Source organism: Lactuca virosa, chromosome 8, assembly GCF_052849685.1.
Source record: "Lactuca virosa cultivar CGN04683 chromosome 8, Lactuca_virosa_CGN04683_v6, whole genome shotgun sequence".
NCBI lineage: Eukaryota > Viridiplantae > Streptophyta > Magnoliopsida > Asterales > Asteraceae > Lactuca > Lactuca virosa.
This window is the reverse complement of record NC_136433.1, coordinates 162,884,737-162,956,825: the sequence shown is the minus strand read 5'-3', so window position 1 is coordinate 162,956,825 and position 72,089 is coordinate 162,884,737. Positions and strand designations below refer to the sequence as shown.

Genomic DNA, 72,089 nt, shown 5'->3' with positions numbered 1-72,089 from the left:
ATCAACTGCTAAACTTTGATCTTATCACGTATCAGCCCTTTAATAAGTGATCAATTATTCATATGATTCTACAAGATATCATTATAAAGTGAGTCATGGATTATAAATCAACCTAACAGTCCAACATTATGTTTCTCAATTTTCTGATTTTTGATGATAAAATCAGACTTCGAATTGAACACATCAATTTAGTCCGGACATGCCCATGCATATTAGATATCAGCGCAAAATCATCAAGGGGACCAAGGATATCGCTTCTCATGTTAAGGTAGAAGGAACATAGAAATTTTGACTATATAGTTTTTGTCTGCTTTTCGAATCATGCATGGACTTACTCGTTATGACCACCAGTAAGGGTAGTGTTAGAGCAAGACCAGTACACAACCTACTTGTATGCAAAGAACTCAATGTCTCTCCATTTTAAGAATATAAGAGATTATCATCTAAGAATTACCTATGATAGAATCCATCAAGTAATCTCTCTTAATGCAGGTTGTTCCAATACTTAAAATACAATTTCAAGTAATCATGAGTGTTGGTGCAATCTCCATTGTATGTCCAATATCTATAGACAATCCACCACCTTCATCACAGTCTTAATGCCTATACTCACTCCCAATAGTATGAGCGACTACGAAGTTTTGAATAAATTAATATTTAGGAAGTGGTTTCTATACATGCCAAAGGAGAAAACATTTATAAACTAATTAAAATGATTGATCACCATCATATATTAGGATCTCTACTTAATAATCACCAAGTCAGATTAAGACTTTATACTTCTTAAGTTCTCAAATTTAAAATAAACTATTTCAATTAGGCTCTAGTCAAATCATTTGCAAATCAGTTTCCCCAAGATCAAGTTTCACTGCCAGTCTTACTATCAAACTTGTTGACTTAGAAAACTGATTGACAAGTTTTCCTTTCCATATGACTATTGACTATGACGTTTTCACATTCATCTAACTACCAAATGTAATGGTACTTACTGATTATACCCCATGTGAGCTTGCGTAACTTGGGATCTATACTCGAGGTAAGTTCACCCTTTTAATCAGAAGAAATTTTCATAAGGATCATCAATGATTGAATTTCAAGAAAGATGTCACTAATGAATATCCTTCATTCACATAGTTTCCTTTTCAATGTAGTTGGTTGCAATAATACTCCAAGTTTATTATTAAATCCACTAGGGTATATTACTTGGTACTCTCTCAAGAAATACTTCACCATTCAGTAACAGACACGAATTCCGATTGCAAACTAAATTGTCTTTATATTGTGAAACTCAGCATCAATATAACCTTTACATTGAACTCTTTCATACTGTGATCGTATCCTTTTTCCTCCCAGGACACTAAGGAATGTTATTGATTTTGATTCATCGTTTCTCGCCATGTTGATCTGATTTGACCTACCATGCTCGTAGCATATGATTCATCATATTTGGTATATTTTATGGCATACATGATCAATCCCATAAGCAAAAGTATGTGGGACACGATTCATTTTTTCTAGCTCAATACTAGAACTAGGACATTATATATGGCTTATTTGCGGTTTCCTCACTGAAAAAAAGATCTCAGTTACTCCCACTATATATGGATTATGTTTGTTTTTCTAAATTCAAACTCTTTGAACTTTCTCAATGAAACAAAAATCCCAATAACTCCCACTATCTTTGACATAACTTTTGGTCCATCTTTGTTTCTCGGAATTCAAATTTCTTGAATTCTTTCATTGAAGGAATGATCCCATCTCACGAGATGCTCGTTCAGTTCATACACAAACTCCATAATCTTATACATTCTTCATAACCTATCGTGGTTCGACTATGTGTTAGTTCTTATTCATGTTTGTCATCTTCTTGAAGGTTCACTAACACTTACAGTTTTAATTAGAAGTATTTTATCAATCACGTTTTCAAACTTCCTTAGACTGAATCTCATTCTCCATGTCCATCCTCCATCTTTGCAACATTAAAGGTCCTGCCATAGCTTCCGATAGATGACATACTATGATGATTGTCAACCAATGACTCACATATCCACAATCTCTACGACTAGGTATATGATGTTCTCTATCAAAATATATTAAGAAGATTTGGAGGTATTTATATTTCCTTCGATAGCTCTATTAAACTCGAAATGAATGCTAGGACCAACTTTAGGTTCTTTGTTGGTTGACACTTGAATCTTATCAAGATCAGTGTGGCTACTACTAACTCGTTTGCATATTAGCTCTTTCTTTTGGAAGATTTCCCTTCGAGCAATAAACATTTTGTTATAAGAAATTTTGTGAAACTATGATCCAAAACGCTTGTTGGGTTGTCCAACGAGACAACACATCTCCAATCTAAGTCCTAGGTTGTCGAGCACTTCATGAAGAACGTAAACCTCATAATTGTAGACTTCCAAATGTACTTAATAAGGGATGAAACCTTACTTCACATTTTAGAGACTGTTTCAAAACGTTCTAAATTCGTGTAAGCCTAAGGAATCTTGTAACATTATTCATGGTACAATCCATGAATCGTTCTGTTAAGCATAATAAAAATCATCAAGCAATAAATCAAACAGCAATTTGTTTCTCTTTTTCTAACAACACTCCTTGCGACACTGTTTTGAGAAGAGACAATTTATGATACCTTTTCATATTTCCTTACATGGTCAATATGGTTTTGACAAAGATTTTATCACCATTCTTATTGGATCTGAGTGTCTCTTCCTTTTTCCAAGTTGATTCTTGACTTTGTTTTATGAGAACTATGAACATCTAGAACGTTTTAGTCTCAATGTTAGTCAGATAAACATGTTCACACGAAGTTGTTTTTACAATGTATTGTGGTTTATTTGTACGGTCCATCAGTGAAAACTACATCCAAAATATATTTACATTACCAAATAATGTATTAATCATCAATCTTGATAAACATGATTTGCATTTACCATAATACTCATTGTCAAATGAATTCCAAAGTCCTATCTAACTGGATATTTGGCAATTCGATTCTTATTTTCATGTAACGTCCCAAAAATTACAAAGAGATGTTTATTCATAAAATAGATTAAACAATTAAAACCATTGGGTAACAGTGTTTGGTTGAAATCATACATTATCACAGTTAAATTTACAAAACTGTGAAAATGAATATCTTCGATGCGTGTGTACAATCCCACCGAGATCTTCTCACAAACAATCGGTAAAAATGTTTAATCCACAACTGTAAGCATAAATCTTAGTCGGTTCCCTAATATACTGCATATACCACCATGCATATAATGCATGCACATACAGTCATCAATTGTAGCACCAAGCAACCAAATCTCTTATCCACATACATATATCATATGCAACGAGCCCAACCCAAGAGTTCACAGGCCTAACCCAAGTCACATAATGGGCCCCACCCAAACATACGTAACATGCCCCACCAAACCATACATAACATGCCCCGCCCAACCATACATTACGGTCCTCGCCCTTGGAGTAAATGAGCCCAACCCAAACTCAACTACCATGAGCTACATCATTTTATTCCATACAAATGTCAGGGGCTAGATCCTAGTCTTCCATACAATTCACAAAGTCGTATGTAGTCAGGGATCGAATAAACAGTCGAACAGATGATCCACCTGAAAACGAACAATCAGACAAGAACATCGAAATAAGGCATCAGGCTAAGAGTTCTCTGGCTATCCAACCCAAGCTATTACTACCACATAATCTTGTAATACAAACACATACATATACTAACATATTATGTACCCTTGACATATAGCCTTCCCTATTTACGCTACCATTAACCACTTCTCAATTAAGTCCTTCGCTGGCCATTCATGCACAATCCTGATAACAGGCCTTCCCCAATTACCTTAACCAAACATAACTCCTAACAGTATCATACGAACAACTGGCAAGACCCTACCGGTTTAACATACCATGACACCAAGTGTCTTACATTGTATATGCATAGGAAGGAGTTATCCTAGTCAAATAGCATACTTGTACTCTAACAATACCTCTATCTTACTATGGAAAGGATATAAAATAGGATACACAGCGTAGTGAGAAACTAACCTGAACTGAAGAATTGTAGATGCACAACAACACTCTCACCCTTACACTAATCAATCACGCAAACCGACTGACACCAAAAGAGATGAATCATCAACTAAAAACCCCAAATCCTCCAAGTATGACCCAAAGTCAAATTGGTCAAAAGTCATCGGTTAAAAAAAATCAATGGTCACCACGACGTGGAGACGACTTAGCCACATCGTAGGAAATGGATGACAAAACAAACGACATGAAGGACATTGCCACATCGTGGTCCCTTCTAGGCCACATCGTGTGCATGTGTGGACAAAAAAATCATGAGAATGGACTCCACCATGCCGTGGTTATTCCTTGGCCACGTCGTGGTCACTGGAAATTTCTACAATTCTTCATTAAGAGCTTAATCCTTACATATCAAGGATCAAAACTTTAGATACAATACTTCTCATTGACTTGATGGATAAAGTTTCCAACTTTATCCAATAGGACCTCACCCCAAAACAAGATCTAAAACCCTAAGTCCATTAAGTCCTTATTATATCCAAAACTTGCTCAAGAACACAAGATAGCCCCATACATGACTCTTTTCTCATTCTCAGGAACCTAATAACCATTTGAGGGCCACAACAAGCTCTGGTGTTCCTCAAACTCCAAGAACATCCATGGAAGGGACGAAAATCATCCAAAATGAACTCGAACTTGAAACAACAAGATCAAAGGTCAAGATATGAACTTTATACCTTCAATAACATGAAATAAGAAGAGAGTGATAAATCTAAGCTAGCTCCTTCCTTCCTTGCACCAATATGAAATTACTCATTCCTCAAGCTTCACCAAAAGTAAGAACAAGCTCTTCAATTAAACAAACAAACTCTCAATCATGCATGGATGCTTAGGTTTCGAAATTAAGAGATAGAGGTTGAATATAATGACCTAAACCTAAAGTTAAGGTCCTTAAATATGGTACAAACCCTTAAATTCATGGGCTTGGGCTACAACAGCTTCCACGCCGTGGCAAACGAGCGAGACTTGTTTCCATTAAGTTGCCATGTCACGCCGTGGTCATGAATCCACCACACTGTGGCATGTGGTTTTCTTCAAAAACCATAACATTGTCCCACTTATGTCTTTAGCCGATTCGTTTGGGAAAAAGGGTGTTACAACTCTCCCCCACTTAAATTAGATTTCGTCTTCAAAATCTTTGCTTACTAGTTACTCTTAACCACCCTCTGAACCCCTTGTGGGTTCTCTAAGCCCGCTCCTTAAAACCGAGTACAAACTTCCAAAGGTTGAACCTTAACCAATGTAGCACTGGGATAATGCCCTAAATAGACTACCTCTTATCACCACCAAAACCGAACCAATCCTTAGGGATAAGAACGCTACCTCAACGAAGAAACGAATACCAACACAACATAACTAACCAACATCAAGAAAAGATAACTCTTTATCTATAATTTGAAAACTCTAAAATCATGACTAACCTCCAGAAAGAAAGAGCCACCCCAACATCAACCATGTTGACCGAAAACTCATGGATTTGAACCGAATAAGACCTCTCCGACCTTACGCCACCCTACTGATAAACTGAAGAGTGCCATGCATGGCCCACCACTAGAGCCAACAACCTCATACACGGATGAAAAAGAAAACCCCAACAAAAGCCTAATAGACATATAAATGTGCCTCGCCCAACAATCAAAAGCTCCACCAGCCTAAACATCGACACTACTCCAACAACCCTTACGCCTGAATAAAGGAGAGACTAAAAAAATAATGATGAGCCAGACTCAACCGAAGCGAATGTCGTGGTCGTCCTACAGTTTTACAATCACCCCTGCAACGACCTATTTCAGCTAACTAAATACTACGGGCCAGATCATAGTTTTACAACACTCCTGCGACTGCCATGGGATCTCCTATGGTCTTTCAAACAAACATACAAAGATATCAAGAAAAACTGACACGAGATAGACCTCTAGTCTACTAGACAAATCAGTTGTTCGTTTTGTGCTTCAAATCCCAAAATAGGTAGAGAGGCCCTCACACAACCCTCAACCTGAGGCTAACCGCAAACTAAATCTTGTGCCGCTACCAACGCTTCAAGTTCTCAAACGAGATGACCTTCAATCCTCCACGTCAACTTCTCTAATTACAACTAATTGTTGGATGTCGTTCCTTGCATAAGCTTCATTTCTGACAACAACCAAAACCTACTATCCTCCTACCCTTGAATATGAATCTCAGGGATGATCTACACTCTGAAATCTATTCATCTAAATAATCATTTCTCTCCCACTTGGAATTGACTAGACTCTGATGACTCCAAACCATTCCAAATTCCAAGCCAATCCAAAACTTAACCGTTGGTTCCTAACAACCGCACCCGCTATCAAATGGCATAAGAGCATCCAAATCCTTCAAGAAACTGATTCCACAATATTATATCTTATTTAAATATTTGAATAAATATTTTGAATAGTTCCTACCATACAGGTTTCATTGATTTCTTGGAATTTCTTTTAAATACAAAACATATGAAATGTTCTACATTTAAATGAGTTAGAATAATCTCATGAAATTTGTATAAACATTTTTTTAATCATAAGACCATATAATATTCATTTGGGAGAATGAGATGTCTTTTGATCCTATGAGTATTATCAAGGGCCCGATACTCATGATCCAATATGTTTCTCATTATTTTAGTTCTATTACTCCCTTACAGTCACAACACATTCTTGTGAATGTCAGTACTTTATCCTTAGTAAAATACTAAAGGATTGGAACTGATGTTCAAATGGTATTATGAATTTTCATATATCCGATTGTTGAATAAACATTCACGGGAACGAGTTGTCGTTTGATCCTTTGGATAGTAGCATGGGCTTTTAATCCAGGATTAAATTATATTTTCTATATTTTAGGCTTACCTACTAGACATATTGGGAATTTATGCTTTATTAGTATTTTTTTGTGAACGATGATTTATCAGAACAAGTCTCAGAATAGGCTTTCTTATTGTTCTTGACGTTTGGAGACAGATTAGGTATTTCAACACTATTAACCTCTTACCCATGGGCAATTGGCTTTCTTCTAGTTGATACTTCTATTCATGATAATGAATAAGGGAGCATATGAAGTTGGAGTTTCTATGATTGGCCCATGTCAGTCCCAAAGGGTCTCTAGATGTCATTCAACTCCTTAATGGACATTTTTAAATTGTTCATATCAAAATCAGAGTGAACTAATTATATGTACATTGTTAGCTTAGCTGATTACCATAGTCAACTACTCACTAAATGAAATTCCTTTTCACTTCAACATGTTTATTTCATAACTGTTCTTAACAGTTTTGGAATGTAGTGGATAATGGAATCTTAGGAAGAGATTTATCTAAGAGATGATCTTTCTATTCATAAATGAGAACTATTCCCAAAATACAAAATCGATCAGCCTTATAGCTAATCCTTTTGAGGGATCTTATAGTAGTAGATTTTAGTGGATTATCTTGTTGACATCATTCAATATTAATTCCATTATGTTTGTTTTAATGATCCTTTAAAAACTTTTTCGATACTAAATTATTATTTACTAAGGCTAGGATACATATTTGGCTTTGCAATATGTAGAGGGATGCCATCAACACACCACAATGTTATTTAGGTAGGTAATCAACTTTTCCAGCTCCAATCTCCTTGATACTCCTAGATCTTTTGAGATTCATTGAAACTATTCAATGACATGTTAATCTCGAATTTGCACATCCTCTATTTGTGACAGGGATATCGCGGTCTCACAAATAAGATGGTGAACTGACCATGTAAAAACATATGATCCTTGGTTATGTCATGGTTGTCAGCTCGACGTGCCGGTTATCCACACACGCTCCGCCAACAAACCACAACCACAAGCGCCACATCATCTTCTTCTTATGTCTTAAATTTATGTGTCGGTTAGCCACATACTCCATAAATAGACAATAAGGAATGATATGCATTATTTATGGATTAGGAACTATTCATGTTTTCCTAAAATAACAAAGAATGGGAATTTTATATTTAGTACTTTTATATGTTCTACTTTTAACTAGAGATCGTCCTATCAAACCATTTCCGATATCGAAAATCCACCATACAAAGAAGCAGTGAGTGACAAAGACACTCATTTAATGATCATTTTATAGGTCCTTCCCTTATACCTCTATTATAGTATGGCTTCCTGAATGAGGCCTAGTCTTGATTCGACCAACGATCATTAATTAAATATGTGAGGACACATGTTTTATTACTTACATATATTTATCCTCTTATTTTAATTATCCAATTTTAAAAAATTAAAATAATATTTACAACTAAAGATAAACCCTAAAATTCAAAATTATGGCAAAAATCCTGAAATCTGCTAATTAGAAAAAATCAAGTCGCATCCTGCGACGAGCAGCTTTCTTTCGATTTTCTTAGTTTTTTCAAGTAGTACTATTTACTAAAACTTGGATATGATACCACTGTTGGGTTTTCTACATATCTATAGACTAAAATTAGGCATCTAAAGCATTAAAAAATAATCCTTAGTGTACATGCACCACAGATCTAGGTTTTACTATTATGGCAACCTATTTTCGAAACTATGAATATAAACTAACAAAAATGAGAAAACTACTAGCCTTTAAATTATAATCGTATATACTTGAGATTCCTTGAAAATCTTTAATTCCTTGCAAGCGCTTGGAAGGACAAGAACCTAAAGTGGAATACCTCTAAGGGCTCACTCCCAAAAGTATTGAGGAGAGAGGATAGAAGACTATGAAAACAAAATTCTCACTCTACGAAAGGTTAGGAACGGAATTATGAAAGCCAAGGGTCTATTTATAGTCGAGGTAACTTGCCGATAAATCTGATATAAAAAAAATAATAAGATTTAATCTAGATTCAAATCTTCATCGTAATCAACTATTAGGATCAATTCTAGACCTTTCTAGAGCTCCCTAAACCATACACCCTCTTGGGGGATTCTTGATTGTTCCTTTTGATCAACTATTGAACAATTAACATTTAGTCACTACACCTATTATCAATTCCTGATTAATTCTAATTAATTCCAATTAATTCCAAATTAATTCAAATTAATTTTAACTAGTTTTTAATTAATTTATCAAGACATAATGAATTCATAACTAGTTATCTCACTCTCTCAAATCTTTTTTTCTAGCTATTTTAGCTCTTGAGGGCAACCCAAAACAGACTTTGTTATTATTCCTGAAGTTATAGTAATTTAGTTATGACATTTAACACCTATTTCCAACACATGCTACCCACCTTAGGATCAAAAGACAACACGTTATTCCAAATCTTTTGTCTATAGTTAGATATATGAATTCATAATACCATTGGAATAATACTTCTCACCCTTGAGTATTTAACTACAGATAAAATACTGACATTGCATGAATGTGCAATGAGTAAAAGGAAGTAAGAAGACTGAAACATGGAGAAGAGAATTTGATCATGGATACCGACCCCTTACAATTAAACACAGGATCAAAATATAACTTGTCCTCCCTAAATGTTTAGTCTATGGTCTTATGATTCAAATTGTTTGTACAATGTTTCACAATATTGTTCCGACTTATTTAAATGAAGAACATTTTACATGTTTTCTATTTAAAAGCAAATCATAAAATCCATGAAACTATTATTGTAAAAACAGTTTAAAGTTGATTCGAATACATCCAAAAGTTTGGATGCAACGTATTTGTGGAATCATACTCTTGGACATATAAATGAGAAATGCATTACCAAGTATATAGTTGAATTGAAACTTGGAAATTATTTGACCATAGGTCTTACTACAAATGCAAATCTTGTTTATCAAGATAGATGACGAATACATCACTTGGTGATGTAAATATAAGTCGGAATTATTTTACAGTAATGGACAATTCAAATTAATCACAATACATATTAATACCAACTTCGATACCTTCAAAAGGTGTGGACATATTTATTTGAATAAACATAACTTTGGAATCTTTCAGGTTTCCAGAGCTCTCATAAACGAAGTTAACTTCTAGATAGGATGAGATACTCAGATTCAATAGGGATAATGGACATCTTAGTTTAAATTTAATGATCATCTAAGTAATTGTGAACTAGTTTCATGATCTATATCCAATGAAAAATATTGACAACAAAAATTTAGTTGGATAAAGAAACGAATCATTACTTGATTTGGTATTTGATTAGTCATATTATGCTTACAAACAGTTCATGGATTGTACCACAACTTGTGTTACAAGAATACCTTTGGTCTTGTACCAACCAAGAAGGTTTAACAAAAACTATCTGAGATATGGAGTGGGGATTATTTCTCACTCGCACATATGGAAGTCCATTAGTATGAGGCTTATGCTCATCATGAAGTGCTTCACAATCTAGAACCTAGAATAGAGATGTGTTATCTCATTGGATATCCCAACAATCCTTTTGGATGGTTGTTAAACAGATCCTATGATAAAAAAAGTGTTTATAGCTCGATGGGCGGTCTTCCGAGAGATGGAGTTGATATATGGTGGGCTTATTTGCATTGTGTTAATTATGTACTTGTATAGTCTTAATTATTCTGGAATGGGGCCCATCCATTCACGGTTTTACTTTAATAGTCTAGCCTATATATAGGATGCATGCATGCATTATTAGGGTTAACGTTTTGTAAAACCCTAATTGTCGTTGTAAGCTTTCACAGAGAAGTTCACGTTGAACTTTTCTAAAGTTTATTAATCGAAGCATTATGCACACGTTTGATCTTCATTGTTCTTGACTTGATACACATTCTTTTATAGAATCAAACGATCTTATTTATTTTTCTCACAATTGGTATCAGAGTAGGAGATAGTGTAATTAATTTGCTATTCTTTTGTCGAGTTTTTACTAGGGTTTTTTGTTTTTCTTGAATTTGTTCTTCTTGTCTCAATTGCTTCAATCGGTTATAGGCAGCAGATCTTGATTTCTAGTTTAACTCTAGTACTCGATTCAAGTTTTTACACATCAAATTCTATAACCATTCCTATGAATTCTTGATAAGATGGCCAACGAAGATCCACGTGCTCTTTCGTTCAATCTTTCCAGCAGTATTGGATCCACGACTAGGATTCCAATCCTCTTTCCTCAAGACTATGAAGTCTGGGCGTTGCACTTTAAAGGCTATGTTCTTGGAATCGAAGAACATGGAGCCACGATATGGCATGCAATAACGGAGGAAACATTCAAGTATTCTGGTACAAAACAGAAGATGAAAACTTTGGCTGAATATATTAAACTCCTTCTTGACCATGAAGATTTTGAAACTGATGAGAAGAATAAACTTATGGCTAACATAAAAGCTATGAGAGTTATTCATTTCGCTCTTCCTCCAGATACGGTTCGTCTTATGAGTGCTTGTACTACTGTAAAAGAAATATGGGATAGGTTGAAGGAGCTCTATTCAAGTGATGCTGATCTCAAACACTCCATGCAAACATTTCTCCTATTTGAGTTTGGAGCATTTGTACAGAAATCTGATGAGACTCTAGATCAGACGTTCAATCGTTTCAACCATTTCTTGAGCAAAATTCTCAAAAATAATCTCAAGTGTGAAATCATTGAACAGAAGGTCACGTTTATGAATGGGCTAAAACCTGAATGGAAGGTTGTTGTTTCCACGGTCAAGGCTCATGAACAGTTAAAAGCTACACCTTGACCAAACTGGTAGGAATTCTGAAGTCTCATGAAGATGGAGTGACAAAAGATGAAAATCTTGTTACAAGTATGGGATCGTTAGCATTGGTTGCAAAGGGAAAGAAGGTTTCAAAAGAAGATTCTGAATCAAACCTTTCGGAGAGCGAGAACTCAAAAAGAAGAATATGCTCTTATGTTGTCCAATCCAAAGAAGTTCTTTAAGAAAAACTACTCTAGATTCAGAAACAAAAATAAGCAAGTCAACTTCAGTTCGGAAAATCCTAGAGACGATAGCTTCAAGAACTCTGCTAATGACGAAGAAAAAAGGGAAAAGAAGTTGTTGGGCGATTCAGGCTATGATTGCAATTACTGTCATGGCAAGAATCACTTTGCTAAAGAGTATATGTTGAGGAAAAGAAATGAGAAGAGTGAATCTGAGAAGGTTGAAGCCTACTATCTTCGGAAGATAGAGGAACTTCGAAAAAAGAAAACATCGAATGCAAAGCCTGTGTTGATTGTACAGGAAGGATATGACGATGAAGGAAGAGTAGAAGTCTGGTCTACAGACTCTGAAGATGATGAAGTCGTAAAACCCACACATGGTGGGTTTTTTTGTTGCAAAGTCAGAAGTGAAGAGTTATGAAGGTAGATGTTTGATGGTTCAGAACGAAGCTTCGGAAAATAAGGGATATGCTACTGATAGCGGTCGAGCTTCCGAAAGCTGCTTTGCTACGAAGACGGTTTCGGAGCAAGTAAAGGAATGCGAGAAGGTGGTTGACAAGGTATATTCTATACTTTTATCTCTTAACATTCCTCTTTCGCGTTATGATTCTGAACTAGATGATCTAAAATATACTGTCTCTAATTTTAGTGATAGTCTAAAACGAACTCATCTAAGTAATACTAATCTGACTGATCAACTCAACAGGGCAACATTTAAAAGTGAAGAAATGAGATTAAAAATTGAAGCTTTGGAATTAGAACTTAATAGGAAAAGAGACGATGTAATTTGCCTTAAGAAAGACACCCGTGCTCTTATGAAATAAAGGAATATTTTCTGTTTAATAACTAAGAGTTTATGTTTCAATATTACTCAATTGTATCTTGATTTTGAAATAGAAAAATGTTTGCACAAAATGATTTTTCCCTTTCTTGAATTGAAAGAAGATGAAATCGATGCATAATGTTATAAGTGTGAATCCATTGTTTCTTCTGATGATGTTTCTGATGCTTATCGTGGTGGTCTTAAGAAAATAGAAGAACACATAAAGTCCAAAGAACACAAAATGATGTTGAAAGATATTTTAAATGAAAAAGATAAGGAAGAAATCAAATTAACATCCATGAAGAAGTATGACTTACTATGCAAGAAGTTGAAATTGGAAAATACTCCTGAACATGAGGATATTTTTGATTTCGATGTAAGCAAAATGAGTGAGATTTTTGTAGAGGATGTGTAACGCCTGGTTCTTTGTATGTATTTAAAATAAAATTTTATTCAATTTTGTAGAGAAACTCGATGAGTTGGGAGCCCCAGACTGTTCGAGTAAAGATGTTTTGGGACACGGGTTAAGAAACCTACTCGATGAGTTGGGAGGCCTCAACTCGACGTGTAGGCTGACAGAAAGGAAACCCTAATTTTCAGGGCTTTGTACCCTATTTAAAGGCCTTAATATTTCATTGTGTCCTCCCTCATCATTCTCTCCGTCCAATAAAACCCTAATTCGTGTTTTATATCATTTTGAGCGTGTGTGTGTGAGTGTAAATAGTGTTTTATTTGGTGCTTTCTTGAATGAGCTTGAAGTTTGGTGTTGCTTGGTTGAAGGGAGAAGCTTTGGATCTAGGAATTCCTCTGTTCTGGTAGCCATATTAAGGTATAAAGTCGATACCTTCACCATTTATTTGATAGATGTCTTCATTGTGAAGTTTATGGCCTTTAGTAGCTTATTTTGAAGTCATTCTTGGATTTGAGCATGTCTTGAAGTTATGAATTTAGATCTAGACATTTCATGGCCTTTTGAGACTTAAAGTTGCCAGCTTTATCAATTCTTGGCCCTCCTCCATGTCCTAGGTCTCTTGTGAAGCTTAGTTTTAGTGTTTTTAGCCTCTTGATACCATGCATGGACGTAAAGTTAGCAACTTTACGTGGTATCTCAGCTCTAGGGGACCAGATCAATGGTTTCGAGGCATTAGATTCGTTTGGAAGTGACTGAATGAGTTAAGACTAGGAAAACTCGATGAGTTGCTTATCCAACTTGGCGAGTTGGATCGTGGTCCCCCGACCTTTCTGATTACTGAGCAAACTCGGCGAGTTGTTGAGATGACTCGATGAGTTAACTAGGGTTTTCTCGGTTTTCTGAAGACAGAAGGAACTTGACGAGTTGGTAGATGCACTCGACGAGTTGGGTCAACTTGGATTGTTGATCTTGACTTTGACCATGGTTGACCAAGTTTGTCTTCTGAGGGCATTTTGGGTAATTCGGGATTTTGATGAATTGATCACTTGGTTCAGGGATTGAGTAGATTCGATTTCAGGACTAAGACGTTTCAGCTAGCATCCGACATTTGAGGTGAGTTTTCCTCCTGTAGGAACGGGTCGAAGGCACCAATGTCGGCCCGTATGTATGAACGTATGTTCCGGATTTCAATATGATGTCGGGTGGTGCCCGATGAATGATTATATGCTTTTCGGACTATGGTTCGATGTCGGGAGATGCTCGTGGAATGTTGGTATGCTTGATGTCTTCGTGATTCTTGCATGTGCCTGTGTTTATATGTTTTTCGGACTAAGGTTCGATGTCGGGCGATGCCCGATGAATGTTTGTATGCTTCCGGATTTCGATTCGATGTCGGGCAGGGCCCGAGGAATGTTTATATTTTTATGTTATTTGATTATCCTATGTGTATTTGTTGATATGTTTATATGTGTACCGAGCTTTGCTCGATGCTGGGCGAGGCCCGATGTCGAACATTGTCCGATGTTGGGCTGGGCCCGATGCCGGACATGGTCCGATGCCGGGCGGGGCCTAGGACATGTTTACATGTGATTATGTGATTATGTGTATGGTATGTGGTAGTTTAGGAGACTCACTAAGATTCGTGTTTACATTTTTCAGTTTTGGTTTCAGGTACTTCTGCTACCAAAGGGAAGAGCTCGGGATGACTGCATTCACACACCATGATGTTTTAGCCTGGGATGTTTACTCTGATATATTTGACAGATGTTTTGATATGGATTTTTTTTGAGATACTATGAGTTATGTTTTGATGAGATGATTTTTGAAAACTATGGTTCTATTTAATAATTAAAAAATTAAACTTTTGGACCATATTTTATGGGTGTTTCAAGTTGGTATTAGAGCCTTGGTTTGAGGGATTCGGGCATACTTTCTAGTGTGTCTGAACTCAAACTGAGGACTTGGTATAAAAATTTTCAAAAGAAAATCATTTTTATAAAAAGGATTTCAAAAAGAGAAAAGGTGTGGTGCATGCAATCAGCCGAGCTCAAGTAAGTTCTCCCAAATTACCCATACATGTTTGTTATGATATGATATGATTATGAGAACTACATGCTAGATTAGGGCTCATGATCTAGGAAGGATGTCTTGTATGCCTACTGTATGTGCTTATTGAATGGCATGCTAGTACTGATTAGTCAGTGATATGATGGCCTGATTAGGATATGCTTTTTGATTACTCAATGCACGAATGCTGCTTACGTTGTGCTTTTAGGAGTTCTAGTTATCTTTAACTAACTAGTAAACGAATATGTTAAGTTACATATTACGAGGACTAAATAATTTCAGAAGGTTAGGTTTAGGCCTATTTCGCAGCTCTCGTTTGAGTCTAACCGTTGTAGGGAGAGACCTCTCATTCGAAGAATTATCTGGTCTTAGTAATATGTAATGGTATTCGCGAGCTAGTTAGGGAGAGATAGCAGGGACTTCTTATGCAGCTGATGGTGGAGAGTGGGTCGTAGATTACCCTAGGGCAATCCTAGGATGAGATTAGCGCGAAGAGCAGTAGTAGTAGAAGCGACTTGGTGGAGTCAAGGAAATTCTTGAGGAAAGTACAGATAGATGTGGAAGGTAGTATGGGCCCATACTACTGAAATCAGAGGATCCATACTCGATACAAGGAAAGCTGAGATAAAACCAGGGAACTTGTAGTGTGTGTGATCCCTGGAGATATGATGAGTATTCTGATGATTGTTATGGTGTATTTTTCAGAATGGTGACACTACGCACTAGACCAGTTGGCAATTCTGGCGCATGCGAGGGATCAGGCTCGGGCTCTGGAGCCGGGCAGTTTGATGATCAAATGACGGAGTTCATTTCATCTGAGATCACGCGCAATATCCTTGACCAGACTCCGGTGATATTCGGTACGGTCAAGGAGCGCATTTTGGAGATTCTTGATGAGAGGTTGGGTGCATTCTGTACCTATATGGTGGCCATCATGGGGGTGCGCACGATGACATCCAGGGAGTTCCGAGCTTGTTGAGCTCCAGACTACCATGGCGCTAGGGAACCCATTGCTAGCAGTAGGTGGTTGGCGGATGTCGCTAAAGCCTTTCGCACCAGCCGCTGTCCCGACGGGGACAAGGTCCGACTTGCTTCCTGCCTCCTGAAGGATAGGGCACGTGACTGGTGGGAGGAGGTTGGACATGCTATTGGATATCATGCCACTATTAATACGATGACTTGGAGTGATTTCTCAACCAGGTTCAGGGTCGAGTTTGCACCAATGATTGAGGTGCATAATCTAGCACGAGAGTTCCAGGATCTCCAGCAGACTACTGAGATGGTGACTGAGATCACCTCCATGTTTAGGGAGAGGGCCCTTCTTGTTCCGCGGTATGTGGCGGACGAGGATATGAAAAAGGCCCGGTACCATGAGATGTTGCGGAATGATATCCTCCAGTTTGTGAGTCGATCCAACTGCAAGACGCTGGAAGATAATATTGCGAGGGCTTGAGAGAGGGAACTGGATTTAGAGATGGAGAGGAAGAGGAAACCAGATGGGGTTCCGACAGGGAGTTCGGGCAAAACGCCCATGGTATCGGATCACAGATCGAGGAGCCTGCAAGGCCGCATCCATTGTGGCAAGTGCGGCAAGATGCATGAGGGGGCGTGAAGGGCGGGTAGTTCAGGCTGCTTTAAGAGCAGTTGAACTGGTCATGTCAGCAGGGATTGTAATGCTACCACCACCACCACTTCCATATCTGATTTGATTTGCTTCCAGTTCAATCAGAGGGGACACAAGAGGTCCCAGTGTCCGAGTTTAGCAGTAGCAGCAGCGGGACAGGTGGCAGCACCCACTCCTGCAATACTGAGGATTACTGATGGCCGTCAGGGCCGGACAGAGGCGCCTACGATGAGGAGCAGGGCTTTTCAGCTGACTGCGGAGGAGGCACGTGCAGCTCCTGATGTTGTGACGGTTATGTATTCTCTCCCTATCTCTTGATTTATGTTGATTATTGCTTATGTTTGTGTGTTTCATGATAGGATCGTTCCTTGTGAACAGTATATCTGCTCTGGTATTATTCGATTCGGGGGCTACCCAATCTTTTGTATCGCTCGCGCTTAGCAAGAGATTTGTTGGAGCTCTAAGAGAGCTAGACTGTCCACTTGATGTAGAGATATCGGATGATAGGACCGTTCGGGTTGCAAGGGTTCATCGGGATGTACACTGCAGTTGTTTGATGAGCAGTTTTCCGTAGATTTAGTCCCCATTCCCCTACGAGGAAATAAGGTTATCGTGGGTATGGACTGGTTGAGCCCCAATGGGGCAGTGATCGACTGCGAGCAGCCTGTGACCTAGGAAAGCAAAGCTGAAAAAGTCACTCTTCAATAATCAACACCAAGATTATTGAACCACTTGAATTGATGCATATTTATTTGTGTGGACCACGTGCTATTGAAAGCATCGCTGGTAACAAGTACATTCTAGTTATTGTTGATAATTTTTCTAGATTTACGGGGGTGTTTTTTCTTAAATAGAAATCTGAAGCAACTCAGAAGTTGATAGACTTCATCAAGCAGGTTGAACTTCAACTACAAAAGCTTGTTCGGAAAGTTCACAGTGACAACGGTTCGGAATTCAAGAACCAAGCATTTGAAGAATTCTTGATCGGAAAAGGAATTGATCACAATTTCTCATCGCCCAACACTCCACAACATAATGGTGTCGTTGAAAGGAGAAACCGCTCTATTTGCGAAACTGCTGGGATGATGTTATCATTTAAGAATCTTCCACTCTACTTCTGGGCTGACGCAATAGCAACTGCATGTTTCACACAGAACCATTCCTTCATCAACAAAATATTTCTCATCACTCCTTATGAGATCTTGAATAATAGGAAACCAAATGTTAAATTCTTCCATGTGTTCGGATCCAGGTGCTTCATTTTCAATTCTAGAGAATTTCAGACCAAATTCGATGTGAAAGAAGACGAAGGAATCTTTCTTGGCTATTCTTTGACTTCAAAAGCATATAGGGTTCTGAACAAGAAATCGAAAAATATTGAAGAAACCTATTATGTCACCTTCGATGACAACTACATGAAAAATTATTAGAAACAAGATTGTCAGTCTGGGGAAATTATACCGTCAACAAAATCCATAATTTTTGAATTTTTTTGATGAACCCGAAAAAGCCATTTCTTCAGAGTCGAAGGCGAACGATAATAAGACAGATGAATTGAAGAAAATCATTGATAAGACTGCTAAAGATATTAAGTCAGAGCCACCAATTCCGAAGGCTTCTAAAATTCCTCCTCGGCCATATCCTACTGATGCCTCAGTCGAGGGGGAGAGTTCCACTTCCAACTTCAATGTTGGTACAACTATTCAGGGGGAGAATACCGATCCAGTAGAAAATACTGATATTCCACTCGAGGGAGAGAAGTCGATTCCGGACGTCAGACCACATGCAAACTTCCAGGGGGAGAATGAAAACAATGATTCTGATGTACAATAGGAATTTGAGGAAGTTGTTCCTGAAATCAATCAATCATATGATTTAAATTATCCACCTATGATAAAGTGGACCAAAGACCATCCAAAATCTCAAGTGATTGGAGACTCATCTTCAGGAGTTCGTACAACGGCTCGGTAAAAGGACAAACAAACTGCATTATTTTCAAAAATGGAATTTTGCATGTCTAATTCCTTCATTTCTAAAATCGGGCCTAAAACTGTGAAGACAGCTCTTGATCATGCAGATTGGGTGCAAGCTATGTAGGAAGAACATAACGAATTTGAGCGTAACAAAGTATGGAGATTGATCCCAACTCCGAAGGATGTGTCAGTGGTCGGATTAAAATGGGTATTTCGAAATAAGCTAGATAAGGAAGGGAACGTGATCCGAAACAAGGCTCGGTTACTTCTTAAAGGGTATTTCCAAGAGGAAGGTATAGACTATGAAGAAACGTTCGAATCGGTTTAAGGCTGGAATATGTTTGGATTTTCCTTGCTTAGGCCGCTCACAAAAATTTCAAGGTCAATCAAATGGACGTGAAATGTGCATTTCTGAATGGTGAACTAGAAGATACGTTCTATGTGGAACATCCACCAGGTTTTGTAAATGAAAAATACCCAAATCATTACTATATTTTGGATAAGGTTGTGTATGGTCTAAAGCAAGCACCTCGTACATGGTATGAAACCCTAACTCAATTTCTAAAACAATCCAAATTTAAACAAGGTTCGGTCGACCCAACCTTCTTTCATAAGAAATATGGTGACCATCTGATGATCGTTCAGATTTATGTTAATGACATCATTTTCGGATCCAATGATCCTAAATTTACAGCTGAATTCTGAAAACTGATGGAAACTAAATTTGAAATGAGCTCAATGGGTCCAATTAACTTTTTCTTTGGTTTAAACATTAGACAGAGTTCAGAGGGTATATTCATCGACTAAGAAGCCTACACGAAGACCTTGCCGACGAAATTTGGCATGGTGGGTGATTCAAAGGTCAAGGTCCCAATGGCATTCAGAACGAAGCTTACTCCATCCTTGGACAAGCCAGCAGCAGATCTAACATTATTTAGGCAGATGATTGGATCTTTAATGTATCTAACATCCATTCGACCTGATATTATGTTTGCAGTTTGTTATTGTGCCAGGTTTCAGGCGAATCCCTGTGACCACATATGGTAGCTGTGAAGAACATATTCATATATCTCAAGAGAACAACCTCACTCGGAATATGGTACCCTTCTAACTCCGGATTCTTTGTCCAAACCTATTATGATGCTGATCTTGGTGGATGCGGTCTTGATCGTAAAAGTACAACTGGAGGATGTCAATTTTTGGATGGTAAACGCGTAAGTTGGCAATCCAAGAAGCAGACTTGTGTCTCCTTATCCACTGCTGAAGTTGAGTATATCGCAGCTGCATCGTGCACCTCTCAAGTAGTATGGATTCAGAGTCAGCTTAAAGATTATGGGATAAATATGAAGCGAATTCCTCTATATTGTGATTTAGAGAGTGCAATTAGAATATGTCATAATCCAGTGCAACACTCAAAGACGAAACATATTGCACTGAGTCACTTTATAAAGGATCATGTAGAGGACGGAAATGTTGAAGTACACTTTGTTAGATCGTCTGATCAACTGGTTGATATCTTCACGAAAGCCTTACCTGAATCCACACTTAATCGAATTCTACAAGGCTTAGGAATGATCGAAGCGGACTCGGTTCCGAAAACCCTCTCATAATCGGAAAATACTTTTCATATTCTGAATGGTTTGGAGCTTTGGAATGATTCGGAACTCATTTTCAAAATTCCGATTGATTCCGAGCTTAAAAATGGTTCGGAATCCACTGTTCATCAGGGTTTCATAATTGTTTTGTATCCTTTGTATATTGAGTTTCTTCTAATTGATTCCGAGCTTCGGAATGGTTCGGAAGTTACTGTTCATTTATGTTTCTAATTTTATTTTTCTATGTTTCTGTTTTTATTCTTTTTTAGAAAAATCCAAAAATCACAAAAATATTTTCTTTATTTCTGTTTTTTATTTATTTTTCCAAAAATCAAAAATGACAAAAAAAAATTATCTTCTTTTGGTTTATCTTTGTCAGAAAATCTAAAGTACCAAAAACATTTTACTTTTAAGAGATAATCGTTCATTTCTCAGGTACATATTATCAATATCTCAATTCGAATTGATGGGGCAAGTATAATTCCAATTCTATGCACTAGCTAAGTGTCCCTAGAAGTATATTGTTGCATGTTGTCCCAAGCCTCTGAGACTCTATGTTTGAAGCCTTAATGAATTGATAATTCCAATCGTTTCTTTCCAATCAGGCTAATTATTCACATAAGTCATTGAGCTACCTTACTCTTCTCACACCGAGTTAAGAGTTGACTGCTTTGTCACTAAATAATAGCAGAGGTATACTTTCTCCTTCGGAACCAACCTCCTATTTATCCATCAAATTCTCTTTCATACTCGTAACCCTTGATACTCTCAGCAATTACCACTGAGGTATATGGTTACACAACATCTGTGTCTATGATCTTGAAATCGTTATCACCATGATTTTGCGTGATACCCAAAATCCGAAACCTATTTCTGAATTGACGGTGAACAATTACATGTTCAAGATATTTTCACCAATGAATTGATGACTAAAAACCTTTATGGTTTGTACCTTTTACACGTTTGGAATGTCATTTTTTATTTTTGAGTGATCTTAATGAAATGTTCTCGACCCAAGACATTTCTTCCCAATAGATCCAGTTTTTTTTCTTGAGGTTTCCATAATATCCAGTCACTTAAAAAATATTCAAACCATACTTGTTCTTATGGCTACACTGGTCAAACAAGTACTTCTCTCTGATCTTCGGACTTATGTTTTCAGAATCTGATTGAAGCTAAAGCCACCTTTGAAGCCTACTTAAAAGAAGCCTTTCACTATTTCTTAACAAATAGATGATCCTAATTCAACAGGATGCCATACAAGCACTTTCGAGTCTCTCTTGACTCACAAGGAAGAGATCATTGCAAGGGATCAATCTGATTTCATGTCAATTCTATTTTGACATCACAGAACCCCACAAATTTAATTTGTTTTATTTATATATCTTTGGCACACTCTTACACAAAAATCCTAGTGATTTTTCAAAATTTTGGTTCTAATTTCAAATGGTTACTTTCATTCTGAGAATAGGTTATGGTGACTTGGTTGATTATTCCGAATGGATGAAGAATGAAACGACTATTACTTGCATATAAAGTTCAAATAAGGTGTGTCTTTTCAAATGCCTGGCATCTCTCATGTCAGTTAAACACCGCCTGACACATATAGTTGTCACGTCTTTAAAGGCTGATTTACTGGGATATAGAAACGTCCATCCGTGATTTTCTCTCACCTATCATGACGTATATAAGGGATTTCAACGGTTCCTTTCTCTCACCGCTCACAAAGTATTCAAAATCTCTCAAGGCAAAAACCCTTTTCTCTCTCTACTGTTCATCATCGTCCTCACTACAACAATGGTCAGATCGTTTGAAACAACATCTTTTGCTGATCAATCCGCCTCCTTCGTGATGTTGAATATAAAGCCAAGCCATAATCTTACCCTCGATCTTGACTCGTCTCGATACAATGAATCCCTATGGCTGATGATTGAGTGTCTGCGTTTCTTGTCACTGGCTTAAGCTTTGACCATGGCAGAATCTATTCCCTTGGTTCATCTTTCCAAGGCGTATTCCTCTGCGAACTACAGTTAAATTGATGGAGTTATTACCTTCGAGGTCGTTTCTCACAAGACTTCGATCTCCAAAGCCAGTTTTTGCAAAAGGTTAGGGTTTACTGCTACTGAAGGACTTTTCGATCCAGACTCGATTCCCTCCTCAGCACTGATCGAGATGTTTTACCAGATGGGGTACATCAGGGATATCTCATTATTTTCGAAGTTCAGGAAGCTCAATCTTCCTCCAATATGGAATAGACTGTTCACTCTCTTGTTCAAGAGTCTTTCTGAAAGGGTTGTTGGATCTGACAGCGCAAGTAAGATGTTTTACAATTTAATATATGGTCTCTACACCGGAGTCAACCTTGATTATGGTTCTATTCTCTAGGCACAACTTATTTAAATCATAGTCTCCACTTCTCTCCACTCAGAGATCTCTTGTGCTCGTTTCTGGTTGATTATTGTCAAACGTGCCTTAACCCACTTCCAGGTTCCATTGAACGACGACTATGTTCTGGCTGGTATTCTGTTTCTACAAACGTCGACTTTCATGATGTCTGACCCAACCAAGTTCAGCTTTGTTGGTTCTATTCCAGAAGCGATGTTGTTGAACATTCCTACCGATAACGTGATAGTGAATGAGTATTGAAAGCTCCTTACATCTTGAGTTTGCCCCATGTCCGAAGAGCTACGAAAGGCCATATAAGAAGGAAACAAAGCCAAAAGGAGAGCAAAAGAGAAAAGTGAAGGCTGCTCCTTCGGATGTGGTGAAAACTACGAAGAAGATCAAAAAGCAAGCTCGGAAACCGAGATCACCATCTCCAGTTTCTCAAGAAGCTTCGGAATCTCGAACTCACTTGGATATTAGTAGGGATGATCTAGTTCAGCATGAAGTTGAGGATACAGCATCAACTTCAAAACCAATGGTTTCGGAACCAACTCCAACCGAACCGATATCTACTTCTGTTCCTCTTACAAATGATTTCTTTCACATGCCTACTCCGCCATCTTCTCCAATTACTACTACAATACCAATCACTATTGCTCCACTACCACCGAAGATTTCTGTGGGTGTTTCTCTTCCACTTATTTCTGTTCCACTCTCCACTACATTTTTTACCGATTCAACTGCTACAACAACTACCGCAGCTGTGAGTACACCAGAAGTCACTGTCAACATATCTGATAAGGGGGAAGATGTCAATTTTGGTGTATCTATTGGTTCAAGCACATCTACAGCTTCACCATTTCATGATGACTATCCAGAAATCGTTTTTGGTGATGATCAGGACAATTTTCAGGAGTTTGTTTTCAGCCCCTTCACCGTCCATCCAACAAGTGATGATGAAGATGCCCCGATGACGACGGGGCAGTTTAAGACACTGAATGAAAAGTTGGATTCTCTTATGGAGTCTTCCAAATCTTCGTCTAACTTAGAGTATATGCTGATATCCCATCAAGAAACGGTTGAGATGCTTACAAAGGAGAATGCGAACTTCCTTGAAGATTGTAAGAAGGCTATTCAAGCTTTTGAGAAAACTATTTCTGAAATGACCAAGAAAGTCAAAAAACTACATGATGGAGTCACAAAGTTCATGGATAAATTATGACGCTCTTCTGATGAGAATACTGTAGGTGTCAATAAGGTTATTGCAGGTCTTGGTCCTACTCTGCAAACTGAGAAAGAGGCACTTTCTCGTGTTTGTTCAAATCTCAAACTTGACAATGAAGAATTGATTGCATTTGTTGTCTCAAAAATCGAACAACTTCAGAAAAACCTTGCTACAGAGAACAACCTCATGGATAAACTGGCTCAAAAAACTGAAAAACTAAGGTCCTTTCGGTGAAGTTGAACTACACCACGAAGCATCTAGACGATCTGGAATCAGAGAAAACTGTTATCTAGAGTTGTGTTTCGGAAGTTAATCAATATATGTGAAGTATTGTAGAGACTAGTGGTTCTTTGCTCAGAGTATCAGTATGACAACACCTTGCGGACAAACTCAAGCCTGTTTTCGCTATGCTTAACAAAATTAAAGGTGTTTCAGAACGTGATGTTCTACCAAAACAAGGGGGAGATAAAGAAAAACTCAAACAAAAGACTGGTGAATCTACTGATGAAAATGAGCAAAAACTAAAACTGAATCCTAATGATCAGAAGGGTAATGAAGCTTCTGGATTAAAAGGAAAAGAGAAAGTGTTTGAAGATGATGATGAAGAAGAAGAGCTCTTTGAAGGTGAAAATCTTGTGAGGAAGAAGCGTGATAAGGAACTTGATGATATTCTGATACTTCGAAAGGAGTTAGAAGCTAAAGAGGCTGAAGCTCATGTTCCCAAAGTCACACTTGAAACTCAGAAGTTGCTTTTTCCACCTTGGACTATGTAAAAGATTCTGAATGAAGCTGTTAATAATCTGAACACTCACTAGTTGGAGCCTTCGGTATCTTTCGATCAGGATAATACTGCTGACTCTCAACTTGACTTTCCGATCACTCCGAGGACGTTTTTTGTTCCGATGCTTCAAGAAGATTGAGAAAGCTCCACTCTCGGACTATGATGTCAATCATATGCTCTTCTCTTTCTATCTTAAGTATGGAGAGCCTCAATATCAGACTTGGAGTTCGCAGAAGATTGTTGTTGTGAAGGTTTATGCACCTATTCTGACTGAACACTTCATATACATTAAGTTCAAAGGATTTCGAGGAGTAAGTCGTGTTGAAGATGAATTCACTCTTGCTGATTTACCTTGCATGAATCCACACGATTGGATTTTTTTGTTCTTAATTTTTCCGAAAGATAAACAGATGTTTGAGCCGATTGTTTCTCATCTGAAGAGGATGCTTATTTGTTACATTCATGAAGTTGCTAAGATGGATGTTGAAATAGCATCAGTTCTGAAGAAAAGGACGGTTCTGAAGCTTGAAGAGGAACCGAAGGATTTGTCCAAGCGTAAGTTGGGAAAAATTCAAAAAGGCAATTGGAGTTTGGTTTATCAACGGAAAGAAGGTCAGAAAATTCAGAAGAGTAAGTTCTTTTTTCTAGACAAACACTTATACTCAACTGCAGCTTTGAACTCTATCATGGGATTGACTGAAGCTTGTAAAGTGAACAATGTTGCTGATCAGAAATGCTTCGTAGATATGATCTAGTGGTACTTAGTTGTCAGAAACACCCATTTGAATTTGATGCAGAAACTGTTTAAGGTGCAAAAGAGACAACAGTGAAGACACTCCTTCGTTAATTGACACAAAGGGAGAGATTGTTGGGCATATTTGTGTTGTGTCAATTATGTACTTGTATAGGTTTAATTATTCTGGAATGGGGCCTGTCCATTCACGGTTTTACTTTAATAGTCTAGACTTTATATAGGGTGCATGGATGCATTATTAGGGTTAACGTTTTGTAAAACCCTAATTGCCGTTCTAAGCTTTCACAGAGAAGTTCACGTCGAACTCTTCTAAAGTTTATTAATCGAAGCATTAGGCGCACGTTTGATCTTCATTGCTCTTGACTTGACTCACATTCTTTTATAGAATCAAACGATCTTATTTATTATTCTCACAATATCTAAAAGGGTTAGTGGCATCCATATTGATCTTGATAAGCTTCATACATCCACCTCTTCAAACGAAGAACCTAAAGTTAGTTGTAGCACTCAGTTCAAGGTTGAAAGACCTACTAATAAAACTAACATACATCCACCTCTTCCTTATATATTTACTAGAAGACTTCATACACCTAGTTATATAGATATTATATTACTAAAGTAAATGAGTCGGTCGTAGATAACAATCAGAGTATACACCAGCTGTTAAGTGTATGTAGATCTTCAAGAAGAGACAAACATGGATAAGAACAAAACAATGATGTGGAAGCTTATGAATTTCATTTATGGACTGAAACAAGCATCTTACAATTGGAATCTTTATTTCAATGAGCGAACTCAAAGAGTTTGAATTTCGAGAGACAAAGTTGAGCCATATATATATATATATATATATATATATATATATATATGTGTGTGTGTGTGTGTGTGGGTTGTATGTGTGTGTATGAAAGCTAGTAGGAGTACTATTGTCACCCTTGTATTGTAAAGGGATAATGTACAATTAATAGGAAACAATGTCTTCATTTTGAAAAATCTTGTCTTGGATATTAGATTGCTATGAAACATCTGGGAAGAAGTACCATATGTACTGAATGTAAGGATCTATGCAGATGGATCATAGTGATTCATTGGATCAAGATGCTAGTGGGATCACTATTGTCACCCTTGTGTTGTATATGGATAATATACGATTCATTGGAAACGATATTTTTAATTTTGAAAGAGCTTAGCTTGGCTATTGGTTTTCTATGAAACACGTAGGAGAAGCAGATTATTTAATGAATGTAAGTATCTATGGTGATATATCTGATCGATTCATTGGATAAACGTGTATAACTCCAAAAGAATTGGTGCATATAAGCATGAAATGAAATTGAGAAATGCTAATGTGCTAATTCTACTATTGAGCTAAATGAAATGAGGAAAATCCATCATGCTTTTTCTATGGGATCGATCATATATGACATGACATGTATTAGATATGATGAAATGTATGCCTTGAGCATGATAGGTCGTATCTGATCAATTTGGCAAGAATTGATGAATCGAAATCAATACATTACTAAGTGTCATAGGAGGAAAAGGGAGATGATTTTGTATGTATGGAAGAGATCAATGTAAGAATTACATTGATGCTAAGTTCTAAGCTAATAGAGATGACTCCGTTCGTAGTCAGCGTTCATGATTTTACTAAATAGTGAAGTAGTAGCTTGGAAGAGTACGAAGTAATACACCATAATGGAGTTAGCAACACACTTAGATTATATTGTAGCTATTTAGACTGTAAAGGAAAACAATATGACTAAAAAACATTCATTAGTGGCCTCTGTGTTGAATTCAATCATTGATGGTCCTTTCGAATTTTCCTATAAGTATAAGGGTAAATTTACCTTGTGTAAGGATATAAATTCACACAAGCTTACATCGAGTATAATCAGTAAGTACTATAACTAGCCGAATGCAAAGACATCATAGTAAATGGAATGATATTGGAAGAAAACCTTGATGATCTGTTCCCAAAGCCAATGTCACAGACTAAGTATTATTCTAATACAAAGTCAAAAATTCATTAGATTTGTAAATGAATTTGCTTGTATACACTTTGTTTAGTTTGTTTTGGATTAGGGAATTTAAGGAGTACATGCCTTTATTTTATTTGGTGATTATTAAGTGGAGATCTTCAGATATAATGACATCAGTCATTTCTTTAGTTTATCATTGCGTTCTACTTTTACATGTTTGGAACCCACTTCCCAAGTATTAATTTACTAAAACATACACAATCGGTCGTACTCTTGGAAGTATGTAGTGTTTTAAGATTGTCATGGAGTATTAATAGTTTGTCCATGGTGATTAGACATAGCATATAGACTTTAACTAAAAGTTATAAATACTTGACGGAGATCTAAGTATTAGAGTAACCGACATTTAGAGATTACTTCATGCATAAAGTCACATGTAATTCTAAAATGATAATATCTCTTATTCTTCAAATAGAGATACATGATATTTACGTTCTATAATTCTATTATACATTAGTCTACTCCAACGTTATATTTAACTGCAATAATGTAGTGTATGCCCATGTTTGATATAATGAGTGGACGAAAACTATGTATTCAAAGTTTATTTCTTCTCTCTGCATTAACATGAGAAGCGATATATATTGGGCCCCTCGATGATTTGGTGCTGATATCTAAGTGCTTGGCCGAGTATTCACTAAATTGATATGTTCAGTTCGGTAGTTTGATGTGGTTGTCACAAATATTTATTAGGAAACATAATCTTGAAAAATGAGATTAACACTTTTCCATGTCTCAGGTTCATACGGATTTCTTGTAGAACAAAGGAATATTTGATATCTTATCTAATTATTGTCTCTTGATTTGATAAGAGTTCGGCATATGCATTGGATGACACTCTCTCTGTTGATTATTTTCAAGTATAAGACCTCATATAGTTGATGACTTGTCCAACTGGGTGACTGTTGGAAATAGTGTCCAAGGTCATAACTATTGGTGATATTATTAATAATAACAAGGTCCGTTTGGGTTACCGTTAAAATCCAATGAAGCAATTAAAAGACAGAAGGAATTTGTTAGAAATTATTTTATTAATTTGCCATCTTATGATAAATTAATTAGAAGCTAATTTGGAATTAATTAGAATTAATTAATTGCAGGGACTGGATGTTATTTAATTAAAAGCTTTAATTAATTGGAATAGTCCAAGGGTAATTTAAGGACAAAGGTAGTTGCTTTGGCATTAAGCAACTAGATGCCTATAATAAGGTGCTAGGGATCAAACCCTAATTGCTCAAAACCATGGATAGAAATTTCGGCCTCCTCTTCCCTCTTAACAAAAACCAACCCTTCTAGGGTTTGTGGTTTTGTGTTTTTCAATCCCCTCTTCTAGGATTTGTCGCATTACTCATTTAGTGTCTTATGTGCAATTCCATTAGAGGGATTCTCCTTTGGATCCTTAGAATCCAATCAAGACGGCAAGAACAAGATCAAAAGAAAGAAGATATTTGGCCGATAAATAGGTATGTAATCTTACCTTTTTTGTAGTTGTAATAATAGTATGAACATAGGATCTTCGTAGGTTTAGATTGAACATGTAACTAGAAATTATAATGTGCTTCTGCTACCATATCATTCATGTTATTGTATTCTATACAAAATATTTTAGAAGTGTTCTCTAATTGCGGGTTAATCTAATACCTAAAATCTCTATTTAAATATTCATGAGTACTGCTCACAATCTAATACCAACGCTCCATGAAAATCTTACATCACTACTTACTTCCAGAAGTAGGACCGACTGTGGATGTTTGAATAGATTAATATTCTTGAAACGGTTCAAAACAAGCAAATGAAGAACACATTGATAAACTAATGAAATGAATGATTTCCATCATATATTAAGATCTCCACTTAATAATCGCCAAATCAGATAAAGACTTAAACTACTTTAGTTCCCAAATTAAAACAAACTAAATTATATGTGCTTAAGCTAATTCATTTGCAAATCTAATGCCTTTTGACATTGTATGAGAATCATACTTGGTCAGTGACATTATATTAAGGAATGGATCATCAAGATTATCTTATGATATGACTCTATTGACTATGATGTCTTCACATTCGACTAACTATCAAACGTGATGATACTTATTGAGTATACGCCATGTGAGTTTGTGTGATTTGGGATCCTCACTCAAGGTAAATTCATAATTATAGTCACAAGAAACTTCAAACGAACTACATCCCTCTAAAATACAAAGAAAAACTCCAGATATTTGAGATCTTTCTCTTTTAATAAGATCTCAATTCTAGCGACGGTTTCATTAGATATCTTACAACTAGAATCTCTATTTTTTCCGATCCAGTCCCTCCACCACTGCGAACACAAGTTACAGGCATGCTACACTTTTTAGTGACTGGGAGAACCCAAGTACTCTCTTTCGGATTCAAGAGAGAACTCTCATAGATCTTTTTTCCTTTTGGAAGATGTTTTGGTCAAAAATTACACAAGTGAAACTCAACCAAATTGAATGAGGGGATGTGGTGTTTGAATTGATGTAATCAAGACAACACGAGGGTTTACAATGAAAGCCCTTGATTCTTGCTAGGATCACCGGCACAAAACTAAATTTAAAAGAAAAATTATCTATTAATTAAACCTTTTAACTAATATATTAAATCAAATCAGGATTAGCCAATTAAATTAATCAAATATTTTAACCTAATCCACTTCCCCTAGATTTCCAAATTATGGGAGGGATCTTACAAAATCTTGCAATTATCTTAATAAACAAGTAAGAAGATAATTACCAAAAATTAAAAAAAATCTATCATATCTTTCAATTTTCAAAAATATGGAAGGGATCAAACAAATCTTGCAATTATCTAGAAAATCAAATAAGGAGATAACTGCCAAAATTAAGAAATCCCTACCAAAACCCTAATTTCCAAAATTTGGAAAATCTTGGGGAGGAAGGAAAGGATTTCAAATCCTTGCCATAATTTCAAAAATGCATAGGGTTAGGAAACCCTAAAATCGAAATCATGAGGGCCAAAGGAAAGGGTTAAAACGCTTATGCATATTTTCGAAAACTAGGGTTAGGAAACCCTAATTTGCGAAAAACCCTAAGTCCAAAAGGGTTTATTTGCCATAAACCCTATTGATCACGTTCAACCAATTGCATCAAATTCAATTATTAACAAATCTAGGCATTGATACCACTGATGGGTTTTGAGCATAACAAACAAAATCCTATGTATGCATGCAACCCTAATTTTCTTGGATCTATGTTTTCTCTAATTGAACATACAAGTGTTTAACATCAAAAAGAATACCCTACGAGGTATCTACTATTTTCGAAAAATCATAATAAAAGATAGTAAACATACCTTTAATTGTTATGTAGTAATAACAATTTGAATCCTTAGTGTTGTTGAAGCTTCGAGAGCAAGCACCACAAATGTCGTGTCTCTAATGGTTCACAAACACACTTAGAAAGAGGATGTATGAGAGAGGAGGAGGAGGAGGAAGCTTCAAGATTTCGGCTCTTCTTAGGGTTAGAAAGATTGGCCGAAATCTCAAATGGGTATGCCCTTTATATGGTTGGTAGCTTAGGGCCAAAGCTAGGGTTTTAAGGAGGAAACCCTAATTCCTTAGCTTAAGGCCTAAGAAGCCCTAGAACCCCATCCAAGAGGCCCTTGGACGAAATTTCTAGGGTATTCCTAGAAGATTTCGTCCAACCCATCTAGGAGGGTTCTAGAGCCCAAAACCACAACTATCAATAAATTGCCAAATAGCCCCTGCACTTTTAACTAATTCATTTAATCCCAAAATTAATTCCAAATTAATTTCTAATTAAATATTAATTAAATAATATGATTTCTAATTAATATGTTATTTCCATAATACATTAATAAATCATTTATTTCAATTTATTAATCAAATAATAAATTCTTCCTCTTTCTCAATAGGTCATCTTGTCTAGTTGCTAGTATGATGGCAACCCAAAAGAATTGTGCTACTATCAATTCAAGTATATATTAATTCTAGTTATGGGCTTAGACACCTAATCCAACATTAAGGAGAAAAGAAAATGATAAAGTGTGTGAAAACTAGAAGAGAATAGTAAAGTAGGAAAAAACGAGAATAGAATGGTAGAGTATGGTAAGTTGATCATAGAGTGTTTTATAACTCACCAAACTTATTGTCTGATGTTGGTAGATTTTTATGTGTTGCAGATTCAGGTGGTGTTCGTAGTACGGGAGGAGATAGAAGCACCAAGGGCATGAACTAGATGTAGGTTTTTATTTGGTATTTTCTTGGTGCTTTTAAATTATGTTGATGATATGTTGTAACCCCAATTATATTATGCTTTGTAAAATGCTTTTGAAACTCTGGTTTGGAATGTTGTATAAAAACTCTAATAAATCCCTATAATATTTTATTGATAAAATCTAGGTCGTTAGATGAATCCTTACAAAAATAATTACCCAATTCGATTAAATTATTTAAATAAGGTTAGGATCCATATTTCACTTCAAGATGCAAAGTGGATTAGCCGAAATCACACCAAGAAGCTATTTATGTAGGCAGATTGTTCGGCGAAAATCAGTCTTTCTGAAACTCGAAGATCTGTCGAGATTTCTTGACTTATGTAAATAGCATGTTAATCGCTTCCACGCTCATCTAAACTTCATGGCTGTGTCAGCCAAGGATCATGAATCTAAATGGTAAATTAACCATATAAAAGGCACGTGATACTAGACTCAAGTAATGCTTGAGAATCGCAAGTATCACATCACCTCGATTATAATCTAACTAACGTGTTGGCTCCAGGAACTACCCCACATCAAAAGATTATAACAAAATGTGTGTTTTTTATGAGTACCCTGAGATTTATGTTTTCATAAAATGGGATTTGTTTTGTTTGTTTAGTTAAAAAAGTTTAAGTTGGTATTTTGAAAATCATTTCAACTTAAGATCATTTTATAAACTTATATAAAATCTTATTCTTTGTTAACGACTTTGCGATTCCATTTTTATGAAAGAAAACATGCAAAAATAAATCACACACATAATCATATAAGTGAAGTACAAGTAACGATACCACCAGCCTTGATCCTATGTGTCTCCCTTATGAGCCATCATATGAGAGACTAGTCGTACTAAGGAAAAAGGGACACTTCTGTTGGATTAGGTGTCTAAGTCCATAACTATTATTGGTATGTACTTGACCCGAGAGTAGCATGGTCCATTTGGGTTGCATGACATCAGAACAATTTGGATAGACTTTTGTGATAAGAGGATATTTATGATTTATTAATATAGTATAAGTTCTAATATATTAATATGAAATCATATTATTTAATTAGTATTGATCAATAATTAGTTTGGAATTAATTTTGTGATCAAAAGAGACTAATTAAATAAATGAGGATTGATTTGGTAAATCATTCATTCTTATAAAGTGGGCTTATGATCTATAGTTCTTCAAGTTGGGCTAAACCCATGTGGTGACCCATGGATACTCCATGGAGGTTAAAACCCATGGATCATGAGGAATGTGGAAAGTCATGAGTTACATGGTGTAACCCTAATGTGCACACTATATAAGAAGCATCATAGCTCATGAAATGGCACCTTGAAGGGACAAGAAGTGAGGGCTAGCCGATTTGGTGAAGCAAGTGTTCTTCTCTCAAGTTATTCCAATTGTTGGTGGTGTTGTGTGATTCCATTTGAGGTGCAACACTTGGGGCACTAAGTTCTTAAAGGTCCAAGGCTTCCAACTACACTAAAAGGTATGTCTTCTAACTTGTTTTATTACCCAAGTATCAAAGTTTGTATGTTAGTTAGGGTAATACCTTGGAAAGATCAAGTTTGCATGTATAATAGAGAAAACATAGATCCAAGGTATTTAGGGTTGCATGCACACCTTAGGAGTGTTAGAATGTTCAAAACCCAACAACTTCAAACCTCTCGCTCGAACAACCACCGAAACTTGATATCAGCAAGACCACCATGGGACTCCAAACTCCTCGATGCTTCTTTTGGTCTCCAGTCTTCAATGAATTATAATTTTCTATTATAATACAAATTTCCTAACTAAACTACAATTTAAAAGAAAATTATATATAACAAAAGGAAATAAATTACATGAAGGTTACAAAGACCAAAAGCACAACCTAACATACAACACATAGATCAAGGCAGCTCAGTGTATCAGATTCATATAATTCAAAACAAACAATTACTTTGAACTTGGATTGTAACATTTGATTAAATGAATAATCATAAAGTTGAAAGCAAGCCGACATTTAATTGTTGTTATGATCTCACATGCGAGGGATCATGCAAACAACAATGTCACAATTATTGACTTTAATTAATAATTAATAATTAAACTCTTAAAAAAATAAACAAACAAAATGCAACTGTTGTAAAACCATTAGATTTGCATAAGTTTGAATCAAGTGTAAAAAAGTGACCAAGTACACTCAAAACTAGAAAATAAAAAAAAATTATGCTGTGAACAGCAACAACGCATCACACCATAAATCTGACACGCCACATTTTATGAACACATGCGCGTCGCATAACAGAAGCCTACAAACTGCGGTTTCTAGATTAGGGTTATGGTTTTTTCGCCTCTAACGCGTCGTGTCGCGTCCCATGAAGCATATTCGATCCCTATAAAACCCTAGATGTTTTTCCAATTACCAAAACTTTTAAAACATTTAAAATATACAGTGACCTGATCTAATTAGTTCACTAATCATGCAAATAAGGTAACTACAAACAAGACATAAATCTAATTGCAAAAGACGTGAACAAGAGGCTTTGATACTATTGTCGGGTTATGAAGGATCTAAGAGGCTACACAAATGCACAGAGGAAGCAATACAAAATTAACCTCATAACTAAATAGATGGATCCAAGCGTTGGATTAGGTGTCTAAGCCCATAACTATAATTGGTATGTACTTGACCCGAGAGTAGCATGGTCCATTTGGGTTGCCTTCACCAGAGCAATTTGATAGGATGGACTTTTGAGAAGAGGTTATTTATGATTTATTAATATATTATAAGTTCTAATATATTAATATGAAATCATATTATTTAATTAGTATTGATCAAGAATTAATTTTGAATTAATTTAGTGATCAAAAGAGACTAATTAAATATACGGGGACTGATTAAGTAAATCAATGATTCTTATAGTGTGGGTCAATGATCCATGGTTATTTAGGATAGGCTAAACCAATATGATAGTCCATGGATAGTCCATGGAGGTTTAACCCATGGAGCCTAAGTAATATGAAGGGTCATGTGAATTAGGGTTTGCATGGATGTAACCCTAGACTTTGTCACACTATAAAAGGAACCCATAGTTACCAAAATCGGCCCCCATGCATTCTAAGAAGAGTGATAAACGATTTTGTGTGCTAAGTAGCATCTCTCTCAAGTCCTCATTTGTTCATGGTGTTTGTGAACCATTTGAGGCATCACATTTAAGGTGCTAAGTTCTTAAAGGCCAAAACTACAAGCTACAACTAATAGGTAATTCCATAACTCAATTTTATGTTGTTTATGTAAATTGTATGCTAGTTGTAGGCTTAATGCTTTGGAAACAATATTGCATGTATAATTAGAGAAAACATATATCCAACGCATTTAGGGTTGTATGTGCACCATATGATGTTGTAGTATACAAAACCCAACACCAACTTCATTAATCAATTACAACTAAAATAAACAGAACGGATAAAAAAACTTTACACTTGTAGTCCTTCACGTTATTCTCTTGATATTGATGGAAGAAGAATGTTAAGAGCCCAACATAGAGTTCCTTTTCGTCGTCGCACCCACGGAATGCAATCAACAACCTAGATATATCCCGACAAGGGAATACCTTGAACACTGAAGCAAAAAACCATTATGTCGAACAAGTGTGCCACGCCAATAAGGTAGCAAAAAACCAATATGTCAACCATATTCTTGTGTCATTAGTTGCTTATTTCTGTTCTTTTGAATAACCTAAAATGATCCTAGGAATACTAATAATATTATTAATTGTTATGATTGTTGACACTATCTTCCAACAACAATAACATTAAAATTAAAAATCAACTCATTAGTTGCTTATTTCTGTTCTTTTGAATAATCTAAAATAATCTTAGGATTTCTAATAATATTATCACTTGTTATGATTGTGGACACTATCTTCCAACAACAATAACATTAAAATTAAAAATTAACTTGAAAATTGTATACATCTAGAAAAGCATTAATATCAAAATATTAAGTGGGCTTGATAAAATATTGTACGTTTAAATCCTCTCAAGTCATTATATTATGACATCTATATTGCTCCATGTTGCAAAAAACTAGATATTTCATATGACAATTCTTGTGTAACGGATCCCACAATCTTAAAATATTTTTGTTAGAAACCTACTGCCACATAGGTCTAAATTGTTTGAATGGTCTTCAGACGATAACTTACATCTTATCCAAGCGATGTCAACCCATCCTTCACAACATTTTCTCTGATAATGACTTATCCATACTATGACACTTACCATCTCAATACTTCTGGTGTATCTGGATTATGTTTATTCCAAATGAGTCATCTTCTTGGATATTTTATACATAGGTGATTACTCCAAAGCTTACCTTGATTAAGGGGGTGTTTGGCTTATCTTTTGAGAGGTCAAAAGTCTTTTTTGGAAAAGTTGCAAAAAGTCAGGTTTTCCTGACTTTTCCAAAAAGTCAGTTTTCCTTATATTCAAAATCTAAAAGTAGTTTTTAAAATGTTTTTATCAAACATCTTTTTTTTTTGGAAAAGTTGCAAAAAGTCAGGTTTTCCTGACTTTTCCAAAAAGTCAGTTTTCCTTATATTCAAAATCTAAAAGTAGTTTTTAAAATGTTTTTATCAAACATCTTTTATCTTTTATCTTTTCCAAAAAGGACTTTTGTCCTCTCAAAAGATAAGCCAAACACCCCTGACTTATTGTATACCTTTTTTTTTATTGAAAACATAAAATTAAACATTTTGGATATTTGCCCATAACATTCATGGACCATTTTTTTTTGTCTTCATTGCATTTTTTTCTGGCGCAAGTTAATTCTCTTAGGATATTGATGTGTTTGCAGATGCTTTGAAGGCCTGTACACAATTTAATTATTATGTTGTTGTTTACTTGTCAACTAAATTTTATATTTATTTATTTATTTCATAAAGTAAATTTTATATTTAATCGAGTAACTATTTAATTAAGAATTAATTATCAATAGTTCAAATATTTATATTGATTATTGATAGGAAAGTATGTTAAATTTGATTAACATAGTTCTTTTGTTATGGAATAAACCAAAACATATTGTTGCATTTGTTTTAGTTTGGACGTTGGAATACTATTTTTATTTGAAATAGAGTAGATATGTCGATTTAATATCACACAAATTATGATATAAGTGGATCCATGTGTATGGAGATATATTTGTAATAGCTTAATTAATATTATGCATTTTTAAATAATTTTATGATGTACTGTGTTAATTAAATTTCTCTTTATTTCTTTCGAAACATAATAAATACTGGTATATTATAAAAAGTATTTATTAATACAAATTTAACAAAGCAAAAAACTTTATAAAAGCCAAATAAATTAAACAAAATATAATTACAATATCAAGATTTTTATAATTTATCTTTAACACAAGATTGTAACGTTATGTTGACGACTTTAAAATGCAATATGATACCTTATCAATTTTGACTTCTCTAGGCAATAAATAACTTTCATTTTCTTTAGCGATGGTGAACTATGTATAAAAAGTATTACTTATATAAGCATATAATTACCAAAGTCGTTTTTGAAAATGTAATGTTACATTTTCAGTCTTTTTTATTTTGAATTGGTTTAAAAAATAAAGGTTTCATTGTTAACACTACTTGAAACAAGGGTTTTTGCGACAGATAAATCCGTCGCTATTCCGTCACAAAAGGTCTTTGCGACGGATCTGTGACAGACTTACTCCATAGCCAAATAAAACGTGGCTAATGACTTAGCTAGAGATTTAGCGACGGACTTGTTTTTCCTTGCGACGACTTTAGCAACGGAATATCCATCGCAAATTGGTCCCTTACTACCGTTACTTAGGACATCAGCAACAAAAATATTCCGTCGCTAATCCCTTGCAAACCTCTATATACGTCTTTTCATATGTCCGTCGCTAATCACTAGCAAATTTTAGATGTGATTTTTTTTTTGTTTCCATAGCTGATCCCTCGCAAATATATAGTATTAGTTTTTTTTATTACAAATCTAAAACAAAAAAATACTAAAAACATCAAATAATTATACAATCCCAAAGTAAACAATAACAAATTAATACCAAAGGAATCATATAACTATACAATCCAAAACCAAACACTAATATTAAAATACCAATAATCAAATATCAAATTTTAACAAAACATCAAAAAACATCAAATATCAATGTTTACCAAAACGATCAAAATCATCAAATATCAAAGTTTAATATTGATTGATTTTTATTTCTAAGTATAATGTACCATAATCTCAATTTTGTCTCATATTTTGCGTTTCCACATACATATTCTCCATTGCTTCATATCTTGCATTGCATCCGAAAGAAGGACCATAATGGAATTGGATTCTGATTCCCGTTAAACCCCATGGAATTAGGCGAACCAAGTTCTACTTACTTTTTCCTGCAATGGAATGAGACATGGTATTTGTTGGAAACATGCTTTTATGTTGATGAAGGACATTATTGTCTACTCATTTGAAGCTAAACTAAATACAAGACTAGAATGGAATTGAATTCTGATTCCGACCAAAAAATATATAAAAAACATGTTGGTGAAAGAAAATACCATGTTTGCATAATAGTCTTCAGAAATTTCTCTTTTGGGATTTGATCTTTGAACATTTGTATCGACAATTATGGACCACTGAGAAGGTCTTAACTGATCTTAACTGTTGGACACAAGAAAACACAAGAAAACACAAGAAAAAGTGTAAGACTGATCTTAACTGCTGGACACGACATGTCTCAAATGACAATATAGCCCTCCTTAAACTCCTTTTTGCCAATAAATTCCAGAACCTTAACAAGCTGAATAAAAAAAACAAGTTTGGCATACATCCCTATTAATATTCCTATGTATAATCAATCAGTTATTCATCCCTACTAAAACTGAAACTGCAACTACTTACCTGGTCTTCTTTTGGTGCACTTATTCGCACATTAAGACAACGAGAACGAACAGCTTCAGTAACCTTTGATGAGCTGTCACAGCATAGGATCAAACGACAAATATTTAAAATTAAAACCCTCATCAACACAATAACAAATAACATAAACTAACCAAAAAATATATATATCAACAATTTACCATGGAAGAATTTGCTTTTTGAGTTTTGGATGCTTTTGAAAGCTAGATTCTTGCTTGTGCAGTTGCAGCATGAGAATTCTCAATATTTGACCCGATATCATCTGAAAAAACAAACATCATGTAATTTACTTTCATTAATATAGCATTGCACTTATGTTTTTTTTTTCATTTCAACACTGTACTTTCAAGCTACTTACCAATCATGGCTCCTTGTTCATGAACCAAAACAGCAAGATCTTTAAAAATCTCATTTACTTCCCCAATTTGATTATGTATTTCTTGAATCCCCTGTTCTCTTTCCTCAATAACCGCCTCATTAAACGCAATCTCATTGTTCAATAACAATACCTCCTGTCTACACAACACAAAGAAAGAACTTATAAAAATAATGATGACATGGCCATAAAGGGTAAAAACGGAAGAACAACAACACCTCACCTTCTAGATTCCACAAGAAGTGCACGTTGTTTTGGGTTTTTGTCTGAGCTTATATCGATTTCACTGGCTGCATAACTGCAAATACAACCATAACAATCTGTTAATTCACAAAGTTAATTTGTAGTTCAATTTAGTTCCATATGTGAATTGGACATTTACCTTAAAGGAATAACAGCTTGAGGAACAAAAGGAGTGTAAGCTGTCTCGCTTTCAGCTGAAAGGCGTTGAGCTTTTTGAAATTCTTTTACAACTGCTTGAAAATCTTTTGCAAGTTTAGCATCTGTAATCTTTTTGCTAGTCTGCATTCCAACAAAAACAAAAATCAATCACCATGAAAGGAGTGTAAATCTTTTTTGATGTGTTTGTGTATGAGAATTGAGAAGGAATCAATTACTTACACTAACTTCAGCACGATGATCTGTTTCACTAGCTTGTTTGAGTTTCTCTGAAGTTTTCAATTGTTCTTCTTAGAGAGTGTTGTGCTTCTCTTGAAAGTTTATCAACCTCATTGAGTACTAATACTGATACAGCGTATATGAAACACCATGAGCATCACTTGGGTTCAGCTCCACGTGGTGGGTGTTTGATCAAGAATAATTGCTTTGTATTTAGGATGAAATAAGAATCAAATCAATGAAAGTACATTGCTATAGTTGAGATTTGAGAAGGTTTAGGGTTTTACCACATGATCCAGGTTAGATACAGTGCTTGATTTTGCTACACATTGGATTTCTTCAATATCAGCTTCTCTGTAAGCAGAAAGAAGTTTACTAGCACAATGACTCTCTGATCACTGCTTAAAAAAAGTATCAATCCTGCAAAACACAACCCACAATATATTTACACTTTAATATTATTATTTATTATAATTGTAAATTCTATATTCATAGTATATATAAAGAAAACTTACTGACAACAATCATTATAGCACTTCTCTGCTTCCTTGAAGTCAGGAGCATAAAGGTATACGATAATTGCACTTAGATAAGCCTACACCAAAAAAATAAATATTATTAATTATTGCTAGCAAAATAGAATATGGCCTATTTAAAAAAAGGAAAAAGTTTTTGCACCTTGCATTGGCTATGAAGAGCATTGCATTTATTAGCTGCTACTGCCCATCTCAAAAGAAAAGTTGCAGCATCTGTATACCTTCAAGTGAAGCAACAAAAATAAGCCAATAAGAATGTCATATTAGTCGTCTGTTCCAAATCAATAGTTCTACTTCCAGCCTGCAAAAGAGCCATGTTTCAATCTTGTTATGTACCTCTGCATAATCAGGAATAACAAATAATTCAGAAGGGAGATACTTACATCAACTTTCCAGGTTTTGTTCTCCACTTTCACCTGTAAATTAACCAAATTCAGGAAGAACAGACAGTTTCATCATCCGATTAGAGGGACATAAAATTAAACAAAAGAGAGAAGAGACAAAATTTTAGAAAGACCTTCTCGGCACTAGCCCCAAACATCTGCCTGAGAAGGGCCATAATTAGGGTTTTCTTCAATTCCCCAAACATCTACCTGAGAAGGGCCATGTTTGCATATTAGCCCCAAACATTTGCAACTTTATCGCAATTCCCAGACTCTATGTTTTTATCCAAGCAGTTATAACAGATGTTGGTGATGCCACCCTTGAACCACCGAGTAGATAGATAGGAATGACCAATGGCTGATTAGGTGTGTGATACAAGATGAAAGAGGCAGATGTCAGAAAGATAAAAGTATTGTTTACCTCAATTTTGATGTTCCCATTTGTAACATCAAGATTCTCTGAGTAAACCTATTGACGCCATTTCTCTTTCCAATAGAATTCTGATGCGCAATATCATACCAAAAGCCACCAGGATCTTCAATTGATCTGTTGTACATCTCCAAGTACTGAAATGGTGCCCCAAATCATCGATTATATGATGAAAATGTTTATTAAAAAAGCAGCGAATAGGTCATGTTTCCTTCTTGTGATTAAAGTTCACTTCGTATTTTGAAAATCCAAAGTAGAAGACTTCAAATTGAAATAGGAATTCTCTCCTCTTTGTTCTTGTTAGGTCAAAATATATTCTCATTGAAATAATAGATCTACATGTTTATGTAGCCATCAATCCTTTCTCAATAATCAAAACTAGACTATCCCCTTTATAGTTCAAAACTTATGTATTTGACTCGACACTGACTCTATTTTTCCGACGAAATGAAACAATATATGCAGATGATCTGCTATTGATCAATTTTGAGGATGATACCTTTTGAGGAGAGGGTACGTGTGCCTGTTGGGAGAAATCATGACCGGGAAATACGAGATCGTCCTCCTCGGATGCAAGAGACTCGCCGAGTATCACGACATTCAGCTTTGGTATCTTGCCGGCACCCGACGGGCGAGTCGCCATTGACTCCAAATGATCGGAAACGTGACTCGAACGGATTTGAGAGTCAACTCTCCTTCCTCTTCGGTTGGAGATTGCTGAGCAGTTATACTAAGAGATCTGAAGAGACAATAGAGGATTGAACGGCGCTGGCAGGGAAACGATGAGTCAATCAGGAATGGAGACGAATCGATAGGGAAGCCAAAGAGGATGTGAGAGGGATTTGAGTCGACATAAGGCCAATTAGGGCTTTGGGAAAGAAATCTGTGGGAATGAAAATAAACCAAGGAACGAGAAAAGAAGAAAAGCGAGGAATGGAAAAATGAAGCATCAATTTTCTGCGAGCGATTTGCGAGGGCCAGGCCTGTGATTTTTAGCAATCCATGGTTATTCCCTCGCTAAAGGTTTTAATCTGAGACGGATTAACGATGAAATGTTTTTGTCGAGATATTATTAGCAATCAGCCGATGATCCCTCGTTAATACCTCTCTAAAGTATGTTAGTCAAAATTTTCGTGCATTCCATCGTTGATCCCTTGGTAAGTCGTCGTTGATTAGCTACGGACAGAATCCGTAGCTGATTCCGTTGCTAAAGGTCAAGTTTCTAGTAGTGTAACCTTCTCTTTTTATTTCATAATCACCGTCAAAATTGTTAGAAACAGGGAATGAACAAATTGTTTGGATTCTCTGAAAGTCATGATTTACTATCAAATTGAAGTATTTTGATGGTACAGATTAAACACTCAATTGGATGAAATTCAGATATTACGAAATCAGAGAATGTATGTGAAATGTTCTTGAAGAAGTGTACCAGAAAAATGACCAAAAAACGGCTATATGATTCATGTCTGATAACTGTGACAAGACAGTTACAAACTGTCATAAAACTACCAAAACCTGTCATAAAAACGGATATCAGGAAAAATGGTCAAAATGAGTCCATTTTCTAAAAATTGGATTTTTGATGCATTTTTTAATATAGCAACATAACTCAAATAAAAAAATTTCCGCCAAGGGCTCTGCCCCTTAGACCCCGCTTCCAGGGGCGTTGCCCCAGGACCCCCGTTCGTTCAGGGCTTCACCTTAAATATCAGTGTACCTTAAATCTTGAAAACTTGAACAAGTTTGCATTCCGTACTGTCCTAACTTGTTTAATATTTAACAATATCACTTTTTGTCAACAAATTTAGTCTTATTACACTTAAATAATATTGATGATATTAAATCACCCAAAAAAAATCTTTTTTTTTCTTATTTGTTAATATTTCTTTATTATCGCTTTAACTTCTATAATTCTTCATTTGTTTTAATGAAATAAATTACAAATATTTTCCGAAATTGAATATATTTATAGTAATGGAGAAATAGAGAATAACATATAGTTTAAGTATTAGTTTATTTTCAACTGTTTTACGTCTTATTTTACAACCTAGTTTTGTTACGAATCCATTTGTACAAAGTTATTCTTTTTTAATTTTAACATATTTGTATGTTGTGTGTGTATTTTAAAAGTTTTTTCGTTTTTACAAAAAAAACGTTTTTTCCCATAGCTTTCTATATATTTACTAGATTGTGTTATTCAAGCAAACACATGTTTTCTGCTGCAACGCATGAGCGTGCAAATCCTAGTTATAAATAAATAGGATAATATAATACTGTTATTTTCAAACTTTAAATAAATCTTTTAAAACACAAATTTAGTTTTACCATCACGTAACGTTTTAAAACATCAATTATTACCCATCTTGAAGAAAGATCTTTTTGTTTACTAAAGCACATATGATTTTATTTTATTTTTTGTTTAATAAATCACATAGAAGTGGTCTCCTTTTTGTAGAATGAAACAAGATATGATGATAAAATTTATTTTTTACACATGAGATATCATTGGATAGCATTTGGCCCATTTTTTCAAGATTCCCAATGCTACTCCTACGGCAACGAGGGTCCAAGGCATGTCTCAATTTAACATGGCGTTATGGTATGGCATGTGATGAAGAGGTACGATTCTTACAATGTGTAATTGTGTATCAGGTATGAGTTTTTTATATGTGGCCCACGAAGATGTGATGTGCTAGGATAGACGTCAGGGTGTGTTCAAAGAACAAATATGTGAAAACGACACTTTGCCATATGAACCATACTCTATTTTAAAAGATAAAGACATTGACCATTTCGATCATTTCGACCATTGAAAATAACTACTAACAACAACCCAACGTAAGAGGTTTCAATATGTGGGGTTCAATGTGATTGATACCTGTCCGAGCCGAAGCTGTACCCAGGGGCGGAGCCAGAATTTTGAAATAAGGGGGCTTACATTATAATCAAAGGCGATATACAAACACAAAAACTAAAAGACCAAAACTAAAACTTCAAAACAATCCCAAAGAAATACCCAATGTTTTCTTTTTTTTTTCTAGATTGGTTCTTGGTAATAAGATCATTAGACGTAGGGTATATTCATCGAAAACAATCTAGTAGGCTAGTAGCTCATCATGATCTTGAAAAATCTTGCATGTTTAACAAACCAAAATAACAATTGAAAAATAAGTTTTGTCAAACAACTAATTTGGGAAATTATTAGCTAAAAAACAAAATAAAAATAAAAACATAAGATAGTAAATAACAATCGATAAGTGTATTTTTGTTAAATTCTAATAAACCCGATGATAACTATCTTTAGATTTGATTGTTTTACAACTTGAAATTGTTTCTTGAGACTTATCTCAACTTATTAAATCATAAGATTTATTTTACAAATGATAAATAATTATCAACTTATTAAATCATAAGATTTATTTTACAAATGATAAATAATTATTCAACACAGTAAAGAAACAAAACCAATACAAGTAAAATGATAAGGATGAAACTAAAGTAGTGATATGAGGTTACCTTCTATTTCCAATGAGAATCACAAACAATAGCTTCTTGATTTTTTCTCCTTAACCATACAACAACAATGTCAACGGTTTTGCTACAGCATAAAAGGTTGAAACAATTTAGAATAAGAGATTGATCTCTTCTTCTCTGTCGTAAAAGAAGAAAACTTTATTTCTTTCTTTTTATTTATATGTAAACAGAAACAAAAGTAGCAAAAATTTACAACAAACTTGAAAATAATTGATTTATTGATATGCAAATAGTGAGCAGCGGCTACGATATGCCTATGCCTGATAATTATTTAGGGTTTTAAATTTTATAGGATTGAGTTATGAAAATATAAATTAATACCGAACTTGTTTTTTTTGTTTTGTTTAAAAAGTTAATTAGTTTCAAATGAAGTTTACGCGTTTCAAAATTTTAGAGATTATATTGGTGTTATTGTTATATTACTAGCTACTTAAAAGAAAAAAAAACGGGTGGCAATTAAAACTTAAAAAATAATGGGAGGGGCTTTTGGGGTTTAGTGATCTCATATGGGCTTTGAATGGACAAGATGCAATACATAAATTAAGAGACTTAGGGGGGGTTCAACACCCGCATGTCCCCCTATTGTCTCCGCCACTGGCTTTACCTAAGGCCACCTCCATGGCCGGATCCATTCATCCACGGGTATGACCCGCCCGCTGCCATGACTGGACCCAAACAACAACCGCCCCACTCTACATGCTTCTTAATAATGCAGACATATATCTTCCCTTGAGCACCACTTCCTTCCCATACGATGTTTCCTAGTTTTTAGCACTTTCCATTATAAGTATGGTGTAGTTGCTTTTGTTTTAAAGTTAATGAGAAGAAATTCATAAAAGTATCTGCATCTCTTCGTCTTTTTATTTCTTGGGATGTTAACCACTTCGAATCGATGTCTAACGATGGTGGTATTGGACCGATAATTGTTATAAAACTGATAATATGGTTCCATACTAAAGAATTGAATGTTTAAGGTCATGTTTGGTTTAAGAACCCATAAGAATGTGAAGCAATCGAAGTAGAAGATATAAGCTTTGATGAGTGCATATCCTTCAAAATCCATAGTCGGATGCATTTACCATTTTTTATGACATGACAAAGAATTTCAATTGCATTTCAAACTAAATAAATCGATATGACGATTAAAGCCTCTTTAGATTATATTATATTAGTAAGTTTAATGTCAAAGTTGTTTAAAGTGATTAACTCAAGACATGTAGGGTTTGGTTTATGTTATATTAACTCAAGACATATAGATAGACATGTAGGGCTTGCTTTATGTTATAAACTCAAGACATATAGGGCTTGGTTTATGTTATATTATGCATTGTGTAAAATACAATTAAATGGTTAAAATATAGACATGTAGGGCTTACTTTATGTTATAAACTCAAGACATATAGGGCTTGGTTTATGTTATATTATGCATTGTGTAAAATACAATTAAATGGTTAAAATAATCGTAAGTAAAACTTAAAAATATGTTATATTTATGTTTTTACTGTTTTTAGGTATTAATCCAATTAACAAACAATACAAAAGTTCATTAACTGGTATTTTGATATTGTCTAATATAGTCCAAACTATTAAAACTTTTTTTTTATACTATTCAATAAATATTATATGTTTTTTATAACATTAATATAATTAATTTGAATACTTTTTAATATTTGTTTTCTATCATTCAATATATTTTTAGGATAAAAAAAAGAAATAAATTGTTTTAAATTAGCTATTAATAAATAATATTGACCAAAAATAACAATGGTTAAAAATTAAAAATATGTTGAAATTTATGTTTTTACTCATATTTTTAGCATTAACCAAATTAAGAAACATTAAAAAAATGTTCATGAACTTGTATTTTGATATTATCTAATATAGTTCAAAACATTTAAAACTTTGTTTTTTATTTTATTTTATACTATCTAATAAATATTATAAGTTTTTTATAACATTAATATAATTGAAATACTCTTTAATATTTTTTTCTACTATCCAATAATATTTTTAGGATAAAAAAGAAATAAGTTGTTTCAGCTATTGATAAATAATATTGATTAAATAGACTTTGTATTACATTTTTTATATTATACCAAAACATCCAAAGTTTTAGATGTGAACTTTCAAATATTAAACATTGTACTTAATAAGTCGCACAAAATATACCACTATACATAAATCACATTAAGAGTTTTAAAACAAGTTGATTAGTAAATACGATATTTAATTTTCAAATACAAATTTGGGAAAGCATACATTTGACTTTGTTGGTACGTCGAGAACCCTCTTCCTTACTTTGTACCTAAAAATTAAGGTGAATAGGAGTATAAAAATAGATTTTACAAAGCATGAAACAAAATAATTATAAAAGGTAGTTCGATCTTCTCACCACCAGTTAAGGACCTTCTACCTCTATAGTGGTATCGATTCTAGTATGCAAAATAGAATCATCCATCCAATGGGTGTCTTATTTTCCAATTTTATGCACTCTAAATAACAAATATGAACATAAAATTATTATTCTTATATAAGCAAAACATATTAGTTAATCATGAATATATAAAATAAGTTGAAGAGTCGGAGGTTTCAAAACAATGATATTTTTATCAATCAATCACTGAAGTAGCATAAACTGAAATTATTATTATTAAAAATCATTTAAAAGGTCAATGAGGTGTCAAATGAATGTGCTTGAAATGTTTTGGGCTCTATTATAATAGATATAGATATATAGATATGCATATACCGATTTTGAATTTGGAAAATACGGATTGTACACTTGTATAAGCTAATTTGAGTATTTAGCCTTAGGAAAATGGGGTTCATGGAGTAGTACCCTTGGTGCAGTTTAATGGATATCGCCACTAGCTGCAGTTATATGATTGTTGACAATATACATGATTTTCTTGTCAAAAACCAATCGTACTATGTCATTTAACTATATTTAAATTTTTTTGGTGATGTAGATGATTACTTTTTCCCTTACTCTTTTTTTTGTGAACTCTTTTGTTTTGAAAAACATAGAACAAAACATGTTTTTGTGTGTCTCTGGAATTTTTCTCAGAAATCACCGAGTTCTCTTTTTTGAATATCCAAAATCTTAATTTCATGTAACCATATATTTACAAAGTTGAAATAACATAATTTATCAGGTGTAAATATAAGATACAAGAAATATCATTGATTTTTTTGATATTTATCTTCCACATTCTAAAGAATATAGAAAGGACAACCAATATATTCCAACGCATCAATCGTCAAAAGAAAGGTTATTGTCATTAGGGTGCTCAGAGTGAACTAATAGCCACGGCTGGAAGGTGTGGTACAAATGGTTCTGTCATTCCTTGATCATGTTGGCTCGCAATGGTGGGGGTTGAGGATGGTGGTGACCATTTCCAACCAACAGCCCTTCTCTATCAACTTGTAATATATGATTTAGTACTTATATTTTAGGATTTTAATTATCGTTTTAGAATTTTAATTATCTTTTTAGGATTTCAACTATCGTTTAACCATTTTAATTATCATTTTACTATGTTTTAATATTTTTTAAAAAATAATTATGTGTTGGGATGGTTGGAGAAATTGGATTCCTTATGTCGAAGGTAGAGAAATATGGAAATAAGATAGAAAAATGATGATGTGTCGTATATTTGGCAAAAGGGTTGTAAGGAGTGGGAAAGACTCATTCCTCCCACCTTAAAATTCTTATAGTTTACCTCTTGGTTTCTTACTTCCTCTTAATATTCTATTGCTTTTTTGCGATTATTTAAGAAAACACTTTTCATTTTTTTTAATTTAGAAGGAATACCAATCCTACATGGTGATTTTTGCTAACTTGACATGTATATGTGGCATTTTTAGCTTACGTGAGATTATGACATATTGCCATGTCAGCTCTTTTATTATTGCTATAAAAGTCTCATAATTTACTCATGTGTTTCGAAAATAACTAAAAATTAATGTTGTTACTCTTTTGCCATGTCAAACATTTTATATGAATTCTTATGTATTTATATGAATAAAAAAAACGTTTTTTTTGTGAGAAAAGCAATTTCTATTTTCTTAATCAAACATGCTAGCTGCAATCAAACTCAAGCCCACAGAATACTTAGGGGTCGTTTGGTTTGCTGGAATCTGTTGGAATCGGAAGGAATTGGAATTTAATTCTATCACTTTCCTATGTTTGGTTCAAGTTTTGAGAAGGAATTGGATTCCTAAATGTGTCCAACTTTCCTTCCATCGAGGGAAAATAAATTTCATCTAAAGATGAGGAATTTCAAATTTCTTCAAGTGGGATTGTTGAAGATTACCATATTACCTTTTTCATTTTTAACATTAAATATGAAAAACTTTTGTCACCACTCGCGACCACCTCCACCACAACCTTCGCCACCTCTACTACCACCCACCACCACCACCCACCCACCACCACCACCACCATCACTAATGTCGTCGTCACTGCCACCACCTTCTCCACCACCACCCACCACTACCACCGCTTCCGTTACCACCATCACCATCGCCGACACCACTACCACCATCACTGTTACCACCACCACCACTACCACCACTAACCAACCTCTGTTACCACCTACACCACCACCCTACCACTACAGTTGTTACTACTAACTCTATATTCAACACCATTACCTCTATTGCCACCACCACCACAACCACCGTCGCCGCCACACGCACCCACCACCGATATCCACCACCACCGCCACCGCCACTAACACCCACCGCCATAACCACCACTGCCTCTACCATCAACACTAGTGATGTCACTACTACCACCACCTCCACCTTCATCACCACCACACACTGCCACCATCACCACCACCGTCGCTTCTGCCACCATCGCCGCCGCCACCACCATCGTTTACTATTTTTATAATTTATATAATATATCTTTACATATAATTATAAAACAAAGTAAAAGTAAACAAAAACCAAGAATGGTAGTTATGTCATTTTACACTATTCCAATTCCATTTTCTGCCAACCAAACAAAATATAAAATTGGATTCAAATTCCATTTACTGCTAGCCAAACAGAATATTGAATTAGATTCCAATTCAAGACAGATTCCAATTCCTCAACAAATTCCAATTCTTTTAAAATCATTATGTGAACCAAACGCCGCCTTAGAATATATGTACAGTATGTATTCATTAACACTTTATAAAATATATTTCCTTTTCCTATATATATAGTATGTTTTTATACATATACATACAATACTAATGTATTTTTTCCAACTTTTTTTTATATATTTATAAAGTATGTATTTTTGTACACTTCAAAATACTATTTTATTTCTTTATAAATCATTTTTTTCTATATAAAATATGGTTATTATTAGGGCCAGGATCATCAAAGCGTTTAGGATCCTCAAACCTCATCAGATATTCAAGATCATCAACTATCTCAGGATCCCGACTATTACCGTTATTATTATTTACTAACATTTATAACGGTTATATTTCGTTCTTAACTAACACATGTGCATAAATAGTCGAGAGAAGAATTATTCTTAACAGATTTTCGTCTCAACTATCCTAAAGACCCGGAATACCAAGTCAATCAACGTTCACAAAGCTGGTGATAGAGGATCCCGGGAATATCGGACATCTTGTTAGCTAGTTTAAACTATAAATTGACACAATCTCGCACACGACACACTCAACTGACTCTTAGCTTACTCTACGAACTTTTTCACTTGTTCTTACTAAAATACTCTTTGTAATCGTCATTTTATATTAATAAAATCATCAAGGCATGTGATCATTATCACCTCCTAAGGTTTGTGCCAGAGATCCTAGCAAGGATGAAGGGCTTTCCTTGTAAACAATCGTGTCATTCTCTTTACCTTTTTCTATTGCACAATTCGAACATCACAGCCTCTCATTCAATTTGGTTGATATATACTTGTGTAATTTTTTGACCAAAACAATTTGGCGCCTACCGTGGCCCGTGGTGTTCAAAATCCACGAAAGATCATGTCTACACAACCGATCCTTTCTTCATCCTCTGCTCTTTTCATTCCAACCAAAAACCTACCACCTCCTCCAAGTGGACCCCCTGGTTAGAGGAAAGTGCATGATACTTCCAAGAGAAACACCCCTCCGGGCACTAACCAAGGAAGTTTGGGATCTTCAGGACTCCAGGATCCGACTGCTCCGGTCACTACTGCTGAACTCTTCGCTATGATGAGGAAAATAACGCAACAGATGACTCAGCAACAACACGACAATAGAACACTACTTAGAGAAGTGGAGAGGATGAAGGCGGAACTTCAAAGATCTCAGGAAACGATGCCCATAGTTGTACAACCAAGGATCCTGAACTTCAACAATGCAGGATCCTCAGGAAATCAACAGGGGAACAGAGCTTCTGCTACTACTGCATCACCCTAGGGAACGACTGCAAACAATCGAGCATCTATAATCAATGATCTATATGAGCCTTTCAATACTCCTAGAAAACTTGATTCTAGTAACTTCTTAAACAGCAATACTATCAATACTAACTTTATGAATGTTTATGCAGGAATAAGTCTAAACATGGCTAGGGAACTTCAGGAGTTGAGACAGATGATCTCAAGCGTACCTGGGGTAGTTCAACCCATACCAGAGGCATCTCCAAAAAGTCACAACATCTCGAGATTTGCTCCTGCGATAGCCGATACCGAAGTTCCTAAGCGCTTACAGACTCCTAGCATGAAGCCTTACGATGGAACTACGGATCCTGAAGAGCACGTAGCACAATACCGAGAAAGGATGGAGATCATTCCCATCCCAGTGCACTTGAAGGAAGCTTGCCTATGCAAAGGCTTTGGCTCAACCCTCACGGGATCAATTCTTAAATGGCTGCTAAACGTTCCTCCCTATTTTATCACTTCATTTGCACACTTAGTCAATATTTTCAATAATCAGTTTTCTTGAAGCAGAACCTTCGAGAAGATCACTAGTGATCTATATCGGGTGATTCGGGATCGTAAGGAACGACTTAGGCATTTTGTTAACAGTTTTGGAAGGGAAGATTTGAGCATCCCCAACATTGATGTGGCGACTTTTGTCGAGGCCTTCAAGATGGGTCTGAGGAAGGATTCACCCTTCTATGAAGATCTCGTGATGACTCCATGCAAGATATTGGACGAAGTTAGGTGCCGATCATTGAGGTTTATAAGGCTTGAAGAGGATAAAGAAGTACAGAAGAGGAGCAACCCTTCAAGTCAATACGAGAATCCCAATAGGAAGGTCGAATCTTGGGCTCCAAGATCCTACAAATCGAAGCCCTATTCCAAACCAGATCATCACAGGGTGAATGCCCTCGAAGATGAAGGAGAGGAAGGGGAACCCCCTAAGATCACTAACTATTGTTTTTCTGTGGATGTTTCAGGTTTAATCCATGCTATGCAGGATCTCGAAGACGAAGCAAGGTGGCCAAAGAAGGATAACAAATCTACCCGTTAGAAAGAGAAGTCCAAATGGTGTGATTACCACGAAGATTTCGGTCACATGACTGAGGCTTGCATAGCCCTAAGAAAAGAGATCAGCTACCTCCTTAGCAAAGGGAATCTTAAAGAGATCCTCAGAAGAAAGAAAGAAAAGTCCAAGGAAAACAACCAGGATGGTTACAAGATCCCGGAGAAACCAGGATGTCCACCCAAAAATGCCAAGATAATTAACATTATCTCAGGCGGATCTAACATTCGTGGTACTTCTTATTCTCATGCTAAAAGACACGCCAAGTTCTATAAAACAGAAAAGGAGGATAGACCACGGAAGAATATCTTGGTCAGCAATGAAAAGGAAATCACGTTTGACGAAACGGACAGGGAAGAGATCCAGGATCCTCACCATGACTGACTCGTGATTACACTGTACATTGCCAACCACTTCGTCAGAAGGATCCTTGTTGACGGAGGATCCTCGATCAACATCGTACTATTGGACGCACTAAAGAGGATGAACATCCCGGAACCGGAGATAATCAAAAGATCCTCGATCCTCATAGGATTTAGCAGAGAAACAAAACACACCATCTGAGAGATAAAGCTACCAATATACATAGAGGGGGTAAACTCTATACAAAATTTATGTGTTATTGACACCTTATCTTCTTATAATGTGATATAAGGAAGACCATGGATCTACGAGATGAAAGCGGTTCCATCTACATATCATCAATGTGTAAAGATGCCTACTCTTTGGGGGACAGTGAAGATCATGGGAGATCAACAAGAGTCAAAGGAATGTTATAAAATCTCTATGAAGCCTGCAACGAAACCCCAGCAAGCATAGCATTTAAGGCAGGGGGCACGACATGTTCTAGAAACAAAGGAGCAAGACGTGAAGGAAGTGCCCCTGAGCAGCGAGGATCCTGAAGCCAAAGTCCTCATAAGATCCTCAATACTTGATCAAATTGAGCAAGACCTATTAAACTTCCTTCGAACCAGAAGCAAGACGTTCGCATGGAAACACGAAGATATAACAGGTATAGACAAGAGTATTATCACTTACAAACTTAATATTGATCCTTCTTTCAGACTGATACATCAAAAAAGAAGGAAGTTTGCACTCGAAAGGAATAAGATCATCCAAGAAGAAGTGGAAAAGCTCCTCAAGAAAGGGATGATCAAGGAAGTGAAGTTCCCGAGATGGCTAGCTAATGTAGTTCTCATACGAAAGAAGAGCGGCAAGTGGCGAGTATGTGTAGACTACACAGATCTTAACAAGGCTTGTCCTAAGGATCCTGTCCCTCTACCACACATTGACTCCATGATAGATGCAACGGTTGGCCATAAACTCTTATCCTTCATGGATGCTTCAGCAGGATTCCAACAAATCCAGATGGAACCATCCGATCAAGAAGATACAACATTTATAACACCAACATGTATATATTGTTACACTGCAATGCCTTTTGGTCTTAAAAATGCAGGTGCAACATATCATAGACTGGTGAACCGGATGTTTAAGGACAAGTTAGGGGATAACATGGAGGTTTACATTGACGACATGGTGGTGAAGTCCATGAAAGCTGAAGACCATCTCAGGGATCTCAAAGAAGCCATTGACATTCTAGACGAATACAACATGAAGTTTAATCCGTCTAAATGCCACTTTGGGATGAAGTTGGGCAAGTTCCTTGGGCATATGGTAATCAAGAGAGGAATAGAAGCAAGCCCGGAGCAGATCAAAGCAATCATCAAGCTGAAATCTCCATCTTCAACAAAAGACATCCAAAGACTAATTGAAAGAGTAGCAACACTCAACAGGTTCATTTCAAGATCCTCAGAAAGGTGTAAGCCCTTCTATGATATCTTGAAGAAGAACAAGAAGTTTGAATGGACCGAAGAACACAAAGAAGCTTTTTAGGAACTCAAAAGATACTTAAGTTCCGTGCCACTGCTGGTGAAGCCTATAGATGGAGAACCAATTCTCCTCTACCTCTCGGTATCCTCAAGTGTGGTAAGTGTTGTCCTAGCCAAGGATCTTAACGGAGACCAACATCATATCTATTATGTAAGTAAAAGTCTTCTGGATCCTGAAACCAGGTATTCTCATCTCGAAAAATTAATTCTTGCATTAGTAATTGCTTCTACTAAATTAATACATTATTTCGAGACACATAATATACATGTGAAAACTAATTATCCTATTAAGAATGTGATGAGAAAAGCAGAGATGTTAGGAAGGATGGCAAAATGGTCAGTGAAGTTAAGCACGTTTGACATCAAATATGAGCCAAGATCCGCCATAAAGTCACAAGCATTAACAGACTTTGTGGCTGACTTTAGTGATGATCTACGAAACGAAGTAGACATTGAAGCTAAACAAATCCTAGAAGATGAACACTTGGAAAAATGGACACTATTCAGGAATGGACCTTCAAACCAGAATGGAACCAGGCTCCAGATCATACTAAAATCGCCACATGGGTACATCCTACCCCATGCAGTTAGTTGTGAATTCAATGCATCCAACAACGAAGCGGAATATGAAGCACTCATTATGGGACTACAATTGGCTAAGGATCTTCAAATCAAGGATCTTTCACGTATTTGTTGATTCTTTATTATTAACCAATCACTTCAATGGATCTTATGGGAAATGAAGATTCCCACAGAAGAAAACACAGAAGCAGACGCATTAGCCAACTTAGGATCCTCCCTAAGGATCCCACCAGAAATGAAGATCCTCATAACCCACATAATAACTCCAACTATAGAAGCCCTTTCCGACACACCCGATGACCCTGAACAACCAATAAGTGTAGCAGCCATCAGAGATCCTGACCCTCAGATCCCTCCCCAAAGGGATCCCAACGAACAGGATCCTCGAAGAAGTCCACGATCATTGATCCAACCCATTATGGAGTATCTCCAAAATGGCACGATCCCAGCAGAAGAAAAGCGAAAGAGAATTAAGAAAAAGAGTCTCAAGATTCGTAATAATCCAAGGTAAACTCTATAAAAAGTCTATGGCTGGTCCATACCTCAGATGCTTGGAAGATCCTGAAGCTGCAAAAGTCTTGAAGGACATACATGAAGGAGACTATGGCAATCACACTGGGGGCAGATCCTTATGCTCCAAGGCATTGAGAACATGATACTACTAGCCAACCATGAAGAGACATTATTTTCTACATGCTCAAAAGTGTGATGCTTGCCAAAGACACAACAACATCCCACATCAACCGGAAGAACCTATACATCTTATTATTGTTGGATTAATGTCTAAGTCCATAACTATAATTGGTAAGACTTGACCCGACCCGGCATGGTCCATTTGGGTTGCATGGCATCATGCATTTGGATAGACTATAATGAGAGAAATAACACTTAAGGTTGGTTAATATATTATAAGTTCTAATATATTAATAAGGTTATTTAATTAGTATTGATCAAGAATTAATTTGGAATTAATTAAGTGATCAAAAGGAGACTAATTAAATATATGGGTTGATTGTGTAAATCATTCATTCTTATATATGTGGGCTTGTGATCCAAGATTCCTTATGTTAGACTAAGTCCATGGGGTGACCCATGGATACTCCATGGAGGTTAAAATCTATGGAGCATAAGGAATGGGTAAAGTTATGAGTTACATGGTGTAACCCTAATAGCCACCATATAAAAGAATCCCATGGCTCAAGAAATCGTGTACTAATGTGTGAGTGTGAGGGCTAGACGATTTTAAGGAGTGTTCAAGTTTCTCTCAAGTTATTCCAAGTGTATTTGGTGTTGTGTGAACCATTTGAGGTGTCACACTTGGGGCGCTAGACACTCAAGCTTCATGAAGACATTCTACATCAAAGAGGTATGTATTCTATCTTGTTATATTTATTATTTTGTATGCTAGATTAGGATAATACCTTGGATGTTCATAATTGTATGTATAATAGAGAAAACATAGATCCAAGGTATTTAGGGTTGCATGTACACTTAGGAGTGTTAGAATGCTCATAACCCAACAGTGGTGTCAGAGCCTAGGCTTGTTTTCTTGTTATACTTGCAAAAGTAGCTGAAAAATCGAGTTGGATGCATATATTCGATTGTTTTGGCTGGAATTGGACTAGGAACATTACCCTAAGATGTTTTTGGACTTATAAACTTGTTTTTGATGTGGTAATGTTCATGCTAATCCAATTTCTAAGATAATTGTAACCTCAAGTTATGGAGGTTCAAGAGTCTCTTCATTAAATTAAAAAAAAAGTGTAACCTTAATTAGTTCCATAAGTTACAATAAAAAAAGTTATTTTTTTTATTAATTAGTTTAAAGTCCTCCATAACTTGTCCTCAAGTTATGGAACTTGAAGAGTTTTTTTTTTAATTAAAACTACTTTAAACTCATAAGTTATGGAATTAATTAGTTTTCAATAGTTTCAAAACTTGCCCTCAAGTTTTGGAATTTGAAAAGTTTTCACTTATGAATACTTTAATTCCAAGTTAGCCCTTAGAATTTTAAAAGTTAAAATTCAACCCTTATACTTTATAATATTATAAGTTAATAATATTTATATATATGTATAAGAGTAAAGTCAGTCTTATCGTTAGTAGGCCTCATTCACGAAGCCGGTCTATAAGGGGGGTATAAGGTTACTGCCTATAAAATGGCAGTTTAATGGGTGTCCACTCTCACCCACCGCTTCCTTGAGTGGTGGAGGGTCGTTAGCCGAACGGGTAGGACAAGGACTATAATTCTCCTTTCATTAAAAGTATTAATGATAAATACTAAGTAACTAAACTCTTATTAATACCCAATCTTAGTTACTTAGGAAAATGTGAATTTGGTGCTAACCCATGAAATTACACTTTGCACTTTGCTTAAGTCGTTAGTGGAGCGTGTGTGATTAACCGGCACACTAACCTGGACTTAACAAGGTAGGCAAAGGGTAACTTAATATTTATCATAGTATCGGTGGAGCGTGTGTGGTTAACCGGCACACTGATTAAGGGGTAAATATTAAGGGTGATTTGCATGGTTATTCACACCTTGTTTTGTGATCCTCGGCATCCCAGTCACAAAACCTGAAGGGCACACTCGATATTGAAACATGCCTTTGAACAGTTCAATGAATCTCAAAGATCTAGGACTTTCAAATCCAATTAAAACCTAATAAATTATTTCGTTTTTCATGGTGGAAATTGGTGAATCGTCATTCACCTACCTTCAAATATTTTATAGCTTGGATTACGGCATCCCTCTTCTAAGTTATAAAATAGTTTGTTGGGTCCTAGCCTTAATATTTCATATTGGGTGTCATATTAAGGACTTTAAATCAACTATCTTGAATATCTCCCAAAAAAATGTCTGGTCTAGACATTTATGATCTTCCCAAATCTCTTGAAACAAGCTTTCCTAAATGAAGATGATGTCCCATGGATATCATACTTCCTCCACCTCCTCCAATTATTCTCCCTAACCCACAAGTTCTTGAAAAGTTTAAGGTCACTCAAGCCCTATTGGCAAGCAAAGGTCTATGTGTGATCACATCTTGGAGATGTAGTCACATATTGACAAGCGGGGAGAGTTGAGTGTCAAAGTCTTGAGAAAGTTGGTGGCTCAACTACTTTCTAAGTCACATAGTGAGTTCCTTTGGGACTCCTATGAAACAGACTATGACAAGACCCTTAATGATCTTATCTATTTGCTAAGATCAACTTCCTAAAACTTTATGGACATTGACAATGATGACATTGGATATCCAGTAAAGCTCTCTCTTCCCAATAGAAAGGGATCGGCCATAGTCAACTCGGTTGACCAAATGGTAAAGAGAGAGGCTAAGTCTTAGATAGTCCCATTATCAAGGGTCCATTGCCAAAGGAAGGGGCATTGGTTACGAAGCTGCCAAATTTACCTAAGGATGTTAAAGTCAATAAGTTTGGCTCTACTTCAGGTAAAGTCCATTGTCTAACTCTATTAAGTACATGCTGATTCTGATCGCGAAGATGGATTTCAATCGCATGGTTCGGTGATCAGAATTTTGGGCTATTACTTAAGAGTTATGATATTTATATTGCTTAGGAATAGATAACAACAAGGTTTTCATATGGATTGTAAGGATAAGTTTTTCCGCAAAGTTTTAAAATAAAAGAAAAAGGTTTTGATTTTATTTATTTTAAGTATCCTTACAATGGCATTTGTGAAAAGTTGTTGCTTATAAGATTCCATTGATAGCAATATTGGAAAAATGGATTTGATTCTTTCGGTTGTGGTAGTGTCTAATATTACCAAATAAGGAAAGATTCTCATCACCCAAGGTTCAATTGGACCGAAACTTGGAATCATGCAAGTTGTATAGTATGATGAATGAGAACTTTCAGCTTGGAAAATTAAGACTAGTTCCTTGTTCACATGTATATGTGAGTCAAGTGAAGGACTAAGGGATCAAGTACACATTCTTGTGCACTGATCAAGTCCACCATAAAAGATCGATAAGACTATTCGTTATGATTTACTAAGGCTTAGTAAATATGATTATACTTACAAGCTTAAGTATAATTCTGAGACATTGGAAAAGTTTCAATGTATGACAGAACGAATGAGAAGAATCAAATTAGACAGAAGGATAAAAGTTTCTCAAATCTGAAAAGATGGGAGAGTACTTTAGTATCATGTTTTAAGATCATCTTAATGATTTTGAGACCTTATCACAATTCATCCTCTAAGTGCATTCTGATAGTTAAGAAGAGGAGTTATGAATTGTTGAAGTGGTTAAATCAAGAAGATGATTCATACATCGTTCCAAAAACAATTCTTAGAGTTATACTCTAAGATTGTAACTTGAGTGACATGTCTTAAAAGATGTTTAAAAACACTTGTCAAATGTAAGAGTAAAAGTTTTCTACTCTTGTACATTTGAAATTGGTAATTTGTGATGTTTTGGATAAAACAAAGATCAACAAAGGCCAATTGTGTTAAGTGTCTGTCTTGATTAGAATCCACACTATCTCTTGAATATTTGGCAAGAAAGTCTTATAGGTCAAGGAGACAGTGGGAGTCTAAAAGATCCTGAAAGAATTTCAAGAACTAATCAAGAATAAAACCTGAGGTTCTTCACTAGCACACGACTTGAGGTTTATAACCTATCATGTTGACATATTCTGTGCCCATTCCAGTTAAAGTTGGCTTTGCATAGGAGTTCTGAAAGTTCTCAATTGGTTGCATAACAACTTGGAAGCAATGGCAGACCCTGTACTGCCAGGTGGCAAGAAGTTAAGATTGCATAAGTTCAGTCCATATGAGTTTGGATTTGTCATTATCCTTGTCTTGTGACTATGGTTTTGACGATTCACATGGATAAGAACACATACACCATAAAATCTAAGGGTCATAAGGTTTCTCTCCGATTCATGAAAATGATGGTGAGGAAACACTTCCACCAAGTAGATTTGAAGCAGATGGCAAAAGGTCTAAACAATTGAGACTATGATTACGGCATCCCTTTTTCATAGTTCTGAAATTATTTAGACACATATGCATGCTATCTAAGGAAAGGTGTATGATTTTGATAAAGTTTTATCAAAGCATCTCGTATCAGAAATCTGAACTTTGGTAAGGAAGTCAATAAAGTATTGATTTCTAGAAGTCCAGCTGATTTCCGAGTACATGTCAAAGCTAGTGGGAGCATAAGTGTTATGCTAATAATCATCATGTTAGTGGGAGCATGATAATTATTGTTAGTGTTGCAAGTTAGCAATGTTAATTATAGAAAAAAAAAGTTTCAATTCGTGTGGCTGCAGGGATTGAAAAAGTTGTTTTGCTATAATTAAGGGAGAGGAAATTATACTTCATTTCAATTCTAAAAGCTTAGATTGAGATTTTAATCGTATTTAATCAAGGATATATATATATATATATATATATATATATATATATATATATATATATATATATATATATATGAATTTCATGTTGGAATGGCTCAACATAAGGAAATTCTAAATATGGGTCCATTATTTGCGTTCTAAAATTCGATTATGATTACGGCATCCCTTTTCATAATCTGAATTTTGAGGACTTGGCAAATTGAAATGGAAATATTATAGCAAAAGACTGGTTTAGTCTATATGTGAGACATCATGAATCGTGTCCCATATGCTTCAGATATAGGATCGATTACATGTGCTATATTCATCCTTTCTAAAATTTTCCAAATGCCTGGGGCATTATGAAGGGAAAAGGTCTAGAATTGGATATGACTAAAATGATTAAGCAATTGTCGAGGACAATCTAAGGTTTACCAAAGATTGGTTGCTCAAGGACAGTTGGAAGTATAATGTTAATTCTGGAAGGGCCATATTGACATAATCTGTAAGGAGGCAACTCTTGTTCAGAAGTGATAGTCAAAATGGAATATGGAAATGTTTCAAAGTTAGAAATTATTCAATCTGTGTAAGATTAGGAAACTTAATGAAAGAAGGATGTTTCCAAGGAGCTGATCTCCTTTGGAATGCTCTGTAATGATTGTTGTCAAGTCTTTCTGACATCGTGCATAATCATTAAGAGAATCAATGCATATAAGTTTAGAATCTAACAGATTTCAGTAAATGGCATGAATTTGGAATTCTTGCATTTGCAGTAAGGATTTGGGACTGTGAAAAGAGGATCATTGGAGTGATGTTCAATTGATCTATTTTACAAAGTAAAGATCATAGACAAACATAGTATGCATACTTGGTGTATGGCATGACTAGTGTTTAGAAAACATAGTGTACATGCTTGGAGCATGGGACAACTATTGTTTTAAATTCAAGTATAAAGTTGATAAAACCGAAACAATGAATAATGAGTAATCAGTATGGTGATAAATAAAAGTGTTTATTTATATTCATAGGGTTTGATACCATATTTGATTCATTTATTCTTATGTTTCACTTTGCATGTTTTGACTTCCAGAATAACTAAGTCGCTCTTCCTGAATGATTAAGTTATTCAAACCATCCACAGTCGGTCATATGTTGGAAGTAGATATGAATCAAGACTGTCATGGGTTGGTTTGTAGAGGTCCAAGTTGGTGGACAAAAGTGGTGCTACAACACTCATGAGTGCTCATAAGTTCTGAGTATTGGATTCAACCCGCGCTCATTTGAATCACTTCATGGATTTTATCACGAGTGATCATGAGACGATAATATCTTATATTCTTCAAACCTAGAGATATGAGTTGTTACTATGAGTTGGTTATACATTGATTGCACGAAAACGCATTGGTAACTCGATGTTATAAAACGTGCCTTTGTGTATGATTCAACAAGTAGTAGAACAAGCCATATGAGTCGAAGTTTATCCATTCCTTTTACCTTCGGGATAAAAGCGATATCTGTGGGCCCCTCGATGATTTAAAGATGATACATGTGAGTGCTTGGCCAAGACAGGACTGATTTGATTTGTTCAATCAGTCAGTCATCATGAATCGGAAATCGGGAAACAACAAATGGACAGAGAGAATGATTGATAATCCATGTCTCAGTCCATATGATATCTAGAATGGAGGAATATATGATCCCTTATCTAATGGACAAGTCATTGACAAAGGTCAGAGTTCGACAGAAGCTTTTGAGAGCTACGATTGCTGATCGGTTCCTGAAGTGATACGCAATAATAGTTTTAGACTTATCCAAGTGGGAGACAGTTGGATTAATGTCTAAGTCCATAACTATAATTGGTAAGACTTGACCCGACCCGGCATGGTCCATTTGGGTTGCATGGCATCATGCATTTGGATAGACTATAATGAGAGAAATAACACTTAAGGTTGGTTAATATATTATAAGTTCTAATATATTAATAAGGTTATTTAATTAGTATTGATCAAGAATTAATTTGGAATTAATTAAGTGATCAAAAGGAGACTAATTAAATATATGGGTTGATTGTGTAAATCATTCATTCTTATATATGTGGGCTTGTGATCCAAGATTCCTTATGTTGGACTAAGTCCATGGGGTGATCCATGGATACTCCATGAAGGTTAAAATCCATGGAGCATAAGGAATGGGTAAAGTTATGAGTTACATGGTGTAACCCTAATAGCCACCATATAAAAGAATCCCATGGCTCAAGAAATCGTGTACTAATGTGTGAGTGTGAGGGCTAGACGATTTTAAGGAGTGTTCAAGTTTCTCTCAAGTTATTCCAAGTGTATTTGGTGTTGTGTGAACCATTTGAGGTGTCACACTTAGGGCACTAGGCACTCAAGCTTCATGAAGACATTCTACATCAAAGAGGTATGTATTCTATCTTGTTATATTTATTATTTTGTATGCTAGATTAGGATAATACCTTGGATGTTCATAATTGTATGTATAATAGAGAAAACATAGATCCAAGGTATTTAGGGTTGCATGTACACTTAGGAGTGTTAGAATGCTCATAACCCAACAATTATCTCTCCACGACCATTCATGAAATGGGGAATGGATGGAAAATTACCAATAGCTCCAGGAGGAAAAGACTTCATGTTGGTGATGATTGATTACTTCTCGAAGTGGATCGAAGTTGAAGCCTTCGTTCATGTTAGAGACAAAGAGGTAGTCTCATTTATTAAACATAATATCTTGACCAGGTTCGGGATCCCAGCTGAAATCATATGTGATAATGGATCCTAATTCATAAGCAAGAGGACAAGAGACTTTTGCACAAATTGGGGAATCAAAATGATAATGTCCACACCTGTTCATCCCCAAGCTAATGGTCAAGCAGAATCTAGCAATAAGATCATAGTAAACAACTTGAAGAAAAGGCTAAATAAAAAGAAAGGAAGATGGGCAGAAGAGCTTCCTTTCGTCATATGGGCAGATAAGACTACTTCCAAAGTAGCCACAGGTCACACCCCCTAGTCCTTGGTGTTTGGGACAGAAGAAATGATCTCTACCGAGTAGTGATCCCGACAACAAGATACTTGCTCCAAAATCAAGAAAACAATGACAGGAACCTAGCCCAGGATCTTGACACTGTTGAAGAACTCATAGATCTTGCCAAGATACGAATTGCTGCTCATCAAGAAAGGATCACCAAGGCTTACAACAAGAACATAAAATTCAGAAGATTCCAAATAGGAGACTTGGTATTAAGGAAAACATTCCAAAACACCAAGGATCCTAGTGCAGGTAAATTAGCTCCTAAGTGGGAAGGACCATATCTCAGAGATGCTGAAGTAGGAAAAGGAGCATATTGGCTAGCAACACTCGAAGGAGACATTTTTCAAAGATCCTGGAATGCTATACATTTAAAAGCATACTATATGTAAATAAGATTAATTTATCTTCAACAAAACCGAGGTGCACATATTCTTTACCTTAAACTTTTCATCATTACTTATTTTCTCCTCGAATACATTACTAACTTAAGCATAGGAGGGGCGTTAGCTAGACTAACGCCCACCCCTAGCTAACGTTTGCTATGCAGACCAACGTACAGCTAAGGATCTCCGTAAGCAATGATCCTGAAACATAAGGATACTCAAGGTTGAAGATCCTGAAACGTAAGGATCTTGACACATGAAGATCTCAGCATCTTAACACTTAAACAATTCCATTATATCAACGGTATGATCTTTAAACTATCATATACACAAGCTAGAGACCGATCATCTCTCCTACGCTTAAGGGTACTTAATCACCTCTAAGGTTTAAAGAGCTAATTACCTCTTTCACATGAACTAAAGTTTATACATCTCGCTTGAACGCACAATATCTAACTATGGGATATGAATAAGGGGATCATTTCATGCTGCAGTGGCTTGGCAACCCTCTTATCTTTGAACATAATTTAATATCCTTAAGGTTTATAACATTTTCATGTTATCTGAAATTGGGATCTTACCCCAGAAATTACATAAGATTTATAACATCTTCATGTTATCACACGTTGGGATTTTCCCAAGAAAATACACACGAATCATAACATTTTCATGTTATCATAAGTAGGGATCTTTCCATGAAATATTTCACAAGTTGGGATCCTCCCCAGTACATAACATTAACATGTTATCAATTGAACTTATGATGTTACCCGAGAATTTTGTCAAGGTTTACAACCTAAACATGATATCCTAAGAAGGGAATTCCCCTGTATGATCTAATGATTAAGGATCCTCATCATTAAGGATCCTCGTTCTTAAGGATCCTCATCATTAAGGATCCTCATCGGTATGGATCCTCATCAGTAAGAACCTTATCATCAGAAGTCAACAACAATCCTAAGTTCTTTCCTAAGTTGAGATTTATCCTCAGTAAATTCTAAGATTGAAAATTTTATGAAGCCTAAGGAAAAACTCGAAGACAATCAGGTTCCATCTTTCCTTGTTCTTAACTTTGGAATTTTTTAATTAAAATTAAGGATCTTAAACTTTTCAGGATCCTAAACTAATTGCATATTTATAAACTTTCATCACTTGAGAGTCATTTACTATTTTTAATTGATGTATTTAAAGAAGTTTTAAACCACTTAGATTTACCAAAACTAGGTCTTAACAAGCTCTTTTATACTTGTTTTATTATAAAATTTTGAAACTCTTAAGGATTACAGGTCAGTCGTCAAACTTTTAGCATTTTAAAATGCTTAACAAAGTCAATTCTCATTATTTTAAGTTATTACTTTTAATTGTTAAACTAATTCAATCCTTATCAAATCATTTTATCTATTATTTGCCAAAAGAACTTTATCTTTAAAATTATTCACTGTTTTTAGGATCCTAACTACGCAAAGATCTTAGTATCATATTATGCAGGTAAAGGAAACATACAAAGATAAAGGAAAGATTAACCACTGTATCCAAAATAAAAGGCTTACAGTCCTACAGGAGTCAAATGGTTACATCCAAAAACTGCACTACCTTGAACACCTAAAAGGCCTAGACCTTAGACTGGTCATCATCGGCATTCTTCTCCTCTTTCCCCACTTCTGGCTGCACTGCAGGATCCTCAGCAGTGGTGACTGTTGGATTAGGTGTCTAAGCCCATAACTATAATTGGTATGTACTTGACCCGATAGTAGCATGGTCCATTTCGGGTTGCCTTCACCAGAACAATTTGATAGATGCATATTTGAATTAGAGGTTGTGTATGCTTAATTAATATATTATAAGTATAATATATTAATTAAGAAATCATATTATCTAATTAGTATTGATCAAGAATTAATTTGGAATTAATTTAGTGATCAAAAGAGACTAATTAGATGGATACATATGGATTGGGCTAATGATCCATGATTGATTTGTGATGGGTTAAGCTTATGGATTAGTCCATGAAGTGTTGGCCCAAATCATATGCATGGATCATAAGCTTATGTGGATTAGGGTTAGACATGACTTTTGGATTTCCACATATATAAATATGTTACCATATGCACTAAAATTGGCCACCACTTGCATGCCAAGAAGAGAATCTGATTTCTAGTCTCCTTAGCCTCTCTCATATCCATTTAGTTGTTTATTGGTGTTTGTGACTTGTTTGAGGCACAACACTTGGGGTGTTAAGTTCTCACAAGGACAAAGTCATACTAGCTACATCAAAAGGTAATCCTCTAACTAGTTTTATGATTCTTATATGAAATTTTGTATGCTAGTCTAGGCTTTATGCTATGGAACCAATGTTGCATGTACAATTAGAGAAAACTTAGATCCAAAGCATTAGGCTTGTATGTGCACCATAGGGATGTTAGAGTACATAAAACCCATCAGTGGTATCAGAGCCATGGGTGTTTTCTATTGTATTGATGCACTTGTGTGTTTTTCAAAAGCTGAAAAATGGCAATTCGGGATTCTGCCAGGACCAACTCGCCAATTCCATCATTTAACTCGACGAGTTGGATGATGATTTCCTTGAACTCGACGAGTCCATTATGGCACTCGACGAGTTGATGCATCTAATGGCAGAATTTTCGAGTTTATGCCCTGTTTTGGATTAAAAACATTACCAATTTGAAACTACTGTTTTGTTTCATAAAATTCGATTTTAATGATATGGTAATGTATATCCCCATCCAATAACATGATGTTTATCAAATTCTAAGATAACTACTTATTTTTGTGATATACTAGTTATTTGTAAAATTTGAAACTATCTTGAATATGAATCAAATTAGGTCAAATTGGTAAATGATCATCATATCATAATTGGACTAGTTAATTTGATCCATATGTGTTCTTGAAAAGTTCCATAACTTCTCCTCAAGTTATGGAATGTGAAAAGCCCTTATTTATGAAATGTAACGACCCAAAAATCAAGGGTAAAAATTTCATTTTTAAATAGGTTATTATAAAACCAACAGGATAATAAAACATCCATAATATCCTGTCATGTCAAAAACAAGGTAAAAATAATCAAAACATGCTATCATAAAACAATATCAGAGTGTAATCCCAAAGATCTCATGTGCGGAAAATCATAGTGTGATGCGCTGCGATCGAGCCGGCTCCTTTCCTTTGAAACGTAATACCTGAAACCAAAATTGTAAACCGTTAGCACGAAGCTTAGTGAGTTCCCTAGAGCATACCCCACACAGTCCACATAATCACATAATCCATATTAGCTATAAAAGCTACATAAACCATATAAATCACATATCCATATCAATCACATAGCCATGCATATCAACATATACGGATGCCGTGGGCTCGTCCCCAGGGTCTTACTCCAAGATGCCATGGGCTCCCTGCATGGTCTTACACCTAAGTGTCATGGGCTCTCCCATGGTCTTTGATATGAAAGCCATGGGCTCTCCACATGGTCTTACATCCAGGTGCCATGGGCTCTCCCATGGTCTTCCATGCAAATATCACAAGACAATTAGCATACCACATATACATGCATACCAAACTTATCAGTAATGAATCTACAATAAACACTACAACATAGTAGGAAAGTCATGGGCTCTCCTCATGGTCTTACATCCAGGTGCCATGGGCTCTCCCATGGTCTTCCATACAAGCATAACACATATACTACTAACATACTTCCTAGTACGTAAGCAGCTAACATGCCACATAATACAACTTCAACTAGTGTACTACATATCATAAAATGGGCCGGCCTTGGTGCCTTAGACCCATTGGTATGGTGGGGAGACTTACCTGGGGCTGCTGAAGTCCCGCGGATGAAACTCCAACTGCTGGTTGACAGATTCCCAAACTGCCAACATCAAACAACACCCAATTAATAATTGGGTTCCAAGCTCAAGGTCCAACTCACACTCCAAAGGCCCAAAAGTCAAGTATAGGCCAAAGCCCAACATATGGCCCAAATTTTCAAATTGGGCCCAAACCTTTACATGGTCATAATTAAAGGCCCAACTACTTAGTCCAGTCCAAACATTTGGCATTTCCAATGGCCCAATATCATATAATCATCAGGGCCCAAACTATGGTCCATCTACGACCCAATTTTCCAAATTGGGCCCAAACCCTCATATGGGCCTTACCCTAAAGCCCATTAATAACCCAATTACCAAAGCCCAATAGAAAGGCCCAACTCAAGGCCCAATTAAAATTAGAGTTTCTTACATGAAATGATGATTAGGGTTAAGTGATCCTACTTAGCCCATTAAGGACTTAATCCATTAAGTCCAATATTGCTTAGATTAAATTTTGCCAATGATTATTATTTAATATTTCAAGTTATCAAATAATTCCTGTGTGTCCCGATTAATTCCCCAAATTAGGGTTTTATTGCATTAGGGTTTTCCAAACCCTAATTAGGGTTTCCAACCCATATTAGCCCAATAGGCCCAATAGTTAGGTCCTTAAGCCCATTAGGGTTTTCCTTAGGTCAATTAGGGTCCATTAGACCCATTAGGGTTTTCATTAGGCCCATCAGTCTCATGTTTGGGCTTTTAGGTCCAATAGGGCTTCATTGGGCCCATTAGGGTTTCATTGGGACCATTAGGGTTTCAAGCACCTCAAGCGATTCAAAATCAACAAGGCAAGCACACCGCCACCCGACACGGCGGCCGGTGGCGGCAGCCACCACCCTTCGGTGGTGGTTTGATTTTCCTTTCACGATTCCAAATTTTACAATTTATAATGAACTCATGAAATAAACACACACACTATACTAAATAAACACATACCCATAACCACCCTTGTGGTGGCCGGCGGTAGCACGTGGTGGCAGTGGCGGTCCTCGGCTTTCCGGCTTGACAAACACACGCAACACACATTTTGAAGAGTAGTTCACACATCAGCCACCCACCTGGTGGCTCCCGACGACGGCAACAGCGAATCTGAGATGGCAGCCACCACCTCACGGTGGTGGCGGTGATTTCTTTTGGTTCCCAACCAAGCAACCACACAAACCCACAGCCCTTGCTCGTAAAGAGAACCCAACACCCACCTGAGGTGGGCGGCGACGGCAGCAGCAACACAGGCGGAAACAGCGACGATGCTTCAATGGCGATTCAGCATCAAGCGATGGCTAGCGGAGGAAGAGAATAAGAAGAATGGTGGCAGCGGACTTCGATCAAGACAGCAGCTCCTCCCCAGCTCACTTCTCCGACAAGCAGGTCGCAGCGTCCGGCGAAAGACGCATCTTCGCGCGGCAACAACTGCAACGACAGGCGGCAGGTTGATCGTGGCCCATGTCGGTGACAGAAGTCACGGCGGAACTGGATAGTCGACAGCTTCCATTGGCGGCAACGACGTTGGCAGGAATCGACGGTCGTTTGGCAGCCATGGGTGAACAGAAACGGGCGGTGGCGGCTGAAAGGGTGATACATGGCGGTTGAAGCAACAAGTTAGGGTTAAGGTTACGCAAAGCATATATACCCGGTCCATTACATAACTTTTCCATAAATACAATTTTGGTCCCTCCCTATGGGATCTTTTCAAATTAAATCTAATATTTATCCTTTTGTCCCTGATTCCATAATTCCCTTTCATATTAAGTCCTAATTGTTACCAAGCAGCCCCTGTCTTCAATATTACTTCCAAATTAAGTCCGGAATTTACTCTTTAGCCCTCGGCATTCTAAATTCTTCTCAATTTAAGTCCAATGATCAAACTTCAGCCATGTTAACACTTTTAACCCCTAATCTTTAAAATTGTGACATCTAGCTCCTTGAAACCAACACCTCGCAATTTAATCATTGATTTTAGGGCTACTAAACATTCATTAATTCATTTATTTATTTATTAAATAAACGGGGTGTTACAACTCTCCCCCACTTAAATTAGATTTTGTCCTCGAAATCATTCCTTACCATTCCTTACACACCCAACCATTCTAGTAACATGGTCACTATCCTGGGCACACCCTAGCCTTCCCAGGGTAGCCGTGACCAATCTTCTCAAAGCCCTAATATCCGAAGGTGAACGAATTTCTTGCAACAAGATCACATCTACTCCGTCTAAAATCTGCTACCTTGAGATGGTCTGAATCCCTGACAGACCATTCATACTGAATCATTATCGTTGAATCTAGTCTGTTTATCCCTCAACTGACGACTCAACTTCTGATAACCTGATGCTCCCACTAGAAAACTGAAACCACATACCCAATTGTCCCTGCAGGTCATTTAGCATAACCCAAGCAATCTGTTATTTCGTCCGAACTTGCAACCTAAAACACATATACTAATACTGCCAATCGCTAAAACTGTCCAACATTGAACTGCCTGAAGCAGTATGCTGCTACATGGCTGCTTCCCAAAATCTATCGAGACCTTCCCGGTCTCAATTCATCCGCAATAGTCTGAAGTATCGGGTTTCTGCCAGGCTGCGGAGCCAAAAGGGCTCCCACTTAGTTGTCTCACACGACTTCTGAACAATATCCTTCTCTGGAACTAGTTGCGACTAGTTATCATGCCACTGTGGTTCTAACAACCTGTTGATCCAACCGATCGGGTACATGCGTCGAATCCTGACATTACCGAGTTCAAGGCTAAAGGTGATTGCTACCCGACCAATGGTAGCCTAATATACCAAATAACCTTACGCAATCCATTCTTCCCTGATCTCATAACTGTAGGGGCGATCCTACAGGCTTATCACTGTCTCAACCAGATCTAATCTATCTGGGTAATTCCGAAACCCAATCCGTGGATTGCCATATCCTCACTGCTACACCCAAACTGGTGGGTACTCCTGTTCCTTCCGTGTCCTAACAACGCGCTCAAGCTATCTACCAACCTTGTGAATGCTACGGTTACACCCGCAGACTTACAACACTCTATCACTATCAGGCTGCTAGTGAATGCTACGGCTACACCCACAGACTTACAACACCCTAATACTATCTGACTACTAGTGAATGCTACGACTACACCCGCAGACTTACAACACTTTCCATACTACCTGATTGCTAGTGAATGCTACGGCTACCCCCGTAGTCTTACAACACTTTCCATACTACCTGATCGCTAGTGAATGCTACGGCTACCCCCGCAGTCTTACAACACTTTCCATACTACTGCCAACTAGTGAATGCTACGGCCACCCCCGTAGTCTTACAACACTTTCCAAACCGGGTCGAACACGCACTCGACCTAACACTCAACCAAACTTGAGTCCTAACTGAAGCTCTAATCTGGTTCCCAAAACCTGCTGTCTGAGAGTCTCGAAGGCTGTCTGCTCGTCAGGCCCTCAACGAAAGGCCACCGACTTCTTGGTCAGTCGGGTCAAAGGAACTGCAATCTCGGAGAAGTCCCGTATAAATCTCCGGTAATAACCCGCTAAACCCAGGAAACTCCGAATCTCAGTTGGAGACCTCAGAATCTCCACTGCATCACGGCCTCTATCTTGGCCGGATCGATTAGAATACCCTTCTGATTGACAAGGTGTTTAAGAAATTACACCTCGCGCAACCAAAACTCACATTTGGAGTACCTTGCAAAAAGTCTCTCCCCCACTTAGATTCGACTAAGTCTTCATGGCGCGCGAGAATTGAAGGATTCCCAATCCTTCTCGCTTTCTAATATCCCACTGATGACAACCTGTGCTTACCAATGCTAGCGATTAATCACCGGTTAAACTTTGAGATCGCCCATCCTCAGAAATCTTGATGAGTACTCTGGAAATCTGGTCTAGTCTACCACCTCAATCCACCTCCTATGCTGACAGCTGGAGGCCTTAATCTTCACCCTAGCTGACGAATTCCCATTCCCACTTGTAACATCACTGAACTCTAAACGAACTCGTTGAACTCTAAACGAACTCACCCGTGCGAAAGTACTTTTCTCTTTAACATCCAATGTTCTTCCATAGACCGCTGACAACCATACCCGAAAAATGATAGAACTACAAAAATCTAACTCCCCTGGTGAACTATCACTTTAACTCTGACTTGATATCCTCTGAACACTTCTTATACATAGATCCTAACAAGGTTCGGAATGATAACAATACAGGTGGAACCCACTCTGCAAGATACGTTCCTCTATAGATTCATCAAGGAATTTTCGGCATGCAGGATGACATATATGATCCTTGATAACCCAAACACGAGCAGAAATCTGACCCGAGATCTGTCTTATCCAAACTCACTCACAATTCCAAAGCCGTACAGGTTCCCAACATCCACCTAGTAGCCCTAGAATATGACATACCCGCAACATCTGGAGGAATCCTGATCACCTTCTGCTAACATGACCGACCCCGCTACATTTGTAGCACCCTAAACCCTTGGAGTGGCAAACTCCCTTGTGCACTTCCTCGTACGTGCTGCACTGACTCCGGCCTTGCTGGCCTTTCACCCGATGATCAAAAGTCATGGGTCTCCTCCCGGGACCCTCTACTATACGCACCTAGCACGAACCTCTCTTCTCAAAGTGCTCCAAATCGATCTTGCATCTGCAACCTCTTGGAAAACATA

General features: G+C 36.2%; 2 long non-coding RNA genes and 1 pseudogene across 3 annotated transcripts; all 3 read right to left on the bottom strand.

Annotated features, from left to right (window-relative positions):
* Nucleotides 1–38,827: 38,827 nt before the first annotated feature.
* On the bottom strand, nt 38,828–40,030 carry LOC145131022 (syntaxin-22-like; annotated as a pseudogene). The gene is made up of 6 exons (XR_013717766.1): nt 40,006–40,030; nt 39,882–39,946; nt 39,643–39,782; nt 39,484–39,558; nt 39,243–39,400; nt 38,828–39,146 (listed from the first exon to the last, which is right to left on the bottom strand). The product of XR_013717766.1 is annotated as a syntaxin-22-like (transcript).
* A 141-nt stretch (nt 40,031–40,171) lies between these two features.
* On the bottom strand, nt 40,172–40,638 carry LOC145129240 (uncharacterized). Its single transcript, XR_013717396.1, has 3 exons — nt 40,557–40,638; nt 40,394–40,473; nt 40,172–40,298 (listed from the first exon to the last, which is right to left on the bottom strand). It is a non-coding gene; the product is annotated as an uncharacterized LOC145129240 (long non-coding RNA).
* A 49-nt stretch (nt 40,639–40,687) lies between these two features.
* Nucleotides 40,688–41,355, bottom strand: LOC145128933 (uncharacterized). The gene is made up of 4 exons (XR_013717189.1): nt 41,219–41,355; nt 40,932–41,117; nt 40,798–40,830; nt 40,688–40,715 (listed from the first exon to the last, which is right to left on the bottom strand). It is a non-coding gene; the product is annotated as an uncharacterized LOC145128933 (long non-coding RNA).
* Between the last annotated feature and the right edge of the window lie 30,734 nt (nt 41,356–72,089).